This window comes from Lepidochelys olivacea (assembly GCF_965140295.1).
Source record: "Lepidochelys olivacea isolate rLepOli2 genome assembly, chromosome: 7".
Classification (NCBI taxonomy): Eukaryota; Metazoa; Chordata; order Testudines; family Cheloniidae; genus Lepidochelys; species Lepidochelys olivacea.
This window is the reverse complement of record NC_140417.1, coordinates 115,924,071-115,996,159: the sequence shown is the minus strand read 5'-3', so window position 1 is coordinate 115,996,159 and position 72,089 is coordinate 115,924,071. Positions and strand designations below refer to the sequence as shown.

Genomic DNA, 72,089 nt, shown 5'->3' with positions numbered 1-72,089 from the left:
TGGAGATCCCAAAACTCCATGGGGAAGTCCCTGAATCCATACGTCCAGAGCCCCTGCCATTTCCTACAATGTGGTAATGTTTGGATGAGGAGGTTTCATCTGAAAAGAATACGCCAGAGGATTTTGTCCTGAGGTGACAGCCTCTGTAAGGCTGTCAGTCTACCATAGGGCAAACAGCAACACTAGGACACTTTCACCCATGCTGCAAAAGAACGTGCAAGGATTTAGCCGATGTGACTCTGCGTGTGGTTTCGGTGGCACAGCTTTCATGTGATGCAAAGGAAAAGCAAAGGACCAAAATGGGTCTAAGCTACAAAATTCAGATCTTGGGTCTCAAACACCTTGCAGTTTGTGGGTGCTATGATCCAGGCTGTGGGTGTGGGATTAATCTCTGAAACATGTATGTATATGGGGGCATGGGAAGAGGAAGAGAAGAAATGCCCCTAAGAGAGCCAGTTTCTGTTTGTATTACTTATTTCTTACCTCGTGGAGCAGTCAGAATGCAAATCCATATTTGCAGGAGCTGAAGTTATGGTCTCTTCCTTTCCTGGAAGTTGGTATTTCAAGGTGCCATTGCTCAAGCAGTTTCCATAAGGCAGCCTGGTTGTTGTGCTTCTAAAAATCAATAAGGGCTACAGATAAAATCAGCCCCAAACCAAACGCTTTCCATGTTAAGCAAACGTATCTGGTTGTCGAGAATATAATAAATTGAGGGGATTTTTATTTTTTTAAGTGAGTGGCCTTCAGCCTGACATGTACTGCTATTGTCCTTCCAGCTGATATGACTGCAACTGTAGATGAAACTGCAATGCCACCTAGTGGATGGAGCAAAATTGAGTGGTGTTATTTGGAATTAATTTAATCATGAAAAAGAAATAAAACTTTCCCTTTGAGAACTAGTTAATAGAGACGAAAACCATTTAAAAACTGCACGGGCTGAATCTTCATCCCATTTCAGTCAATATGAATTTTTCCAGGGACTAAAATGGCATCAAGATTTGGCTCTTGCCTGCGTTTTAGATTGTGTAGGGAGGGGCTGCGTACAACGCAGCGGGGAATTGGGGCTGCCAGCTGATAGATCCTGAGTGTGCCACCCGTACAAGTGCTGCCGTGCTCTCTTCAATTATTGCTTGTGTCACAGTAGGCGCCTATAGGCCGCAAGGGAGATTGGTGTCCCCTTACAATAGCGAGGGAGGGCCCCTGCCCTGAAGAGCTCATAGTCTAAATAGACAGAACAGACAAAGTGTGGGCGAAAGCAAGGATTACCGAGTAGAAATTTAAAACCCGAGTGACAAAGGAACCTAAGGACCAGGCTATCAAAAGTATTTTGGTGCCTAAAGATGCACACAGTCTCCCGCTGTAGAGAGGATGCAAGGGGACAGACGCATGACATGTGTTAGTCACGTTGCTTAATGCACTACTAAAAGGCAGCATGGTAACCTATACAGAATAGTAGCATTTTCAAAAGGGCCTAAGCAGGATAGGTGTCTCACTTGCATAGAAGCATCTGAAAAATCCCTATCTACATCTTTAGGTGCCTAAATACATTTGAAAATCTGGCCCTTAAGTACCTTTTGAAAATGATACTAAGGCACTTAAGAACTAAATCCCATTGGCTTACAATGACTCAAAGGCTCCTAACTGCCTGACACTTTTGACACTTAGGTGCTTTAGAGTCTTGTACCCACCATCTCCATTTTATAGACGGGAAATCAAGGCAACGAGAGATCAGGTGACTTGCCCTAGCTCACACAAGGAGTCTGCGGTGGAGCCAAAAATTGAACCCCATATCCTCTGAGTCCCAGGTGAGTGCCTCAGCTACAGGACCATCCTTTCAGCCCCTTCTTACATACACTTCTTCCAACAAGCCTATGAACTCTAGATTTCCCCTTAGGGAGGCACATCCAATATCCGTTTAATAACAGCAGCAAAAATCATGGCACTAACAAGACATGTGCTATGTATCACTGCCATGCATACTGCTTTTTGTTGCATCCCTGCATTTGTGGGTGGCCTACATAGGTAATAAACCCCAGAGACAGGGACTATCCTTTTACACGTCCAGGAAGTGCCAGCATTCTTGGCACCACATACTATAACAATAACTACTTTGGCAGTTATCAACTTGAGCTAGATTTCAACCATGTACCTAACTGCAAAAGCCTCTGGGTTCTGATCCCCGATACCCATGCTGTACCTCAGAATTTCAACTCATTCCAAATGTATAGCATTGACCCGCTTTCTAGTTTATCCTGAGTTTTCAGTAGTGCAGAATGCACGAGGGTTATTGGAACAGCAATGTCCAAACCCTGTTGCATAGTTTTGATCAAATTCCTTAATAAAATAAAGAAGCAAGGCATTAATAAAAGATACAGGAACCACAGAGTGCATTGCTGAGACTAATCTTTTAATGGTTGGAATGGATGTACAAATTGCTCCAATTTCTAGCTAGCATTTCTCTTTTGCTCTTAAATATTAATAGCCAATTTGTAGTTAATTTACTTAGTACAGGAGATGAACTACATGTGTCATGGATGAAGAGTTCAACATTGTTCAATTATATTGCCTACTGAACCAGCAAAGGGAACATTTATATAATCAATGCAAAATAAACTCAGCATTAACTCTTCAAATTCTGAGTAGATGGGTGTATCCAGAAACAGTAGTTTAGCCTCTAATCTAGCTATACTTCTCTGTTTCAGATTTATTTACCGAATATTTGGGTTACCTTTTATAGATGAATGAGGGTAAAATTTTAAAAATGCCAAAGTGATTTAGGACTAGAGCAGGTCAGAAACAAGAATTTCTGTTTCTTCCAATGTTCCAAAAAATTCCAATGTTCCAAAAAATTCCAATGTTCCAAAATTTATTTTTATTTGGAACGAAAAGCCAAAACTTGAAATTTTCCATGAAACCACAATTCTGAAAAATTTCCATTAGGAACTATCAAAATGTAAGATAAAATATTAGCTATACTTTCATGTAATATTAGACTATATATAGATGCTAAAATAAATTTTTAATATGTTCAAATATTTTAATATAAAAAGTCACAATGAAACATTTACCTCGCTAAAACAAAATGTTTCAACATTATCAAAATAGGAAACTTGCAATGATTCATTTAGACTTTTTCCTGTAGAAAATGTTGTCAAAACTGACACATTCCCATGGAATGTTTTAATTCCGATGAAACTGCATTTTCCCAGGAAAAACTATCCTATCAATTTTTTTTCAATCAGCTCTACTGAAGAGCTTAAGTCCCATTTCCAAAAAGGGTTCTAAAATGCTTCTAAAAATGTTACCCTTAAGGTCCTAAGTGCCTGTGGTCACTTTTGAAAATGGGACTTAGGTTCATCGGTCACTAAGCTGATTTTGAAAATTTTACCCCATGCCTCTTCTATTATTTAAGCAGGGATGTATCTGATAGTTAAAGAATAGGACTGTGAATCAAGGTTGAAATTCTATACCCATTGAAGTGAATGGCAAATCTCCCATTGACATCAGTGAGGCCACGACTTCACCCCAGGACTCTGGGAAGCCATAGATTTTAAAGCCAGACAGACCATGATGATAATTTAGCCCAACCTCCTGCATGACACAGGGCACAGAATTTCATCCAGTGAGTCTTATGGTGGAGGAAATAAGTCGCCCTACTATAGGTCTGCTTGGTCCTAGTTTTAAAGCTGGACCTGAACCCAACCAGTGCACAGCTCAGTCAAATCTGACCCAAGAGTATTGAGTCCTTTTCAGACCCAACCCAGACCTGACACTTCCACAGCATTAACACTATCGCAACTACCTAGTCCTTCAGACTCAGCCTCGAAGGGGTTTCCCACAATCCATCTCCGGTCGTGTTCTGCCCATGGGGTCGCTGGGGAAGCACCTATGTGCCCCACGCTTGCTGGCTGCACTGTGTGTGTGGTGAAGTGACAGGCGTTGCAACTTGTCAGCACACTCACTGTACGGTACACAGAGCGCGCAACATTGCAGTGGGCACTCAGCTGCCGCTGCACCAACCCTGCGGGCAAGAGGACTTGATCAGAGACAACTTTACCCAAGCTTGAGAGGGTTGGGCTGATTTCAGACCTGACCCAAATCCAACACCTGTAGTCCAGTCCTGTTGGATTGCAAGGCTCTATTCCCTATTACGTGAGTGAATACTATCAAGTGCAGCTGAACTGTGAGATGTGGACTAGAAAACATTCTGTACCCTGGCATTCTGAATCCATTCCTTAGAAGTATGATTTAGCATTTCTATTGCATAAGCCACCTGAGGACACCAGAGATTAGGACCCCATTGTACTAGGCACTGTATGAACAACACAGAAAGCACTCAATGTAAGATTTAGACAGTACACAAAACGTGAATAAACTAACAAGTATGGGGTGGAATGAGGAGGGAAAAAGTAATAGAGATTGCGAAGATCAGCTGCCAAAGTGCTCTCAATAGTCAAGAGCCATTATGCAATATTCACAACAACAGAACTGCATTTTGAAACATTAGTGAATGTGCCAGATCATCTATCAATGACTATAAAGTTTGGGCAAGTCACTTCACCTCCCTGTGCCTCAACTTCCCCATCCATAGAATATTTATTTCACCATGTGCTATTAATAGCCATCAGTTTTTTGAGATACTCCAAAGGTGTCATGCAAGTACGTACCATGCAATGTATCATTGCTTCCCCAAGCAACGCAGTCGGCATTACTTACTGTTATCTGTCTGATAAACACCGATGTAGTTTTCAGACTCCTTTCCTCTATCCATTTGTTATATTTTAAAACTTAACATTTTATTCAGAAAAAAAATATTACTAGATTAGTCTGGATCCTTCCACAAAAGAAAAACATATACTTGGGGTATGAATGCCATTTCACTTAGAATTGGTCCAAAAAAATCCAATTTTATTTTTGGAAATAATTTTGAATGAAATCATTTTGTATAAATTTTTCATGGAACATACTGATTTTTTAAATGAAAAATTCAAAATGAAATAAACATTCGCTTCAGATTGTAATTTTTTTTTTGGTTTAGTTTTAAAAAATAACCATTAATTTAGTCTCTTTAGACCTGACTAAATCCTCAATCGTGAAATTCGGAGTTTTAAAACCCGAAACAAAAATGTTCTTTTCCTTTCAAAAATATTTGCCAGAAATTAAATAAAAATGTTATTTCACCCACTTCCCTGAAACTGCATTGTTGACATAAAAATATTTAGATTTAAAAAAAATAAATCAACCAGCTCGAATCTCAGTGTCTGGATTTTGAAGTGAGGTTAGGTCCCCAAATTGCAATGATAAATTCTTGGGTAACTAAAGCAAAGAGCTACAACAGAGAGACAAGTATGTAACGAAAATGAGGAGCAGTTGGATAAATCATCGTGACAATGCTGAGGGACTAACCCTATGGCAAGAGGGAAGAGAAGATTTAGCTGTGGGAACTGGAGGCTATAAATGGCAGGACAGAATGAGAACAGCAGAGTTCCTGATGATTAACTGTAATTAAGAGGGAATATAAACATTAAAAAGGCTTTTAAACACTTCTGACTGGTAGTTTAATTGGTCTTCCCCATCCTGCAGAGCTAAGATAGGAAGCCTGATTCCAGAAGGTGCCCCAGGACATTGCTACCCTAATTAGGCATCAGCTAAATTTAGGGAAACACATACTAATATATCCAGAAAATGAGGCTGCACAAACTTTCCACAAAGTACCACAAGCAAACTGCTTAGCTGAAAGAAAAAACTCACACCCAATGGCTTAGCAGCCCTTTCTCATTCCCATTTGAATCCTGCACACACAAAGGCAGGAAAGTTAGCTCGGGTATGGCTAGCACTACTCTTCTTCTGTTTGGGTGACTAGAAAAGGGATGAGGAGAATCTGAGGGGAATAAGGTGGGTCCTGTTAGTTAGAAAAACTAATTTGAACCTGACAAGCACAATAGAGACAGGTCAAACACCAATAAAATTAATGCAGTTGAGGCTCAACTGTCGCTTAACAATTTTTTGCTGAATACTATTTGTATTGCAGCAGCACCAGTGAGCCCCAGCCATGGACCAGATTTTCAAAGGTAATTAGATGCCTAAAGATGCTGACAGATGCCAGGTTGGACTTTTAAATATGCCTAACTCCTAATGGGAGTTAGGTGCCCTAGGTAATTTTGAAAATCCCACCTATCTGCACCTTTAACTACCTAAATACCTTTAGAAATCTGGCCTTGGGGCCCCATTGTTCTAAGCACATTACGAACACAACCATCACAAGACCCAACACACTACAAACAAACACATCCATCATAGGACCCAACCACATCAGCCACACCATCAGGGGCTCATTCACCTGCACATCCACTAATATGATATATGCCATCATGTGCCAGCAATGCCCCTCTGCCATGTATATTGGCCAAACTAGACAGTGTCTATGTGAAAGAATAAATGGACACAAATCAGACATCAGGAATGGTAACATACAAAAGCCAGTAGGAGAACCCTTCAATCTCCCTGGACATTCAATAACAGATTTAAAAGTAGCCATCCTTCAACAAAAAAACTTCAAAAACAGAATTCAAAGAGAAACTGCAGAGCTACAATTCATTTGCAAATTTAACACCATTAATTTGGGCTTGAATAGGGACTGGGAGTGGCTGGCTCACTACAAAAGCAATTTTCCCTTTCTTGGTATTGACACCTCCTCATCAGTTATTGGGAGCGGACCACATCCACCCTGACTGAATTGGCCCTGTCAACACTGGCTCTCCACTTGTGAGGTAACTCCCTTCTCCACATGGGACAATATATGTTTTATGCCTGTATCTGTACTTTTCACTCCACGTATCTGAAGAAGTGGGTTTTTTACTCACAAAAGCTTATGCCCAAATAAAGGTCTTTAAGGTGCCACCGGACTCCTCGTTGTTTTTGTGGATACAGACTAACACGGCTGCCCCCCTGATACAAATGCAAAGGCAGTCCCTGCCTCCAAAGACCTGACTGTTAGATTCTAGTGCAATATACACTAGCACTCCTCTGATTAAGACTCAGGATACACCTATATCTTAAATGCCACAGCTGAACCACTGCAGCAGCACTGGGACAGGCGATGGTCTCCCGTTGGAGTAGGTAATCCATCTCCCCGAGAAGCAGTAGCTAGGTTGATGGAAGAATCTGCATCAACCTGGCACTATCTACACCAGCTGGTAGATTAGCATTGATACATCTCTCAGAGGTGAGGATTTTTCACACCCGTGGAGACATAGCTATAACAGTGTAAACTGCTACTGTAGTCCGGGCCTCAAATCCAAGAATAGGAGGAAGAACATTTCAAAGCAGTCACACCCGCTACACCGGGCATATACCGCATTAACAAGCCAGCTGAAACTATGTTTATTTCTAAATTAGGAAGCAAAGATCATTTAAAAATATCTTTAAACTTCACACATGCATCAGAGAAAGTGTGTGCACCTTTACATGTCATGTCCCGATCTCCAACTGTGCCTTGAAATGGTTTCTCTCCTTATTCTTGCACTTTATAAATACAGCTATTTTTGTTTCATTTTCATCCTTCCCTCTTTTCTGAGCAATTAAGAGAGGTTCAACCCCTTCCACCTCAAAGGATGAATTTAATAATTCACTGAAAAATGTCTATTACCTGTCTTTTAATAGATTGTAAATTCTTCAAAGCAGGGACAAAGCTGGCTACAGAATTTAGCCATACAACTCCCACTAATTTTGATGAGATTTCCATAGCTAAATCCACTCATTCACTGGGTATGAAAATCTCACCCATTGTCTTTTTATGATCTGTAAATTACCTACAAGACTTCTGGGCGCTGTTAATAAATCAAATGGCATTACTGGTATTTCCCCCACCTCTTAAAGCATTCTGCTCTCTACAGGTGGAAAGTGCTAAATATGATTAAGTTCCTGGGAGTATAAAAAGTCTTACGTGGTGTGGAAGAGGGTGATATTGTTTTCAGGTCCTGAAACTGGGATTTTTTTTCCTGTATTTATGCCTGGATTGAGAGATGTTACTCACCTTCCAGCAGCGAGAATTCTTATCGATGGAATGGAACCCTGGAGTTTCACAGGTGCCATGAGGTCATTCCTTTTCTTTCATTCTTTATGCTTGCTACAGAATGGCTGAATGCCTGGCTCAAAGAATTTATGCTAATAGGTAAATAAATAGTATTAGATAGGAAAATACTTATCACTGTATGCAGATGATCCAAGTAACAAATACATTGCGCCTTATAGTTTTAATCATCAGCTTTTTGGTACACCTCTGTGGCTTCACTCTAAAAAAGGGACTGCCTAAAGGTTTTTCTAAAGACGACATGACAGACTATGCAACTTCTAGCAAATATTTTGGAGTACATGTCCAGGCAACCCTCAAACCTTCATAAACCACCCTTCTCTGGCGAAACATCTACAAAAAGCTTATTGAACAATCTCATCTTATCCTGATATTCTAGACTTGGTATCATTTAAAAATGAATGTCCTCCCCTGTTTAAATGATCTTGTTCCAGGAATGGCTTTTGAGCAATCTTAAGAGATTGCAAAATAACTTCTCAATTGGCATGGGAAGAGAAGGGAGAAAAAAAACAGTGGAACTGTTACATCAAAAAAAAAAAAAAAAAAAAAGCTAGTGAGAGTTTTAACCTTCCTGACTTATTTGTTTTACTGAATATTGTATTGGTACAAGAATGATAAACAACACTGAATCATTATGGATCAGGTCTACACTGTTAGAATATATTCCTTATTTACCATAGTTTAATTATATTAAATCCACACGTGCATTACACTATCAGGCTGAAAGCAGCTAAAATTCTCAAATATGCTCTTATTTTCTCCCTTCTGCCACACTCCTTTGTGCAAAGACAAAGAGGCTGAAGTCTTGAGACAAAACAATCATGAAAGCAACAGCAGACTTGCAAAAAAGTTCATCTTGCGTTAAAAAAATACCTCATTGGCAATTTGGAAACACCGCAGACTGACAAATATTTTATGTCTAGGGACAGACAGATTGCAAGGTCTTTGGGTAAGGGGCTGTCTCTTTGTCATGGTTTTGTACAATGCCTAGAGAATAAGGGAGCCCTGGTCTCTAGGTGCTACCTCTGTACAAATAATAAACTACTCTATCAACCATCTTAATATGGGATAGCAAAGAACTTGTCTTATAAAAACAATATAGTATGGAAATCAATGCTACAGATTTTATGATTCTATGATTTATGCCAGAAATGTAACTGAGCAGTTGGCCCCCTTCAGTATATGGTAGGGCTGTTCAGTTCAGATCTCGTTGGAACAAACAGCCAAACAAAGCAGCCTAACCCTTCTAGGCTCTCTCGTACAAATCCATCTGTATATTGCTTTACTGGATGTAGCCAACAAGCATCCTTGCAGAAAGGTGAACCCTTTCATGTACTTAAAACTGCTCCCCACAGGCTTATCATTGCAGCCCAATTGTATAACCTTCCTATTCCCACTCTGGGTACCAGGTGATGGAAAACACATGAAGAAAGTGATCAAATATCTGGACACTCAGCTACTTCTCTTACAGAATCTGACACCCAAGTAGCAAAATCATCTGAGTTATTGCTCTTCGCTCCTATGTCACATAGGAGACCATATGGAAGGGTAAGGCACTGGGCTAGCTATCATTAACCTTGGCAGGTATCCCCATCTGCAAAATGCTACTGCTTTTTAATGCATTTAGACCTACAGGTAAAAATATGCTAACGGTATAAGTGCTATAATCATTTATGCAAACTACTTGTAGCAATTATACCATTCGCATTTGCTTGAAATCATGCATTGTATAATTATCTACACTCTGCTTTTCTTTCTGTAACTTTCAGGAAAAAAACCACAGATGGATTTAAAACCAGAAAGGACTTAGCGGACCATCTAGTCCAACTGCCTGCATAATAGAGGCCACAGAATGTCACCCACTAATTCTTGCAAGGGAGAGGATTCTTCTTCTCAAGACAGAAATTTCTCTCTTCTTGGGCAAGTTACATATGTTTTTCTGGTGAGCTGCCCCATCCGTGAAACAGGAATAGTACTTTGCCTAGCAAGTGAGAGGCCTAATTAATGTTTGTAAAGCAATTTGAAGTCCTCTGTAAGTATCATCCAGATCAATGTGTGAGATAGGATCTTTAACGTATTAAAAGCCAAGGGCTACTGAAACAAGCTCTTGTATACAAGAGAACACCACAGGACTCAAATCAAAAGATCCTTTTAAATCAGCATGACAAGATTTTATTACAAGCAAAACTGAATTTTTGCTTAATTCAGAGATAAAGGGTTTAATCTAACATCTTGGGTTTTAAAAGATTGGGAAGATGCAAGACATTTAAACAGAAAATAGCCTCTATATAAGGTTATCACTGATAAACATTATGTTTTACACAAGCCATTAACAATAATTGCATTTTAGTTTCCTGTCTAAGCCTATTGTTCACAAATAATAGGCTTTTGCACCTTGCCTGCATGTGAATGTAGCTAGAGGCCTCTTAAAAAATCAGTTGTGGATAAAAGTTCAATTGTTTTGCACTCAGAGTGAAAGAAATACCCTTTGGGTAAAAATTTGCTAGGTAGGTATATTACTTTAAAGTCCTACTCAGGCTTATTCATGTATTGGCTGGGTGCTGGCAGTATTACCATAAAACACAACATAAAATATTAATTTGTAAAACAGTTTGCAATTATTCCTATATAAAAGGCTGATCAGAAGGATCAGAAATGTGAGTCTAAACACAAGTATGTCTACCTTGACTAGCTTACCCAAGCTAGCTTGAATCCAGCTAACATGGGTAACAATAGCAATAAAAATGGGACCATGAGCACTTGAGGGCAGGCTACCAAGTGGAATACATATCCAGGGACCACGCCAAGCTTATACTACCCCTGCTGCTGTGTCTTCACTGCTATTGTTATCTGCATTCACTGGATTAAAGCCAGTTTGAGTAAGCTAGCCCATGCAGAGCTTTTACTATGTAGACATACTCTCAGACCAGTTTGGAGTGTGGCAGGGGAAAGCAACAGACTCAAACTGTAAAGAAGTGTAGTGGCCAGTTTTGGTCAAGCAAGCAGAACTTACAGCCCCCGAAAGGGAGCAACAGAACTGTGAAACAGAGCCTTTGTGCACAGGGGAGAAAGAGACAAAATGGAAGCACTCTGCTCTGGGACACGATATGCAGCAGAAACTCAAGAGGATGTGTAGCCAACTCTGCAGCCTCTGAAACCATTCAGCTCCTGTAAACACCCCCACTACAGAAGAGGCCCCCTCATCTATGATCCAATTCAGCAACCAACCATCAACCGTTCTCCCACTGCTCCAGCATGAGTCCCACCACCAACCCCAACCCACCTGAGGTCTCTTGTTCTAATGCACAATCCACAATCGTTTGTAGAAAATGGTGGGTTATGGGACGATTGACTTTTATGGGTCATGGACCAACCAATCAAAAAAAAAAAAAAGTAGAACCACTATATCTGAACCACTAGCTTTAGGTAAAAGTTGTATTCTTATTTTAAAGCTGTTTCATCCATCCCTACAGAGCAAATGGCTACCTTCAACATATTATGATGCAAATACATTTACAGCAGAAACCCAAGGTGAGCTGCCTGTATATCAGAAGACACCTCAGATGGCTCTGATGTTTGAACAGAGATTATTTGTGGGTAAGCCTACATTTAGGTCCCTGAGGTCATGGAATCCGTGACTTTCAGAGACACCCCCCCCCCCATGACATTTTCTGCTTCAGCCCTTGGGGCCGCGGGTCTGGAGCTGGCAGCTAGCGGAGCCCCAGCAGGGTTCCAGCGACGGTTGACAGCCTCCTCAGGGTTCCAGCAATGGGTGACAGCCTCATGGGGGCTGGGGGAACCCCACAGCTCCCAGACATTATGGTGGCAGGAGAAACTATGGAGCTGCAGCAGCAAAAAAGGTCACAGACAGGTCACAGCTTCTATGAATTTTTGTTTATTGCCCGTAACCTGACTTTTACTAAAAATAACCATGACAAAATCTTAGCCTTATTTCTGGGTATGACAAAATGTGCAGGCGTATGCCCAGCACTCAGATGAAAACAGGCTGACCATAAAACTCCGAAGTCCGCAAGGCCCATGCAAGAGGAACAGAATGGCTGTTGGGTCCATTACACAGTGCCTCAACATTTGATAATACAGATTATTCATGGAATTTGCGTAAAGGGTCATTTAGTCTCTCTCTCTGCCAGCGTTGGGTTGCTACCAAAGAAGACAGTGCTTTGGCCCAGCCTAGTTTTACATATCTCTAGTGATAAGACTTGCACCATTTTCTTTGCAAAATTAATCCAAAGAAGAGATTTTTCTTGATGCTCTCAGCCTAAATATATCTTTTCTTATTGGTTTCCCATAATTCCTTGTACCATCCTACATTATTCTCCTCGTCATACAAATAAAGGAATGGCTACACTGGATCAGACGTTGGTCTATCTAGCCTAGTACCCCATTCTGATGATTGCTAGTACCTGCTGTTTCGGAGGAAGAAATCCTGCAGTAGGCAGTTAGGGAATAATCAGTGCCCAGGATGAGGATTAGTAATTTATATTCGGAATCTCCCCAGTCCCCCATCCAAATAAAGTGCTAAGTACGTTCGTTTCCATTAACTCACAATACTTACGAGAGCAGACTTCCATATGTTTAACTTAAGAAAATATTTGGTGGGGAAAGAAGTTATACAGAGAATTGTTTATTTTACCAGTTTTTTAAATCTACAAAAAGTTGTTCGGTGTCATACTAGCACAAAAAACGTTTTAATTCGTTTATTAAAATAAAACTACAGTATGTCTCTGTGCTTCTTACGACAGATACAATGTTACATGTAACATTAGCAGTTTCAAAGTACTACAGGCAGGACTCTCAAATACAGACACACCGTAGCTATATTTTACAGCATCTTACAAGAGAAACAAGGTGGGTGAGGTAATATCTTTTATTGGACCAACTTCTGTTGGTGAGAGAGACACGCTTTCGAGCTACACAGAGCTCTTCTTCAGTCTGGGAAAGGTACTCAGTGTCACAGCTAAATACAAGATTGAACAGACAGGTTAGCACAAGCAGTTAGCACATATTCTAATCATTCAAGGTAAAGTGGCCAGTTAACACCCCTCTAGTCATAAGACAAAAAGGGGGGGTTATTGGGTTACGGGTTGTTGTAATTAACCATAAATCTAGTATATTTATTAAGACAATGATTTGTAGTGTCTACACTACACCAACAGAATTTGGTCCAGTAAAAGAAATTACCTCACCCAATTTCTCTAAGATCCCGGAACCGACACTGCGTAGCATCTTCCAAGATCATTTTAGTTTTAAATGGTATGATTCTGACACTCCTTTACAGAGCAGGCAGTTAGTTAATGCTCAAATGCACTTTTGAGCTAAAGATATTAGAATAATGCCCATACTATCAAAGATAAGGGATGTAGGCTTAATATGCAGTCACTGGTAGGATTCAATATGCTAATAAACATACAGCTCCTAAAAAAAAAAAAGGAGGGGTGGACAGGGGGGAGCTCTACACCCAACTAATAAAGTTCACAGGACATTATGTGGGAAGATTTCTTATGTTTATACTTTATTGATAGACCCTAATCCTGCAAAGACTTAAGCACCTGAGTAACTATGATCATGTGAGTAAAGTGATTTGTGTGAGTAAGTCTTTAAAGTATTGTGCCATTTCAGGTCCAAATGCTTATTTATACTGATAAAAAATGATGAACTCTGAATCCGTTCTATACATCAGCCAAGGAGGCTTGAGAGTTTAAAGACTCTAGAGGCCCAAATCCAGTGTAAAAATTTTGTAGTGTTACGACCAGTCAAGTTTTTAATCTATGCACTATATTCAGGGAAAAGCATAACCACTGCATGCCCTAACTACACATGCCTATAGACATACGTATACATGTACGCTGCAGAAAGCAAAAACTTCCTGTGTCAGCAAATACATATGCTGAGGTTTTCAAATTGCAGCTTTTTACAGGTTTTAAAAGCATATTTTCCCCTCTGTTTACTGTAGGTATTAATGTTTATTCACAGGCATGTTATCTAACGCACTCAGCACTTTATACGAACTGGAATTTTAATAATCTAATGCAGAAATCATCTTTAATTGTGACACTTAGCAGTTACGTTCTGGTGACCATGCTGGTCCCTACACTCCATATCTATCTAAATTAAGCAGAACATTTTCATTAAAATTAGTCAAGTTTCAACTGCTTCATATTGCTTTTTTTTTTCATTTAGTTAGCACACAGTCTTCAGTAAATCTGAAGTATATTCTATACTGAAGTGCAGTAAACTGTGAGAAGTTATTTATTTATAAGCACCTCGTCTGTTTGACCTTAAATGGAAGCCAACAGCAATCTTAACAATTGCTAAGCAGAAACTATATCTAGTTAACAAATAGTGCATATTAACTAGGGTGAGATGAACCTGTACTTTAAGCAGCTGGTCAACTTTCCTAGGATGGCGTATATTTCAGCCACTATCCTGACGAACAAAATAGACGTACATAAAAACAAAAGCAATTTTATGGTCAGCTTTTATCTCTAAATCAATGCAACTCTGGTTCAGAATTTCTTCTTTTAAATGTTTTAAAGCACTGTTTAGTGACAGAAAACATGCATAATAGTTCCTGTCACAAAAAAGAAGCGATAATACTAACAAACCATACTCTGAAATTTTCACTATTAATAGCATTTAATCAGTAGATGTATAGAACTTTTTTATTAACAAATGTGCAGTAAAAACAAGTTACTCCTAAAGCAGACTCAAACTGCATGCAGCAGTTCTATGCTCGAGTACTGTGCAATGCCTCTGTCATTCAAGTGAGCTTTTCCCATTATTACAAACGATTACATTAAATCACAAATTTTGTAACCATAGTGCTTGTTTTACCTGCAAGGACAGGATGGAGGAGTTAAGTGAAACACTACACTGATTGAAATGTTTGATTTCTCACGTGAAAAAAAAGCAATCCAAACAAGAACACACATTTCACCAACAAACCAGCTCCACCTCCCATAGATTTATTGCTTCAGCTAGTATCAGCTGAGTGAGACTGCACTACAGGATTAGGGCTTGTAGTCCGACCTGCACCCATGGGGAATCAAACTGAAGTCCGCGGGGCCCCACATGGACACAGAGGGCCAATCCTAAGGATAAGGTTGCAAAATCAGGGCCGCCCCCCCATTTTTTTTTTTGCTAAGATAGAACCCCCAATATTAATTTAAAACTCCCAATTGGAACAAAACCAAAAATAAAACATTACGACATTTTTCTGTTTCCAGAGGTCAAAGCAATTTAAAACTGCTCACTTTATAACTCATCAGGAGAAAACAGAATGGGAACATACTTTTCTTCAGTTTAAAAGGAATTAGAGAGTTCAGTTCTACAAGATTGCAGTGTTATTGCGGAAAATTTCAGAGACAAAATTAAAGTAACTTTACAAAATAAAATGCCAACCAACAGGTAACAGCACTGGGGGAAAAAACCTTCTGGTTTGCCAGCTACCCTTAAATTATATGTTTAAAACAAAAGACTGTCACTGTATTAGCTAAACAACTCTTTTTTATTAGATACAAAATGTAAGTGGTTAGAATACATTCATGTTTTAGGCAAATTAATTCTCTATTTCTATTAGGGGTAAGGGATAGCAAGCCCTAGTAAAACTGTGCTATCACATACTACCATGACAACAGCGTTTAGTGCAATTTACCATTGCATTATGCAGTCCCGATAGCACTAGTTTGCTACTCAATGGATTGTTATTCTCATTAAGATTTTGGCATTCATTCTAGATGCTAACAATTATGAAAAACTATGGCTTTTTCCATAAAGTATGCACTGTCCATGCATATCTTTATAAACCATTTATTTTAAACAATAAACCGGATAGGAATGAGATGACAAATTTTCTGAAGTAACAGCCTTCACGTTACTTTTTTTGTCACAAGCAGTGTTTTTCCTCTAAATTCAAGATCTCAGGGCTAGCTATAAATCACTAATATCTGCATTTGTGCACCTGTCACAGTCATTAGTCTTTAAAAGTAATTATGTAAAATGTAACTCTGATAAAATGTCAGTTTTCATTTTAATTCTAGTTTTAATATTTTTTTTGCTGCAAACACGACTGATCGCTTGCATCCAAAGTGTTACCTGTTGTATTACTGTATTATCACAGCATTGGGACCATCAGAAATCCACAAATGCATACATAAGAAGGCACTGTCTTCCAGTGGTTCAAGTCAGATAAGACCTTACCAAACAAACAAGGGCACCTTATACTCTGAAGGACTAGCAAATGCCCTCATGTTTTGAACCAAATCTCAGAACCTGGTTTCATCTCCCTGGCAAAAGGTACTAAACGTGGTCTACAGTACAATGAAACTCAGGATGAATTCCAGTAGTTTTTGCCGGTTGCGGTGAGGTAGAAAAGTACTGCTCAGTTCCAAAAAAGTCTCTTTCTTTTGTTTTGTCTCCTTGAAAACCTAGAGGGAAGGATGAAGACATGCCTCTTCATTAACAATTTCAAGCAGAGTTACTTATTTGTAATGAATAATGTACAGCAGTTTATGATCTATTCTAATTAAGACCCTGGGCCTAGCATAAACATTCAAGCATTGAAATCATGCGGTCGTTGAAAATTATAACAGGTGGGAGACAAAAGGCTAGAGTTAGTCATCTCTAAAATCCCTTCTTCACTCTAGTACACCATACACCATAAGGATATTATTCCATACAAACCCTGAAGAGAATTCTGTTTGCTGTGATTTCATGCATGTGATAAAGAACAAAAGACTGCTTACTAGAACTGATTGTAAAGATTTTTTTTTTCTTTCTTTCTAGCACCATCATGGATGACAGAAATCTTAAGAATCTTTTAGATATCTTAAAATCCCAACAATACCTTGATTCTTAAGTAGCATGGAGGAGGAAAGAGTGATTATTCCAGAGATACAAGCTGTAATTTAGAAGAGAGGTCTGAAAAGACCAATCTTTTTGGGGGAGATTCTTTACAAGCTTATTCTTTAGCGTAGGAACATTAACATTTGTTAATGAAAACAAAAGCATTCAAAATGATGAGATGATTCAACAGAAAATGACAAATGGTCAGCTTTTAGTTAACACAACAGGACTACTTGTATCCATCTGCATACATCATATGTATGAAAAACTACATGAAAAAGTATGCTGTGTATGATAATCAGACAAATAGTAAGAGGAAACAATGTGATTCAAGAAAAGAAAACTCAAACCGTGCAATGTTTAGTTTCAAAAACAAGCATCAGAATTAATTATTACGAGCAGATGCAAGTAACAGATGTCAGCTAGTTCCACTACCCTAGCAGCACGGTATATTAGAATAAATATGCTGTATTTGATCAATGCATTCATAAGGCAGCATCCCAAAGTGCATTTAACAAACTGCAGAAATTTGCCTTCATTCTAATAGTCAGCTTAGTACTTAGGAAGTCATGGCCAAAGAACTGAAAGGCATTCAGTAACCCCTATCCAGAAACAGTCTTTGCTTTGTACCTTTCGACATAAAAGAGGCAATATTCAGTATGATCTTAACGTCATCCAGCTTTAAGAAAAATTGAGAGGTGCAATAAAAAAAAAAAACCCAGTCAAGGTGTTAGTGACAGTATGGAAAGCCCAGCTCCATCCAGCTACGTCAGGGAGCAGCACATCTATCTCCATGGTATCTCCTTGCATTTCAGGTTCACTGGGACACTGCTGCTATGACTGTCTGGCATACAGGAATGGCAGAAGAGCTCTCTCGGTCACTGTGACGGCCCTGGAGAGGGTCAGCATCTGGCAGCGTCTTTCTGTGCGTTCAGGATTTGGATGGAATGTTAATTTTATGGCTGTTCGTGCAGGCAAAAGCTGCTGGAGGCCTTGGAGAGTGATGGAAAATAATGAGCCAAAATCTGATGACTAATATTTCTGTAAGTTTTTAATACTATGGGGAAGTGCTTAATTACTATCGTGCTATGTAGGTCAGTAAATAGACATACAAATAGACAGCTAGCCTTCCCTCCTTCCCCTGGAGCACACTGAGGAGTGGTAGCATCACAGTCCAATACAGAAGTACTCAACCTATAAAAAGAAAAAGTGGCTGGCATCCTGCCATACTGGTCAATTTCTCTTAGCAGTAGGAAATGCAAAAGCAGAAGTGCAACGTTACACTTCCTCTTCAGCCGTAAACTTCAAAGACAGGTACACACTTATAAAGCACAAGAGGAAGATATATACAGAAGCATTTGCTTGAAAAACATTAGCAAAGGCTGATATTGCACAGCATTCATGCACTACCCAAAGTTTGCCTTTGAGTCACTCACGTTAAAAGGGCCCCAACAGTTTCAACTGAAGAGGAGAAAGCTTTGATTGCAAAACACTTACCCCAATATCTTTAAAGACCTTCACTGCATTTTTCACAAGACAATAGGTGGCACTCTCAGCTGCGAGGAGGGGGGGAAAAAAACACACGCATTTCAGGTCAAATATAAGACACTGGTACTAGGAAGAATGAGAGTTATACATCAATAACTGAAATATTGGCTCTGTTTTATCCAGAGCCAAGCTGCGTGACGTACCATACACTGCAACACTCTTCTCTGTCCTGGTTATTAGGTACTTGTGTAACTTATGAAGGTATTCTGTTTCTGACACAGGTCCACTGAAGTTGTGCATAAAGATGGCAGCTGAGCTGTAGGCTTCAAGTAAAGGTCCCAGTAACCTTTGCAGGAAGGTGATGTACTGCTGGTGTTCTTGGGATTGGTTTACCTAAGTTAAGGCAGCAGGAATGAAAGTGAATGAAGCTTGAAGAAGAAAGATGGCCAGCTACACAGTAAAAGCCAAAACACTGGATATGGACAATCACTCAGGAGAACAGGAGGAGGGGCACAAATTACAACAGTGCATTATTATAGCAAAGCCAAAAGTGGTCTGATGTATGAAAAACTGCTCCAGAAATCACACTTACACTGTTAATGTCCTGGGGAAAAACTAGTCAAGCATCTGTTTTCACCACTTTAAAAGGTCATGTTGCTTTGCAATAAATAGCACAATCACAGTTCATTCCTTCACAGAGATGAGCAGTTTCCAAATGAATATTCAAAAAAACCCAAAACAAGTGTCACCACTATAAAAACAAAGAAACCAAACAAACCAGCAACAAAACTCACAATTTGTTTTCCAAGAAGAAACAATATAACTGAATTTCTAGCAAGGAAACTATAGGCTGACCACAGAAGGGGACTATGTAGTAGCTTTTTGAATCAAGAAATCATATCTTCTGACATGTCTTGGGTCACAAATTAAAAACGTACACACATGCACAAATATAAAACACTGTACACATAAGAAACAGTACACCACATTTGAGTCAGAAAAATATGCACGAGCAGTATATGCCCACCTTTGGTACACTGTGTTATTAGTAATATAGTACAAATTTTAGAACCCTGTAGGATACTAAAGCCTGTAGTAGTTTTCACCATAATGGCCACTCCACCCCAGTTATGTAGACTTTGCCAGCAGGCTATCTGAAGTTCCCTCACAGAGCTGGTCTTTTTTTTTTTTTTTTTTTTGGGGGGGGGGGGTGTGAAGAGAGAGAAAGGACGATTTACTGATTGTAGCAGACTATTGCAGACTTTAATGCTGGGAATGATCAGAAAAAGAAATCTTATTATTTTCCCCAACTGAACTTGTAAACTAAGATTTACTTAAACTTTAACATAATAGGCCTGACTATTGCTGTTAGCTTTATATACAGTACCTTCAGATAGCAATCCCTCTGTTCTTCTCCAAAGTCACTGTCTTCATCCTCCTCATCACTTCTCCAAGACAAGGGTTCAGGAAGCTTTTTACCCCATTGCTGCTCTGTAAGGCTAGGGCTAATATCCTCCTGATCATCTTGCTTAAATCAGAAGTGGGGAGGGGAGAAAAAGGTAACTATTCAGAAAAACAAATCCAGGTGACAACCAGCGCTATATTTTAATCTCAGGTGACCTGATATCACCCCTTAGTGATTTACCAGTACTTCACACACTGGGGCTCACAATGAGGATGTGCTGGCCGAGACCCAATCCACACAAGACTGAAGTAAGTGGATAGAAACAAATCAGAAGAATTGGTAAAGGTTGTTTCTTCTCCCTTGACTGGGAAAGTCTGCCCATCACATGAAAGAGAGGGGGCTCAAGTTGGGGAGTCTTGCTGGATCCTCTCTCGAGACTGGCACTTCAGTAGGCAGCAGATGTCAAGAGAACTTTTTCTTCACCTGTGTTTCACTAGAAGGTAGGACTTTATTTTCTGGATGTGGATTTCACTACAGTGATCTATAACTTTGTCAACCCAAGGATGGATTACTCAATTTGCTTTACATGCTGCTATACTTGAAGACCAATTGAAAATTTCAAGCTAGTACAGAATTCAGCAGCAAGTTTGTTAAGTGCTACTTACCTCTTGTAATCATGTGCTTGCTGCATTTGTCTCCATACTCTCTCTATACTGGTTGAAAATTCAAAGAGTTGGTTTTAATCTAAAACGCTCTAAATGATTTGTTCTGAATCCCTGAGATACCACTTCTCTCCTAGTGTTGCATCAGATCAGCTGAGCTACCTTAGTTAACAGCACTCAGTTTACTTTAGGAGGGGACTGCTGGCAATGCATTTACAGAGAAGTGTCCTTCACTCAAACTCACTTCTCCATTTGCAGTAAGAGGCTCTGAGTCTGACCAACAGAACATGATGCAAAATATATGCTTCCTCAGGCTTTCGAGAGGGGCATGTGTTAGCAAGAGTGTCAGTGAGGTGGTGTTTACTACGCCATCACGAATGGCTCAGGAGAGTTCACTGGTCTCTGGCTCATTTTCTTGTAAAATCTGTTAATGTTTGCAATATGCATATGTCCACGGGAAAGGAGAGAGACATGGTTAGAAATCTAAAAGTGACGAAGAAAACACACACAAAAATTGTATATATGCTAAATCAGCTACCATAAGAAAGACACTGAAGTTTACAGGTAGCTAATTTCTGACAACATAGGTTTCATCTGGAAAACTCCATGTTCTACACGCTCTCGTTTCCAGGCCTGTATCACTCCGAATGTCTCCGAATGTCTGTACCATTCTCCAATGAGTATTTTATCTGCTCTGGGGAGGTCATCCTGGTTGAATAAGGCGGCTTATTTTTATATTCCTGTTATTTTTTTTCAAGTTTTTTTTTTAGTGGAACTGAACTGCAGTAGCTTAGGTTTCAACATATTGTACCCTTAACTAATTTTACTTAGTTGGGGATAGACAGCGTGTGGCTAGAGGTTGACTCTTGTGTGTGACAGACAGGGAAATATCTACCTTCAAATATCTACCTTCTGTTTCTTTTCAGACTAGAATGAGAGAAGGAAGCAACAAAACCTGATCATGACACTAAGACTCTATTATTGCAACTGGGCTTGGCACTTTACAAAGACCTGTGAAAATTCTTAGGGGCTTGTGTGTGATCACTATAATATCAATATAATTAAGGAGACAACTATGGTCTTACGAAATGGATTAAAGGCATGAGAGTGCGTTAAGGTCAGACCAAGTTAATGGGTACTTAAAGAGTTTCAAGGCAAGACTGGGGATGGTCAGGATCAGATAGCGTAGAAGTATCTGTAGGAGGAATTCATCTGGTATGCCGAGGAACCCATCTCACCAGAAAGGAATTCTACCAAGCTGACACTCCCTATGCAGGTGCGTAAGGGACTAACCTGCAACAGAGAAGTGACAAGCCTCTATACCTACTTAGACAGTGATTTACTATTATCACATGGAGACTGAGATTTGTCAGAAATGCTCCACCTAACAGATCAATGTATGGAGGTAGGAGCCATTTTGGAGAAATGTTCCAAAAGGGACAAACTGTTGGTAAAAATATATCTTCAGAAGGATTATAATCAGTCAGAGAGAGGGTTTATATTACAAAAGCTCCCTCAGATCTTGGTGAAAATAATCAAGGATGTGACTGCTTAGGAGTCTGAACATTGCTGTGTTAGATTCAAAGAAGGGACTTACAAAGAAGTCAAGTGGCAATCCTGTTCAGTAATCAGGCAGGTAGCACGGCTGACAAGATGAAGTGAAAATATGACTGACTCAGACGACCCACCCTTAACTAGGAAAGAGTATTAAAAAGGGGGACAGACACAAATGGACCTCTGACATCAGCTTTATTAGTCCGATGAACAAAATCACTGTAGTAGTAATATAGTAAATTAGAAATTACTTACATGTTCTCAGAAGCACGAAGCCCTAGAAATTTCAAGTAGATGCTCAAAAGTAAAAGGGGACTTGAGTCTCATTGACTCACAATCACACATAGGTAAGAAACATAGTAGAGAACTGCTTCAAGATCTCATGAATGTGAAGCAGCTGGACTAAGAGGCTACAAGAATTCTTATGCTGAGAGATGTGATTAAAATTAGATTAATCCTGTTCCTGCCTCGCAGGATTCAAACAATAGCATAACAGAGACCAAGTACAGAGTGTTCATCTTCATGCCATCTATGAGCGAGACAGACGGGTCTTTGTAGAAAATGAAGTAATAGCTGTCCAATCTTACTGTAATTGAGGGTTTTATTTTAAACCAAGTAACAAAATCAATGACAAAGGAAAAATTAAATGAAGAGGTGCGATGTGTTAGGAGAGTTTCAGCTCATAACGTTCAATAGAGTGGACAGTGGAGTCAAAGGGAAAAAGAGAAACCATGAAAAGCTACGGATGGCAAAAGTTCAAACTAATATGACAGTCAGATAGACCTAAATGTACAGGTATCAGCTGTAAAGAAATAAACTGGAAAAAAAATAAAAATAAAAACAAGGTGATGCAGACGCCACAGACAACTGACAGGCTTCTGTTGATCACAGATATGTTTCTCAGAGGTTAAGTTGGAAAAGTACCCAAAAAACATACCCCAACTGTCCTAAACAGGGAAATGGTGATTATTCCCCACAGTTTGCCACTAATAATGTATACTTTTAAATTGTATTAAACATGAAGTCCCTAATTTTTCTCTTTCGCCTAGTATATAGAAGATATATATAATGGACTTGCTGTGTCTCTCAGGTAAAAAACAGACTAGATAGATAGTCCTCAGGATTACACAGAGAAATGAGTTAGAAGGATGCAAGGTGAAGCAAATGGGATTGATAGGATAGACAGCATCAAAGAAAAAAAGAGAAAACATTAGTATATACACAACTGACAAGAGCAGTGGTACAGCCTGGAGACAATACTTGAAATAAATCTTGCAGAAAGTGATGGTGAGATTGTATTAGGAAAACTGTACAGAGAATCTGAGAAATTAGGAAATACTCCTGTTAGTCTGAACTGAATGGGCACATGGACTAAGAGCAACCCAACCTAATAATTCTGATCATGGAAAGTACTTGAAAATGAGTAAGGTATCTAGAATTTCAGCTAAGGCAGTAACAGAATCATGCAAGCCTGTGCAGAAGAAATAGGAAATAACTGCAACAGTATCATTTGATTCCTTAGTATCAGAGAACAGGATGGTGTTCTGTTTGTCTGGCATTCAGATACCACACTGGAGGGGCCTAATATAAGAACCAAGACAGATCATGTCTTGGTACTTATGAGTGTCGTGACTGTAAGAAAGTTTTACACAGCAAATAGATATGGATAAAAACATGCTGAGAAATCAGATATCAGACAATCAAGTCAAGAGAAGACAGACAAGCTTTATATATGACCTGTAAGCCACTTCTATCCCACTTATTGATGGTAATGACAGATGGGAGACAGACAATATAGGTTCATAACAAAGCCCCTAAGACAAGACACATGCTTTGAGAGGCAAAGACATAACAGACATTTATGCCATTATACACACCTATTTTTTTCCTGGAGCCTGGAACATTAAGTAAATAAGAATAGGATTCAGAGGATAAGAAATGCTTCATGTAGAGACTGCATTGTAATACATGATTATATGCCAACATTTTATGTATAAATGTAGGTAACACATCCAGAAAACAAGAGAGTTTTAGAGCCAGGAAAATCTGTCTCCAGAGAACAGGTGAAGTGAATTCTACCTCTGTAACTACACATTAAAAGGGAAACTTGGGATACCACAAGAGGTGCAACGGAGTGGAGCTGAACAAGGGTCATCAAAGCACAGGATGTAGTTTCCCTTCAAACAGGAGAACTGAAAGAAGGAAGCAGCCAAGTATATGTAACTGTCTTATTTTTTCCACTACTTTAATTTATAATTGTCACGGAGCTGTGGTATGATTCTGACATGGAAAAAATGCAACATGATACATTAATCTTTTTACTCACTTATAAAAAAAAATTGTGTTATGACATTCCCTGAAGGACACAAATCTGGAAGACAGAAATTACTGCCTCCATTCTTAGTCCAGCCATGCTGCATTTGCTGCAGTGCTGTAGAATGTGGGAAGTAAAGATATCTTGACTTTGCAATTCCTGGATCCCTAGGACCACTAGGAGAACCTGGTGCAAACTAGAGCTGCCTTAGGGCTGCATCACCTGTGGATTCCCATGCATCGGGGAATCCCTAGTTACCCCTGGTCCCTTTGAGCTGCTGTACCAGAGCAAAGGGACTATACAGGAGCTAAGGATGAGCTGTATTACACAGTGATTGAAATTTACAAGGACTTCAATATTAAAAGATAATCACCACAGCCCACTTTAAGAGCTGGTGTAATCATCATCATAAGCAGCACTAGCTTTATTAGGATCCTGCTCCCATATACGTTGTCATCCGTAACATCAAAAAGTGATTCTGCCAGAATACCTTGTGCTTTAAAATAAAAGAATAAAGACATTTCAGTTTAGGATTGCCTTAATTGTTATGCACTTCAAGAGAAAAAGTGCCTGTTTAGATACTTGGAATAAGTCATATAGTTAGTGAGAAGCAAAGGATTCCAAGACTGCAGGCAAATCGGAGAACAAAAAAAAAAAAAAAAAAAACTAATCATCTTACCTCTGCCACCAAAAGAATGCCATATTGTATAAACCTTTCGACTGCCTCGTGGCAAACTTGGTATAACATCTGACAAGGCTTAACAAAAATAAAAAAAAAAGTTAAAATTAATCTCTTATAGATTCTTTTTCCCTAGTCAACCAGCATATTTTTTTATATACAGCAATGTCCCTTTTAAGCAAGTTCCTCAATTCTTTATCAATGCTCCCACTCCATTAGTGCATGCTTTATTCTTCTCTTACACTCACGTATACTTCAAAAAAATCCACGAATGGGATGATTAAAATTAGACTGGACAAAGCATTTGAGATATGGAGACTCTTTCACTGGCAAGGAGCTGGACCAGGTGACATAAAAGGACTTTTACATCTTATACTATTATTTTGTTAAAATGAATAAGTGCTAATCATTGAGCAGTTTGGAACAAAATCTTCATAAATATAAAAGCTGCAAGACCTATTCCACAAATTCTCCTATAGTTTAAAGAAACTCCTTGAAAAATCTTAGAATCAAAATTCCCCACCAGATTATAACCACTGAAAAGTAGGGCAACGTCCACCAGATTAAGAAAAACAATCAATCATCACCCTCAAAGGTAGAATAAGGAGTATAAATGTAATAATCAGCTCTCTTCCTCAAATTGCATTGCACCCAGACAAGAAATCAAACATAATTTATGCTCCATTCAAACAACAAGAAAGAAGAGGGGGCTGGGAAACTGCAGCAAAGTTTCCCAATATCAGAACTAAATCTATAAGAGGAGAACATGTATTTCTAAGATTCTAGGTGGACACTTATTAAAAAGAACAGGAGACACATTGTTTTTAAAAGATAATCAGTATTTATAAAGTTAAAACTGCGGTATTTGCCACTGTTCCTTTATTGGTTTACCGTAAGTCATGGGTAAAATCACTGATAAATATTTGATGATGTGCAATATGACTACTGAGGTAATCTATAAGTTGGGAAAATGCCTTTAAAATCTGGAGACCCGATTTCAATTTGACTGCAGTCACACGTGCAAAGAGTTTGGTAGTCTTGATTTCACAGTTTAAGTTTGTTTAGATCAAAGTCACTGTATAGTCTGACAAGCAGTCTCTTCGCAGGAGAGGCCTAGTACTAGAATAGCAGAAATATTCCAAGCTCATTGCCAGTACTATCAGTTGCTCACTTGCATGGCCAACAGGTATTCGCTACACACACAGCAAACATCTAAACCATATCATGAGCACCATGTTGATTGATGTCGTCTCCCCTGGCTCAGAAAATCTCAGTTAATGAATTGACTTGTCAAGCTCACATCATTCATGTTATTTGTCTAGAAATGGTTTCAAGTGAGCTAGACTAATTCAGCTACACAACTGAGAAGTAGAGACATTTTGCTGAAACAAATTAAAACAATGGTATTTCCCTCTTAGCATTGCTGGGGATGGGACATCCATGTAATGGATCATATACGTTTTATTTAAAGTAAATGTATTAAGACCAAACAACTACATTAGAAACAGAGTGCAGTTAAAAAAAAAATCCATTCTATTTAGAATAATGAAGACAGACACTAACAGAATGGAGTTGGAGTTATGGACAAGCACTATGATGAACTTTGCTTACCAAGGATATAGCGCCTTCATTGGAAAGCAGGTGGCACAAGCTGGCGGCTTTGCGGACCAGTTGTTCTTGGCTAATCATGTTGGGAGGAACGCTATTGATGCCATTTCTATACCTTTTACTCTGCACTGCATGAAGACTGCAGGCTAGCGTAGAAATGTGAATACAAGGGTGGTTAGTTTTCCTACAGAGTTTTTTAATATGGGAGACTTAGGTTTATTAACAGGAAAGTTATACAAGCTTAAAAACTGACAACCATTACACATATAACTGAAAACTATAATCATCCTATATACATGAACTACAATGGTGCACAACTGAAGGAAACATTTTAAAAGATAACAAAGCTACTAAACAATAAAAGATTATACCACTGTGTGTAAAAGTTAAATAATGATTCAGATCCAACCATTAACTAATCTTATTAAAATATTCCCAAGATAGGAACATCTACCATGCTGGATCAGATCACTGGTCCATAAAGTTAGGTCCCTGTTTCTGGCAGTGGCCAATACATGGAGACTGCCAAGGAGAATGAAAAAAACACAATGCATTCATTTTTTTTTTGGGGGGGGGGGGGGGGGGGGGAAGGCCGCGAGGGAAGGATTAAAAGAAAAATAAAGCCTTCATACAAACAAATCTTCTGCTAAAAACCAGTACATACCAATAATGGCCTCTTTGATGAAGACATGCAGTACACCATTGCTGTAGAAGTTGAGTTCAAAGACAGCAGGAATAGTTGTGCTGGGAGTGATGAAGAACTCATTGTTTTGGCTGGTGTTTGTGATATTTACACAGTTCCCCAATAGGTGGATGGCATGCATGACAACATCTTCAGAATTTCCTGAAAATCCCAAGTCAAAGTCACGGGCCAAGACCTCCTCCTTCATAGAGAAGAAGTCTTCCACCAGCTTGGAAAGGTCAATTCCCTGAAGAACCAGAGTCACAAGATTAAATAACAAACTCTAACCCTAACCCAAGACAAAATGTTAAGAGGACAGGTTAAATTTATCTGTAATCTCCAAACACAGTAAATAAATCAAATGCATAATAAATTTGTAATAACCCAAAGCACAACTTATCACATGAACAAATCTTTTCTTCGAAAGCAGACTTTACCAAAGTAATCCATGACTGTGCTCCAATTGGACGGCTACAAAATGCTTTACATGGGGCTACACCTTAAAACCACCCAGAAACTACAGCTAGTGCAAGATGTGACTGCTTTGTTTGTTTAGTAGTGCATCTCACAGGCTATAAAGCCCTAGGAGGGTCAGAACCGGTGTTCCTTAGAGATCACATCTCCCTCACCTGCCATTGTGTCATATGATCACCTGAGATATTTTTGCTAACAGACCTTTTTTTTTTTAGTTGACAGGAGGCTTGAGGAAGAACATTTTCTCAACTCTGGAACTTACTTCCTTTCTCAGTTTACCAAAAGCCATATTTGCTGAGCTTCAGATCCTGTTGCAAAGCACATCTGTTTTCCCAGATTCTCTCTATAGGAAAGGGGAACGATTGGATTGAACTGGAAAGTGATAATACCCTAGTTTTGGGGGGAGTCTATATTTTGACCTTTTCTTCTAATTTGTATGTTTTATTTTAGTTTCTGAACATGTACCTAGAGCTCTGGATTGGTGGGGTGGTGAGGAATTTTAAATAAAATGGAAAAGAGAGAGTGTAGCAATGAATAATTGTATCTTTCTTTAGGAGCCACACATTAAAATTCAGTTACACATTAGTATCATTCCATCATAAAATATAAATTGAAAACAAACATAATAATAGTTCAGCAATTTGTCCAGCTACAACGATTTGAAATAACAGATTTTAAACAAAAAAAACAAAACAAAACAAAAAAAACAAAACAAAAAACAAAACAAAGCACCACCACCCATTAACAATAAAAAGGAACAAAATTATTGCTTTTTAGAATCACAGGTAAATCCTAAAATTAACATGGGATGACAGGGTTTTCTGTTAAATTTTTAAGAAAAGGTTCCTTTTTCTTCAATGATAACTAGGATTGGAAAGACTTGATTTCTCTCAGGAAAAGTCAGTAAACAGATTTCATCATACATATGCAAGCTGACAAAAATATATTTCCACTGATAATCAAAATTTAAGTTTGATTTAAGGATATTTACTTTGTATATTTTGACATGTAATGTTGACAATTTGAGTTTTACTGGTTATACCATTTTAACTTTTAATCTCAGCATCTACGGTCATTAAATAATTAGTCTTCCCTCCCTCCACCATTAACATGTCATAATTTTCCACAACTATGAAAATTTTGATAAAAACCTACAAAATGCTTTTAAAAACCATCAATATTATCAGTCAAAATTATAAAAAAAAATAAAAATTGAATTCTGCCAAGCCTAATGATAACTGAAATCAAAGTAGCACAATATCTTTAAGTACCCACCATTAACTGGAACACCCATTATAATAAGCTAGCTGAAATCTCTTTCAAATTATTTTAATGTAATATTGAAGTGCACACTTTTCTCACCACTGGATAGCATATGGCTATTTCAGCAGCAATATAGCCTTACCTTCCTATGTCGGTAGAGCAGCAAACAGGCAACTATGTGTGTTGACATCACAGCACATGACTTGTTAGCAGCTAGAAGCAAACAAAACAAAGCTACGCTGACCTGTTAAGCATCTGAAATGCTTAACAAGTCATTAGTATGGCATAAAATGACAGATAGCACAAATCAACTAATAATTATAGATGGCCCTTACACATTTCTATAGGGCTTTACATTTTCAACAAGCTGTAGTGTACTTTAAGGGACTAATCAAAGAGCAACAAGCCAGAGGAACTCTAGAGTTCCAGCCTACTCTGTCACTAACTTGCCATGCAGCCTTTGGCAAATCACCCCAACTCTCAGAACCTCATTTTCTTCATGTGTAACATGGGGTGATTACACATACCTAGCTAGGAAAGGGGCTGAGATGATTACTCAACATTTTTGTAGTACTTTAGAAATGTAAAACATTAACTGACCAAAGTGGTTTTAATTAATAAGCATGAGTGAAGAAGTCTGTCTCAAACATTTGCTAAAATATATAACTAAGTACCATTATTTATAGCTATGTCTTTGTTCACATATCTGACCTAGTGTCCAAACTGCATATTATAGAACCTACAAAGCCGGACAATGGTTGGATAAGCAGATACACAAACTCAAGTAATTCTTTAAAGACATGGTGATTTCAACAGCTCTACCTCTGGGGGCAATTTCCTACTTCTTGCCAAAAGGAATGTAAATGCACAACAGTTGACTCAAACACTTATAGCAAGTCAGCAGCAACCCAGGATACAGGCCTAAAGAACGTAAATGTATCAGAGCAAATAAAATAAGAATGCCGTAGAGAGACAATTTCATTTAAAAAGGGATGAGATTTTAAGTGTTTAAGTAAACAAAATTCTTACCTGAAAAGAAATCACCCTCAGCCAAGTAAAAATGCTATCAAATGGTAAATTAGTAAATGCAGTCAGAGGACCAAGATATACAGTCAATACATATGATTGATTCTATACTTACTGAACAATATATGCTCAGCCAAGTTGGCTATCAACTGTCTTCTAAAGGGCTCACTGGATAAATCCCTGGAATCACCCAGCGCAGCCTCTGTACCTTCATCCACAACATCATTAGGCCTGAAGATAGCATACGAACAATTTATGGTGTGAAAACATCCAAGTCTTGTCAAATTCTAACCTACATCATCATCATTTACAAACATTAAATGAACTATAATGCCCAAATAAAATCAGACATTCTAACAAGGATACAAAAATGTCTTTAAGCATTACAAGTCCCACAAAGTTCTCATTAACTACTTTTCTCAACATATTCCAGACTCTTTCTTCATGTTATAACACATATTCCTAGACCTTCTAAGAAAAGCAACAGAGTATTCACTTTGTTCTTTGGCTATTCAGACTTCTCCATTACATCAGACATGTCTCACAATCCCTTCCTTTAATGAATTTGAGCAACAACAAACATATTATGCAAACCTTTTTAGAAGAGAGTTTTCAGTCCAGCTGTTTTGCATATCAAAACAAGGGTATGGCATGGCATGACAATGCTTTAAAGACAAATGACTTACTCAACTTCTCTTTACAGGAACCAAGTATCAGAGTAGCCAAGTAGTACCACACAGGCTTAAACAAGCCATGAAAATTACTAAAAATTAAATATAAAATAGTCTAAAATTCAGGAATATCTCCACAACACAGTTTTACATTTTGAGCAAAGTTATTAACAGACGGGAGCTCACTGACAACAGCCCTAGCAATCATTGTATAGTGCTGAATCAGAAATCATTAGTGAGTGAATGAATACATGCCTTTCATCTCAGAGTAATTAGAAATAATATCTAGATTATGTGGGAGATTTTAAAAAAGATATGTTTCAAAATGTGTCATTTTCTTTCCTTGTACAACACTCCTATAGAATTTAAAATTTATTAAACCAATAAAGTTCACTTAATTATTCTAAAACTACACAGAATTTAACAGAGAATGATAACATTCCCATAGTTTATTTGAACAGGAGTTCTACAGCAGGAATATATTCTTCAATTTATTAGAATTGTATAGGATAGTTTAAAAATCCTAGAGTAAAATTTTCATGTTTGTGTTCTATTTTATAGGATTTTTCCATAAGGGTTACATGGGAAACAGTTTAATTATTCGTAGGATATAACTACCAGGCACTACTTGAAATATACATTAATCCAAAAATACTACCAAAAAGGTTCCAGAAAAACATCCTACCGTGAAGGAAGTATAGCTGGTAAGAGAGCTTGCTCCAAAGATAGCATGGCAGGCATAGGTTTTTGACTTTGGCTGTCTAGGTATTCCTGTAAATATAATACTTATTTGTACATTTTTCCATTAATTGTAACATCTAATAGCAAATTTTGCAATCTTATTTGTACAAATCCAAAAAAAAAAAGCAACCATGAAATAGTAAGTACAAAATAATAGAGGCGAGATTGTGTGAAGATCACTACAGTTTCTTCACTGGTGCATTGGTGGTTCTGTCTGGAGTTAGCATCAGGTAGAGGAGAAGCTTTCTCTCTGAACAGAATTGTTAGTTTGGGGAAAATACTGCAATTTTAAAAAAAAACTCAAGGGAAAGATTCCCCTGCACCACTTTGGCAGAAACTCCCTTGGGGATAGATCCTGCACCATTCAAGTGAATGGGAGGTTTCCCATTGATTTGAATGGGAGCAATATCAAGTCCCCAGTGGAGGAGCAGCATATGGATGACATTAATGGTCTTATACTGCCTCCTCACCGGCTCTAGCATTCAGGGCATCTCCACAGATGAACACCACTACAGAAATTCTGGCAGTGACAAACTTCAGGCAACCATGGGGAGACTGTTGTAAATTACACTTCCCAGAACGTAGGCAGCAGGAAGGTGTCTAAAACCACCTTTGCCCCCCATCCTCTCAGCTGTATCTTCTGTGCTGTGTTTCTCAGGAGGTACAGCACATGACTGGACCTCAAGAATTCTATGCTTTTAACAAACAACTAAAACTTCTGTCTTTAAAGGTTACCACTTAAATTACTCTGTCTTCAGGATATTATGTTCTTCTGGTTCCTATAATAAAGACTGTTTCCGCAGTCCATATACCCACTCTGCCTGCTGGTCAGGAAAACATTTACCTTCAAGCAAAGCCACTTAAATAATTAGGGGTAAATTTTCAAAGACAGCTCTCTACTCAGCTTGCACCGCTTGTTCACAAATGCCTTACAGCAGTATATGTATATCACATCAACATTATTTCCATTATCAAACTCAATCTCAGCTAAAAGATATTAAATTAATTTGACTGTGTCTACTTTCTATAAACCCAGGTTGACTGGCATTAATTTTGTTTGGGTTGCCAAAATTAGCTTTGTTTTTCAAACTGAAATTCTGTACATTTTAATACATATTGCTGAGTAAGACTTAAAGATAAACTATTTGACAGTCAACTACTGTACAGGAAATATATTTCCCCATTTTTTTGTACAGCAATACACAATTGATCAGATGCATCATGGGGAATTTTTACTTTCCTCTATTATTGATCACTCATGGAAGAAAAATACTGGCTTTATGTCCAATGACTCAGTCTGGTCTGACATTATGTTATAACACTTGTACCCGTACTGGACTTCATACCATGGACCAACACCCTATGAATCTTCTCAGGGGTATCAAATGGTGAATTTTTGGAAAAACAGCTTCATTGCATTGATAGGCTGAAAACAATACTTCTGCACCAACAGTTTAGCTTGTGGTTTCCCGCATTTTAAAGCGGCTAAGAATTCATAAGAACTTAAGTGTTTCTATGAATATGAAACTTACTTTTAAGGAAAATGGTTGTGCAAAGTCTACTCTGACACAACCGTAATTCTTCCGCAGCATTCTGAAGACTCCTCTGGCTATGCTCCAAAGGCTTTCGTTCTTCTTAGGCTTCCCCTGCAAACATTGAAAAGCAAAAACCAACGTTCATTTACAATTAAAAGTTCATTGATATTTTACGGAAGCATAACCACAGTTACAATAAATCCAGGTCTTTTGACATGCAGCTTTAAAAGTCAAAGAGTAGAGCCATGACAAAAGCCTAGGGAATCATATGGCTTTTATCCTTATTATTATTTGTATTTGTTAAGTGATGAATTTGTATCTAGTAATATACAAGACTCAAATATCAAGATAGTACTTGACCTAGAAAGCTTTCATGATTCACATTACGTTGCATTTTTAATTCTGACACAAAAAGTTAAAGCACTCATGGCATACCAGTGCTAGCACAAAAATTAGATACATTTTTACTTAAGCAGAAAATCCCCGAGGCAAGACAATAAGTCTTCAGTTGCTTCTTACCAGCTGTTCATTGTTATAGTGACCTTCAATGATGCGATCATAGGAGATTCCCACAGGTATAATTAGTATGTCAGGGGTGGCATTTGTGAAGAGAGCATCTACCACCACAGATAAGAGACCTGCTCTGGCACAGGATGTTTTTCCACTCCGAGAACGCGTCCCTTCCAGGAATATCTCTAAGAACTGCTGCTGTCTAAGCAACTCCTCTATGTGCTAAAGGGACAGTGAGTAAAAGAACAAAAAAAACTAATGATATAGACATAGAAATTCCATATCAGCAATAGAATCCTCTTTACAAAACTGGAGCTGAAATAAATACAAATCTGCAAGAATAATCAAGAATTATAAGAGGAAATTAGAGTTTTATACAACCAAATTCTGATCCTAGTTACACTAATCTATATCCAAAGTAATACCATGGACTTTAAAACATCACTTCAGCTGCAAAACCAAAAAGAAGCAACCTAGCAATAATTAAATATTTTAAAGACACCTAAATTATTCTCTTCTCTGGATTTCAACAAAGCCAGTAGGGTAGGAGTTCCCAAATTTTTGTACATGTATGGCAAGGTGGCATGAGAGCTTGCTGGAAATGATGCACCAAAATTCTTTTAAAAATATTTTGGTTTCAAATAAAAAGTCATTCAATGCACTTCAGTACATCTTACAATGCTTGAGAAGCAAAACACCCTCCTGGACACTTTCAGCAATTTCGATGAGTAACTCTGTACGACCATGTCATCATAGTAGCTTTATTTAGCAGTGTATTGAATGCTGTGGGAACTGCACTCTCAAGTTGTGCACAGTTGCCTAGCTTTTTGCTGGGCCTAGCCTTCAGCTTGCACCAAATCACACAGCTCCAGCTACTGGGGCGATTTTGCAAAGTTCCATATCACAGTGCCAGAGCCTCTCTCATCTGAAAAGACACATGAGTTCAGGGCCAGTTCAGAGCCACTGCAAAACCTACAGTTGCAGGGAGCATGAGATAAAACGGCCCCACACAGGGAGCTGCTGCAAGAGGTAGAGAGGGAAGGATTGTTGGCCAGAACCAGTGGATAAAAGCCTGGCTACAGGACTAAGGAGAACTGCCTGGCTGTTCACCAGGACGGCAGCCAGCTGGCTATAATTTGAGCTTCTTCTCAGCAGGGGGAGCCACCGTGCAGCATGCCCAGCATTCTGCTGAAGAGCAAGATGCTTCGTGGAGCTGAAGCCCCTCCAATTCCAGCCAAGCGTCGTCGTCCCCCCCCCCCATCTCTCTATATCTGCCCTCTGAGCCCCTGCCCTGCTGCACATGTGCACCGTTCTTTGTAATGGCACTTCTCTTATTCTCTCCCAGAGCTTTCTCAAAATATTTCATAATTTTCTTGATTTAAATTTTGTCAGACAGGAAGCTAAATGAATTCTGGCTACTGTTCAGTAATAATTCCGATAAAATTAGCAGGAATTTAAAACTTAGACTAGATAAGTTAAAAAGAGACAATCCACTGAGTGTAGTTAATGGCATACCATAGCATATCAAGAAAGCATTTATGACATTTAATTGTTTCTTATAATTTGAGTAAGATGAAAGAAATAACGGCTGCCTCATTATGTTTCTTTTTGATGGACTGTCTAAAAACTTGAGATGTTTACAAAGGATGTCATAATTACAGCTGGTTGGGAACTTTTCAATTAAACTTTTTATGGAAAATGCTGATTTGACAAAACCAAAACTTTTCATGGAAACAGAGCAGTTTCAATTCAACTTTCATCAGGAAGGTTTTCCATCATGAAGTTTCTGATAAATATGAGAGACCATAGAACAGCATAATCCAGTATTAGGGCACTCTGCCTTTTAGGCTAGGATCTTGAACCTAGATGTCCAATATCCCAGATGTGTGGTCTAACCACAGGGCTACTGGCTATTCTAGAGTGGTCTCTTTTTTCACTACACATTTTTGAAATGTCTTGATTTCGTGCCACATCGGAATGTAAACAAATGGCAAAACCTCAACATTTTTCACAAAATGGAATTCTTGCTTTCCTGCCAGCCCTAATTATAACTGAACATTTTTGGCTCCTTTAGGGATATATTTTACCACAGAGTCCAGAAATACTTAAATTAAACCTACTGAGGCCTAAAATAAATGTGCAAAAGAAAGAAGTGTGCATGTGGTACTTCAAACACCCATTAAATACATGAACAAATACAATTTGGGAACTGCTGCTCTAGATTTACCTTAGTGTAAGTGAAATCAGAAGCTGTCCCAGTAGGCCTAATGTTACTGTTAATTTACACTGAAAGCAATCCCATATCCCCGTTAGAGACTCACACAGGGGAAAAATTTGATCCTGACGGGTGCTGAACACCCTCGACTCTCATGCACTTCATAGATTCAGGACCTCACTCAGCACAGAATTTACAGTTTGTCTAGTTTCAGAGTAACAGCCGTGTTAGTCTGTATTCGCAAAAAGAAAAGGAGTACTTGTGGCACCTTAGAGACTAACCAATTTATTTGAGCATAAACTTTCGTAAACTACAGCTCACTTCATCGGATGTTTATCTTTAATGTACCAAAACACACATACATGCTAAAATCAAGATAATAAACAATTTCACTTTCTCATCAGGCAATGCTGTTCAAATTAATGAAGTTAAAGAGAACCAACCTACGTTTTCCTAACATACATGGGTGCTCTTTCCCCCTTCTCTGTGACTAATCAAATTTTATATTTGCAAATTAAGAAAAGATACATACCACATACAGCAAAGCTCTATAAAGGACATCTTTACGTCCATGAGGGTTCTCATCCAACCTCCTCCGAATGAAAAAGCCTCCCAGCTTGCGGATCAATGTGCTACAAATCAAGAAATGATTTTATTCACCAATTTTAGTCAAATATGAAAAGAGTGGAATGTATAAACCAGCCAACAGCTTCAGGAAAAAATTAGATGAGGCAGAACAATGTGCATATCTCAGCCATTCTCCCTCAAATGAAAGAGAGGAAGAATGTTTAGTGGTTGGGGCACTAGTCTAGGACCCTGCTCTGCCAGACTCCCTTTGTGACCCTGTAAAATGGGACTAAGAGCACTGCCCTCCCTCACAGAGATGTTGGGAGGATAAATACATTACAAATTTTAAGGTGTTCAAATTCTATAATGATGGGGGCCATATAAATACTGAAGATAGATAGGGAGTGCTCTGCGAGAATTCTAGTCCCTACATTACTGCCAAATTTCAAAAGCTTATGCGAGTGTTCTCAATCCTTCAACACTTGACATAACTTACAAAGATAAGTGCTGCAGTATTTGAATTAAACAGCCCTCAGTGTTCAAAGTTCTATGTTGCCTGCCACTAACTGAATACACTTAATTTCCCCTAAATCCCAATGAGTCTCCAAAGATGAAGAGGAACAGATGCTCTTAAACTTGTGCTATCCCACATTTATCAGGATTTCTTCATACACCCCTTCCTCAAAGCGACTCAGTAACTAAGTCTCAACTAAGTCTTCTTCCTTTTCCAACTTCCTTAAAGAATCTCTCTTTCAAGACTCTCTCTCGAATAAGACCAAAGTAAAGCTAGATAAGCTAGATAGGACCAAAGTAAATTCCAAAGTATGACCACAAGACTAAATTCCCTTATCACAAATCCTGAACAATTTGGGGCAGATCCTCAGCTGGCGTGGAGCTATGACAATATACACCAACTGAGCATATGCCCCTTTGGCTTTATTGAGAGCAAGTTAAAGTTTAGCTCAGCATATTATCCTTACCTGAAGATGGGAATGTTGAGGTTATTCCCTGCAGCAATGTATGGTGCTTTGATATTATGGCAGAAAAGAATGAATGTGAGGAGCAGATAGTCGATGTGAGATTTGTGAACAGGCAAGAAGATAAGAGGTAAATTCATCTATTTGGGGGAGGGAGAAAAAAAGATAAAACAAAAATTAATAGGATACTGTGGAGTGAAAAGAAGGTTACTCACCTTGTGCAGTAACTGAGGTTCTTCGAGATGAGTCTCCCTGTGATTGCTCCACTCCAGGTGTAGGTGCATCCCCATGCCTTCACTCGGAGAGTTTTACTGCAGTGCCCATACAAGTTGCGCATACATGGTGGTGCCTGCCTCACGCGCTGTTGTCTGTTGAAGTGTTGCATGTGCAATCCGGACTCCTCAGTTCCTTCTCTACTCAGAGCCTGTATCCAGCTCCGAAGAAGAGGGAGGAGGGTGCGTAATGGAGCACCCACAGGGACACTCATCTGAAAGAACCTCAGTTACTGCACAAAGTGAGTAACCTTCTTCTTCTTCTTCTTCGAGAGGTGTCCCTGTGGGTGCTCCACTCCAGGTGATTGTACAGCAGTGCCCTTTAGGATGGTAGGGGCTTTGCAGTAGGAAATAAAACAGTGGAAAGTACCGCTCAGCCAAGTTGAGTATCTGTTTTAGGGCCTTGCGTGATAGCGTAAATGTTTGGCAAAGGTGTGTCTGGATGCCCAGATGGCAGCCTTGCAAATGTCTATCTATGGGACATTGTTTAGAAATGCCGTGGACATCAATGTAGACCTCGTGGAATGCGCACTAATGGTTGCTGGAAGCTGAGTGCCTTTTAGCTGATAGCATAGTCAAATGCATCCAGATATCCATTTAGAGAGCCTCTGTTTGGTATGTGCGCTCCTTTGGACCATTCTGCTACTGATAAGAAGAGTTTAGGAGAAGCCCGAAATGGTTTAATTCTGTCCAGATAAAAGGTCAAAGCCCTTCTAACTTCCAGCGTGTGCACGGTTACCTCTAACGAATTTGCGTTTGGCTTGGGGAAGAAAGTTGGGAGCTGCAGAGGATCGTTAATGTGGAAGTATGAGTGCACCTCAGCTAAGAATTTGGGATGAGTGCATAACATAACTTTATCCTTATGAAAGATAGTATGGGGGGGGGGTCCAGCCATAAGTGCCTCTATCTCCCCCACGTGTCATGGATGTGATGGCAACCGAAAAGGATACTTTCATGGACAAGTGTAACAAGGAGCAAGTTGCCAAAGGTTTGAACGGTTTACGAGTCAGGACGGTTGGCCCAAGATTTAAGTCCCAAGGTACAGTATGTGGCCTCACATCCAGAGAGAGGGTGTGGGTGCCTCGGAGGAATTGTTTGGTGATAGGGTGAGCAAAGATTGAGGTCTCATCAATCTTTTGGTGGAAAGCAGTGATCACCGCTAAGTGAACCTTCAGTGAGCTAATGGAAAGGCCCAACCATTTAAGCCCTAAGAGATAGTCTCATATCATCATGAGAGGAGCAGATACAGCATATGCTTGTTTTGTGGTACACCATGTTATGAATCTCTTCCACCTGTGTACGTAAGTGGAGCATGTAGATAGCTTCCTACTGTTGAACCTGTTCTGAGCAGGTTAGCTCATCATGAGAGAGCCATAAAGCAGCCATGCCTTGAGCTGTAGCATTTGCAAGTTGGGGTGCTGTAATTGTCCCTCCTGTTGTGTAAGTGGTCTGGGTGCAGGGGAAGAGTGATTGGGGCTGTGCTGACATGCGTTTCAAGAAGGGGTACTACTGCTGTCTCGGTCACGTAGGGGCTATTAGGATGACTCCGCTCTATCGGTTCTTATTTTCTGTATGACCCTGGGGAGCAGTGGTATCAGTGGAAACACATATAGGAGATCTGCGATCCAGCTGATTAAGAATGCATCTCTCCAAGAGTGTTTCCCCAGGGCTGCCTTGGAACAGAATAGGGGACTTTTGCTGTTGCGGACTGTGGCAAAAAGGTCTATATGTGGGTGATCCCACTGTCGTAATACATGTTGAAGTACTGGGTTGCTTTGTTCCCATTCGTGGTCCTGAGGAAACCATCTGCTGAGTTCGTCTGTCGTGGTGTTCTGGCAGCCAGGGAGAAATGCAGCTGAAATGTGGATGTTGTGACGGATGCGTAGATTCCGGAGCTTGATAGCCTCGGAGCAGAGTGAAAGGGATCTGGCTCCCCCCTGCCTGTTTATATAAAACATACAAGTGATGTTGTCGGTCATCACTCCCGGGGCGGGATCTGAGTTACTACAGAAAATTCTTCTCTAGGTATCTAGCTGGTGAATCTTGTCCATATGCTCAGGGTTTAGCTGATCACTATATTTGGGGTCGGCAAGGAATTTTCCTCCAGAGCAGACTGGAAGAGGCCCTGGAGGTTTTTCGCCTTCCTCTGTAGCATGGGGCACGGGTCACTTGCTGGAGGATTCTCTGCTCCTTGAAGTCTTTAAACATGATTTGAGGACTTCAGTAGCTCAGACATAGGTGAGAGGTTTTTCGCAGGAGTGGGTGGGTGAGATTCTGTGGCCTGCGTTGTGCAGGAGGTCGGACTAGATGATCATAATGGTCCCTTCTGACCTTAATATCTATGAATCTATGTTAATTTTGTATGAATGGTAGGAAGTGGAGGCAGGCATTGCGCATAGCGCGAAGTTCCAGGAAATTTATATGTAACCTGGTCTCTGTTGTGGACCATAGCCCCTGTGCTGAGCGATGTTCCTTGTTTGCTCCCCTACCCCACGAGGAAGGCATCTGTCGTGAGCAATTGTGACGGGGGCAGGGCGGGGGGGGGGCGGGAAATCTGTGTGAACGGGATCCCCAAGCACAGGTTGGGTGGGTGAGTCCACCAGGTTAATGATTCCTTGCTCTTGTGGGACATTGTTAAGCGGATGTTCATGTTGTGCTTGTTTGGTTTGTACACTGTTGATAGCCATCCCTGCAGGCAGTGCATGTGCAAACACGTATAATTGACTACAAATGTGCATGCTGCCACGTGGCTCAAAAGTTGTATGCATTCGTGGGCCGTAAGCTGAATACCAACTGTTGGGTAGGTTCTATCATTGATTTCTTTGTAGGCTGAAGCTGTGGAAACAGCTTATTGCCGTTTGCATGGAGTGAACAGCTTCCAATAGAGTGTACACCTTGAGGAGACAATCGGCCAGATAAGGAAATATAATTATTCCTGGCTTCCTCAGATGCCCCGTTGCCACTGCGAGGATCTTGGAAAAGAAAAAAAACTTGGCACTAAAATACAAATGGTATAAACTGGCTAACACTAAATAACTATTTCCTAAACTAAAAACTAGGTATGAACGGCACTGCAGCGCTCCGTCTCAGGCCGGGGACAGCTGAGAAGGAACTGAGGAGTTTGGATTGTGCACGCGACACTTGAACAGACAACGGCGCACGAGGCAGGCAACGTGCATGCACAACCCATACGGGCCCTGCGGTAAAACTCTCCGAGCAAAGACGCACCTACATCTGGAGTGGAGCACTCACAGGGACACATCTCGAAGAAGAATTTTGTCTTCTAAATTTTCTTTACCGAGTAACACCTTAGATTAGTAGAACTGACAGAATTTCAGTTTACACTTCTCCACTTATTTGCTTTAGCAGCGAGAACAGACTAGGCAATTGCACTACCAGTGTTTGTGCTGTAGGCACTGCAGGGAGCAGTAGAATGACATTAGCAGGTTTTTCAGACTTACAGTATCAATGCAAGATGACGACAATTATTTGAGATGTGCCAAAATTTTCCACTGTAAACAGGTTGTTGACTTGTTTTGTAAAAAAGTAACTTAACTTTATCAGCAGCAATGTTCCCAGGCATTGTACTCCAAAATGCTAACACGGTAACTGATTACATAAGGAAAAAACCTGCCATTTTATTCTCACTGCATACTATCTATCTAAGCAATATTGCACAATGTCTCCAAATACTCCCAGTAAAGTTCCTTAGAAATCAATGGTGCCTCTCTCTCTCATTTCAGTGCAATTATTTATTCCTTGATAGTGTATGGGTCATATAGCACCTTTCTGTTGTAAATTCTGCATAAAAGGCGTAGAAAATTCAGCATATTGATATTGTGAAATGGGAGGGGTAAGGACTGGTAGAACTTGAAAGGATGCTTATAATAAATTTAAATAAATAAGCAAGCAGTAGGTGAGGCACTTTGCAGACAAGTATGAAGACCAGGTTATTCCTTGAAGTCTAAATATAAGTAGTTAGAAAAAGTTTAGTAATTTATTAGCCTGCAGCTGTATCAGCATTGGGGGGGGGGGCAGAGAACATTCTACAGTGGGTCACATCAGACATTACACTCAAAAATGATCCTGAAACTTGAGATAAAACCAGAACTTGGCTTGGTCTTTTAGGGTGCTGTGAACACACAGCTGAAAGAGCACAGTATCTCTAGTACCTAGGATTATCTAATAAAGACAGGTCTGCTGAATGGTATGTTCACAGAACTGGATAGCACAGGATCTGAACTGGGGCCTGATTCTGATCTCATTTAGACTGGTATAACTTCACTGACTTCAATGGAGTCACTCCTGATTTACACCAGTGAAAGTAACATCAGAAGTTTCCCCATGTTTTAAGAGTTTATGTAATTTTCTTACCTTGGTGGCTGCTTTGACCATCTCCAATTGGCCTTTGTGGATCTGAATGTTCCAAAAGAAGCTGTTAAATAATTTCAGTAACACCCAACCAGTCAACCTAAGGGTGAAAAATGTTAAACCCAAAAGAATTTTAAGTTTAATTCAAAGTGGCCTTCCTGTTGTATTGCTTTTATAACCAATATGGTCACATAGAGATGTAGAGTTTGCAACATCAACTGGTCAGTGGAGTTGTTGGGGGCATAATCAGGGAGAATTCCTTCCTAACATCTCTCGTGATCAGCTTGCACACTGAAGCATGAAATTTGATTCCTATCTTAAGAGTCACAACTAAAGAAAAATATTGTTAAATGGACTATTGATCGTAAGTTACTGCAGCAAGATGCTTAAGCTGATTTAGGCAGTAACAATAGAGGGTACCCTGGGGCTGACAGCAAGGACCTTAATTCAGGGGAGGAAAGTGTATTTATTTAAATTTTATCATACTATTTGTAAGTTGGAAAGCCCACAGATTCTTTGTGTTCCAATATGAGAGTATGATTACACTTCATTTTTTAAGGCTAAAACCTATAATCCTCATGTTTTGGGGTAGCATTAGGGTTAGCTATAAAATAGGAATTTTTAGGCAGGAAGTGACTGTTGTGCTCATGTACAAGGGCAAAGACTGGAGATCCTTCCCCTGATGCTAGGCAAGCATAAAAATAGTTCACCAAACTATGGTTATTACCTGATCAAAGCAGGTGAGATGTTTGCTACCATTTCTTGGAGAATTCTTCTAGCTTTTTTCTTCACTTTGCTGATGGCCTTGAGGTCTGTCCAAGTACCTGCAGCACTTAATACAGAAGCCTCCTCTACAATGGCCTTCTGCACTCTGATTTTAAAAATAAAACACAAGACAGTTCTGTAACAAATGAGTTAAGCTATAGACTGTTTCTAGAAGGAATGAACTAGGGCAGTTCTATGGTATAATTATTGCAGTAAGTTGGAAGATGAAAGAAATGCACATCAACATGCTTTGCATTTCATTTGCCATAAACTGAAATTCAATGGTCATCTAAGTTTCGATTAAATACTTGTAAAATGAAATGGACCAATCCATGGGTAAACTGGTATCAGCTGGTCAATGATTTGCAGAAACATATTGAAAGTTATAAATACAGTACAGAGGCAAAAATATCATTCACTGGCTATCAAAGTTAACCCTTGACAGAGTATGGCAAGTGCTGGCCTTTAATAAGTTTCTCCATTCTAAGAACACATCTATAGAATATAAAATTTTAAAAGCAAGGGTCTGAGAGCTCTCAGATCAATGGCTGATGTTCAAAGCATTCCTTAAATTTGTGCAAGTATTCCTGGATATTATGAAAGTCGGCTCAGAAACTGAGTGAATTAGGAATCCAACTATAAGCACTAGCTCAAAAAGTTACTACAGAATGAGAGCATAGACTATAGATCCATCGCTTAGAAGGAGTAGGGCCTATGATGGTTGCCCCTGGCTAGGGCACTTCCAGCAGCACGGGGGAGATCAGACCCATCTCCACTCCGGGAACCTTCTGCGGCTGCAGGAAGCTCCATGGTTGCTGCCTTCAGAGTCCAGCTCTGAAGGCAGCACAGAAGTGAGGGTTGCAATCCCATGAGTCTTCTACAACAGGTTTGTGACCCCACACACACACACACAAACACACACAAATATCCCCTTTTGGGTTGCACCCCCACCATTATAACACCATGAAATTTCAGATTTAAACATCTGAAAACGTAAAATGACACTGACCATAATGGACCGTGAAGTTGGTAGGGCCGTAGCTATATAGATCTACTATGAACTTGGTAACAAAAGCTGCAAAGGGCTCCATAGTAGTTTATTATACTTAGGACTTTTCCACATGGGACGTTAACGTGAACCTATAGCACACCTGCTTGCCATGCACTAATGTCCCATGTTAACAAGCCCTTAATATTAAGTTTATTGTATCTGTAGCAGCAGTCTCTCCAAAGATACGGAGGCTGATGTGTAAAAACCCCACCCACCCATAACTATTCTATACAAAAGTTATGTGGCTTAAATTTGAGGGATGAGCTGTCACAGACACTGTACCTTCTATTATTCTAAATATTCTAGCTTTCAGAATTTGCTGTGTTGTCATTCTGTAACAATCTTTGATTAAATGTAATATTATGCATGAAATTGGAAACAGACACAAAAAAAACAATGTTGGCTTATTTAGCATATCTTACCTGCTGCAGTTTAACACATTTTCTGTCACATTGTTGGCAAACATACTCTTATGCACATCTCGTTCTTGCACAAAAAGAACATAACAGAGCCGTCTTGCCAGCCACCCTCTGTACCTACATCATAAGAAAGATAATCATCAAAATGTGTCCCAAAAATGTGTCCCATTCTCAGCTTTTAAAAGAATAATTTTATTGTCAAACATTCACATACATCCAATAAAAGGTTACAAAAGTAGGTAAAATTCTTTGAACAGCTACCTCATAGCTTCTGTATTTTTTACTATATCAGAAAATTAACAGTGTTACAGACAGAATAGATATATATCACAAGATACGTGGGAAGAAACCCAAACTGAAGCAACAAACTTATGGGAGGCTGGTGTCATAACATTTTCGCTCAATCATAAAAAAATTGCCACAAAAGAACATATCTGCGGTATTTTCCTTGGTTACATCTCAGAACTTACATACATTTCGGCTGTCTGTCAGGTCAGAATACACAATTCACCCAGTGCCAAGTTTTAAGCAAATCAGTGACCTTGCTGTGAGCAGCATAAATCCAGCTAACATTCGTCAACATTTTTATAAAAAGATCGAGGCTGACATTTTTCAAAGCTGCCTGAGTCACGTGTCAATCCTCAACCTAAAGACAGGGGTTCCTGCCACCTCCTCCTATAATTATTAACAAGATATTTTGTTTTGTTTTAATGCACATATATGCCTGTTTGCATTGTAACAATTCTAGGAATTTGCAAACAGTTATTTTGGAGATAAAAGCCTTGCTAAACTGTGGACAAGGAAGAAAAGAAAATAGGTTAAAGGTTTTTTTAATATTTTAAAGCACTTTTTCTCAGTTGTTTGGCAACTGCATTTTCATTGCTTTTCCTTTCTAAAAAAAAAATTCTTTGAGAGGTTTTTATAAAAAAATTCGTATTAGGCTTGACAAAATGGTCAACCGACCACATATTTCACTATGGTCAAATATTCACCCAAGAATGCCCTGATCAGCAGCCTACATTTCTGATTGCATCATGGAGCCATTCTTTAATTTTTTAGAACTTCATTTCATTGAGTTATTTTCACTCCGAAAAATGTGAAACAAGTAACTTTTTTTTTTTTAAAATTAGGCATAGAGTGAGCGCGCGTGTATATATATTATATATATATAAATAAAATGCTATGCCTACTGTAGACCATAAAGTCTTACTCTTTTGTCTTACTATTCTAATAAATTAGCACTTTAAAATATTTGACCATATTTGACAATATTCAACCAGTCAATTGACAAATTATTTTTGGACCAGTCATATGCCCAATCCGAATTGATTTTAAGGGAAAAGTTGAGAAGGGACGTTTGTTGCTATCAAACAGCTTGGTTATTGTGAGTAAGTCATCAGATCAGCACAGAAATATCACAAAAGCCTGTCAAATATTAGCACATTCACTATGAGGCTTAGAAATAAATAATCATGCAAATCTCTACTCTCTAAATGGCTGTCAGACAGAGAAAATTGCATACTGTATACATAGTGAGAAACTGTATATTATGTAAATTAGGTATCTGCAACCAATCAGAGCACAAGGATTTACTGCGGGAAAAAACTGTAGTTAGGAATCAATAACTGTCTAGCACCCTTCGAATCAGACTGGCTGAGAATTCCATTTCAGAACAATACTAAATTCAAGGGAAATGCTACACTGTCAAAAGGAAGAGGGGCTGAAACAAAATGATAAATAAATAAGTTGTTACTGGATGGTATTCATTCAAGAGTTCCAAAGGAACTTAAAGTGGTAGGCTAAACTACAAACAAAATATGCATTCATTAAAATCCGTGAATATAGTCACTGTTCACTAGCAGTTAGAAAAATCACTTTAATTTTGAAAATGAGCAAATGAAAGTTACTGAGAGATTAAATATGGAACTTCAAAAAATCATTTACACGTTCACTACAACTGCACTGTGAGTTAAGCACATTTTGTGGTTTAAGGAAAAATGGTTCGATGAATCAACTGGTTTTACATTCCTATTTTACAAAACCATGAGCTATCAAGACCGTTCAAGGATTTGACCTATTTTTTTTATTTTATTTTAAACAGCATTTCAAAAGGTTTTCAGTATTCTAGACCACTGATGACACACACAAAAAATAATCAATTAAATCAATAGACAGTAATCTCCAGTATTAACCTCCAGGCCTTCCCTCTCTCTCAAGTACAACACAACACTGTCTTTCTTTCACTCCGACATTTTGGCTCGTTTCCTCCAGTCTATTAGCCTGTCTCTGTTTGTTCTGAATCTACAATGAATACTACAGAATCTTACGTTAATTATGGTATCAGGAGAATCAACTTTGCATGCAGGCAGAACACAGAAACATTTTCATTTACTTCAAAATGAAAGTATCATTACCCCAGGACAAAACTATAAAAACAGAACAAAAATGCATTATCCAGTTAAATACCTTAAACACACATATCAAAGAGCTGTACTTTGCTATTATGGAAGGACAGGCTCAACCTATAACTGCTATTATCCTATGTATACCAACAGTGGCCAAAGTGTAGGCTGTGGGCCAAATTGACAAATTCAGCAATGCAGCCTTCAGTCACACAGTCAACCCAAGGATGCAGAGGCCACTTTCATCTTTAATCTATTGCTGCTTTCATCTTTAATACAGGGATACTTGCTTACCCATTCAAATCAATATCTGTGGGACATGCACATTGTGACTCACACCCCAATGCATTAAAGTCAATGGCGATTGAAATCTGCTTTACTTTACGCAGACTACGTGCCATCTTCACACTCCTTATATGCAGTCAATGTAAGTAGACAACCTTGGGACTGCTCTGAAATATACAAGCAGTTTGCACACACTGTCTGTAGTTAGCAGCGTGCCAAGACAGACTATAGGTTTTATTGCCGCTGTAAATTCAGCACAGATTCAAGCGTACCAAGAAAGCACTCTGGCCCTCATTAGGTTGTTAAATCTTTCTTGGTGGTTTCTCTGCCAAGAGATCCAGTAAGTTAGAAAGACAAAGAAAATGTCATTAATTATGCTGGAAATAGTTTAACTTACCTTGTGTGCGTTTCATTGATATAGATGACATTGCGTAGGCCCAAAGAAGGGATACTAGCATTGAAAAGTTTATCCTACCAAAACAAAATGAGAGAAAAGAAATAATTGGAAGACTTTTTCCTTATAAAATAATGGTCGTTTCTTCACATTAACAATAATGTAAATTCTTTTTCCTCTTCAAATATGAAGATAAAGAAACAGAGGCAGAAGTGTTATGTGACTTGTTGATGAGTACAAAATAAACCAGTACCAGAGCTGGGATTTAAACTCAGGAGGCCCTATCTCCCAGACCTTTACTCAGGCCACATTTAGCACCCATTCAGTTCATCCATGATACTTTACTGCACCTAGAAAACTCAACAGTGCCTCCCACTTGGAAGTGGATGAAGATCAGGATACGTAATGAGCGGGGGTATAAGTAAATGCACGTTCCTATACAGAAGGGAAATAACCCTCACTTTTTTAGCATGGGTAACACTGCCAGCCAGTGAAAACCACAGAAAAACAAAATAAAGGTTAGTTTAATCCAAACTTGTCTAACCAGTCTAATCACTTAAATGGGAAAGCAATGAGTGTTATAGAATACCAGAAGATAGATGCAGGTCATGAGCTGTTCAAAAACAGTCAGAGTTTAGGCCCAGGGTCCATCTACAAAGCCAGAATATTGTATTATGAGCAAACTACATAAACCAGCACTTGTGCAAAGACAAATAATGAAGTGATGCTTCAGACTGGAACTTGAGGTCAGATTCACACCTGGTGTAAGCAGGAGATACACCATATAAACCTTACCCCAGTCAAACCCTCTGGCTCAAGCACAGCATCTGCATGAGAAGGTTTATAGTTAGTACTGTAGCCCATTTTGACAGTCACGAACTGAAGGTGATCCTCTCTCAAATCTAGACATTTGCTGTAACAAGTACAAAACCTGCATTCCTGTGATTTGCTATGTAAAAATAAATACGTGTATATGAATCATTCAGGTCCTGGGAAGTGAGAACTCAATCAAGAAGAGATTCACAGCACACTCAAGTCACTTATCACCTCCCACCCTAAACAGAAGATGCCAATAAAGCAAATCATCACACAGATAACAAGTTGCCTTTTGTTGTTGTATTGCCAACCCAGACAAACAATTTATGAGTTCAGAGAAAGATTCATGAACGTAGCTGACACAGGGATGGGAAAGAACTCAATGAGGAACACCACCAGGGAAGGGAGTGTTATTATATTTGGGTGGCAATGTTGCTTTTTGGATAGAGCACTGGACTGGGACTCAGGATACCTGGGTTCTCTTTCCAGCTATGCCAATGGCCTGTTGGAGAAGTCATTTCACCTCTCTATGCCACGTCATTTCACCTCTCTGTGCTCATCTATAAAATGGGGATAATGATACTGACCTCCTTTGTAAAGCACAAGAGCTACTGATGAAAATGCTATAAAAGATAATATAAAAATATCTATTTATTTCCCTTCTAGAACATTAAGCAACAAGTGTATTGTACAATTATGCTCTGAGGTTAACAAAAGGGTGTCTGATACCACAGCCACCTTTCAATGCATTGCTACAATACAATTTGCAAAGGACATAAAACACTCTGCTGCAGGTATTCCCCTCAAATCATATGTAGCATGAAAAGCCAACCTCAAAAAAAAAAAAATCACTGGATTTGTGTCAACAGATCTAGTATTTACCCCTTCCTTTTCAAATTTAACTTTAAACTGAGATTCTCATCAGAAAAGGGACTATAAAAACAGCACTGAGGTGTTCCATATGTATTCCATCACATTAGGTATGACTAAGGAGATCATGGCTATGTAACCCCCTGGCAGAGTCCTTGAATTTTGCCCTCATTTACACCTAAGCAACCGCAGTAGTTTTAGTGGGGCAGCACAGGTATAACTAAGGGCATAATTCAAAGAAAATGGGATTAAGTGGCCCTAAAAATGGATCATCAACAACAAGTTTGATGCTTGAGCTAGAAAAGAAATCAGTTCACTCTCAGAACTAAACTGGCTCCAAAGACTAAACAAAATCCAAAAATATTTTTGATATGGCAAGTTACAAAAGCATTGCAAAAGCATATGAGGCACAAAACCCTTACGTGTACACAAGAGGTGGAATCAATTTATCTAGGTCCTTATATTGTTCCCCATATCCTACCAAGGATAGTTCTCTACAATGCATTTGGGGTTTTATCCCCTGTATCCATTTGTCGTTATTGACCATTCCTACTCTGGTGGCAGGAGTTAACAGAAGCAAAAGTGTTCTTTTGTCACTGAACTCAACAAATACTTACTATAGCCAAACACAAGTTACTGGCCTCACTACAGGGGTAACTGGGTAAAATTTAGGGACCTGTAACACAGAGGAGGTCAGAGTAGAATCAGATAATCTAATGGTCCCTTCTGGCCTTAAACTCTGAATCTATGAAATATAATTGAATAAAAGAGAGTACATATCTGACAAGTAAAAATGTGCCATTTCACACAATCACACCTTCAAAGGAAGCTCATTCACCATAGTTTAAAAGTTTGGCAAAACACTTTTTAAAGTCATCTTGCAGATCATCTGTTACTTGAGCATCTTGATACTGCTCCAAGGGACAAAACATCACAAAAACTACTACATCTGGCACTTGTTGTTGCCAGGCTCAGCAGACAAGCCAAGAATTGTCTGGGTCTGAAAACTCAATTGTCTTCTCAAACCTACTTGTGGTTCCTTCAAGTCAGTGGTGAAACATATTGGAGAATACGAGAAGCTTTCAAGACCAATGGTCAGACTGTAGTTATTCTATGGATTCAGAGTGAACGTTAAGATTTCATTTTTGGAGATTAATACCTTTCATGAGCATTAAATTTACATCAGTAACATGTATTTTAAATAATCTTGCACAGCAAATGAGTTTTTCACAAAATTCAAACACTAGTTCTCAAACAGAATTTAGTGCAGGGAATTCTGCACTGGAAGACAGACAGACAAGACATCACAAAAGGTCTTTTCCATCTCCAAATTTTATGACAATGTTTTAGGAAAGGTAATCTTAACTACCAAGCAAACAAAAGAGAAGTAACAATCAACCTCCCTGTATAGATTAACAACACTGTGATCTTAATTCTGAAAGTGAGGAAACTACTGAAACTCCAATACACTGTAATCACATTTCAACTTCTTATTGTCAAACATAATCCAGTTCATAATCTTCTTACCCGGCTTTGGGGAGTACACATGTAGCAACAGCGTCCCACAAATGGCCTTTTTCTGCTCAGTAGTGTCTCTTTCCATTTTAAAGTCGCAGATCGGAAGACAGTAGGCCTCGAATTGCACTCTCCCTAGCACAAAAATGACAATTATCCACTACTGAGAATTTAAAGACTTTAGGAATACTACCAGGCCCAACTTATTTTTTTAAACTTAAGGCCAATAGAAATGTTTCCGTAATTTTTTTTTCTAAAATTCCAACTGATACCAAAAAAAACCCTACATTCTGCTGCACTATTTACATCCCTAACACTGCATTATTGTACTGATGCCTGCAAAGCTGAAAATGAAATTGACATAAGCTAACTAGAAACAGATGAGAAATTAACCAGTATATTTTCATTTTCAGAAATGAGAGAAGAGTAAAAAGTTAACAAAGTATAGTGAACAGTAAATCAGATGTCATTTTAATAATTCAGAGTCGTTCATAATGTAATCAAGGAAATCTGATTTTTAATTCATTGCCGGACAATGTCATTTTAAAATTGTAAGATGACTGAACGTATAAGAACTTCACCAATTTTACAGTCCTTATAGGTTATGTTTCAACAGCCATATGAAAAGTAATAAGCAAAAATAACTACTGTACGAAAGCCTAATTCCTCAGGCTGATTTTTAAAGATTCCCAAGTACAGGGAATCAGTAACAAGAAAGCTGGAGTTTTCTTTTATTTGATTAATTAGAAAAACAAACCATGCCATTCTTAACTACAGTAGCATGCATAATTAAACATGCATAATTCCCACTGAAATCAATGGGAATATTACTTGCCTGTGGATGCTGGTTCAGGACCATTGTACTCAATGGAATTACAAAGTCATCTGTTATAATATTGATATAAAGAGCAACCATATAACCAAAAGAGAGAAAACAAAATAAGCCCATATATGTTAAAAATGACACATGAAAGGGAAGCAAAGCAGATTGCAGCCAGTACCTTCAATGCAGCATACCTGTTAGAAATCCTAAACGTGGGTTATCATATACTCAACTAGAAAACCACATCATTCAGAAACAACCAGAAAGTCAAAAGCAAGGCAAAAATTCATATTAAAAATTGAAATGTTCAACAGGTAATAGCCTGAATTGGCTAATGTTCCTACCCTAAAGAGTTTTTTTCAGAAACGAAATAAGCACCAAAATGCTGTCCCTTCACCAGCCCCATCTATTACCAATACCACCACCAAACGGTCACCATCCAAGCTCAAAACCTTTATGTCAAAACCCTCACATTTAGGCCCTTGCTAAAACCTGCTACTACTTTCTCTACAAAATCTCTTCCTTCCCATCTCGTGCATGCCATTATCCCCACTCTCAATCTTTTCTCATTTACTGTAGCCTGTTCCCTCCTATCTCCTCCACCTCTAGTTGGATCCAAAACACACAGCTGCCAAAATCAACATCCTTTCTCTCAACTCTGACCATGTTTCCAACTCTTCTTTCGTATCAAGTTCCAAGTTCAAACTTCTCATCTTTTGAGCACTGCACAATTCCACCCTGCCTGCAGTGCTACATCATCTCCTCCTACACCCATGCTGCTCCTTATGCTCCTCCCAACCTACTCTGTTCACTGCCCACTTTGTATATTCCAAATCCTGAATCCTTTTCCACAACAGCCTGCACAACTACAAAAGCCTCCCCATTAATGCCCACCAAGCTCCCTCCAGCACTTCTAAGAAACCATTTCAAGAGCTATATAAAACTATTAATAAATATACCATGAGGCTCTAAGGATGTTAACACCATTTCTTTCTATGCCTGACAAAATGAAGGCATTCTACTGCCTAGCAATACCGGTCTCTGCCACAGCATTATACTCTTGGTTCATCACCAATTTCTAAGCCAAGTACTGGAAGAAATTGTGTAATGTACATAGGAGATAACATTCTTATCCTCACTCCTCATGAAAAGAAAAAGAAAAAAAGAAAAGAAAAAAGAAAATTCTATCTTATACTTTAAGGAAAAATAAAGCAAATCTTAAGGACTTACATCCATATTTTTACTTACCCATTCTTCACTGGAGTGCTTACATCTAGTGACAGCATATTCTGCTGAAGAGGCCAAATAGGAAACATCTATTGTTCCAAGGGACAAAGCAGCCTCATCCATGACACAGGACAAATTTAAGACCATGGGCTAAAAGGCAAAATGCATATTTTTGTGAAGGGTAATTTACAATTCTAAATAATTCATCATAAATTGGTTTCCTGTATCAATGCATATCCTGCAAAGTTCCAGATTGACTCTCTCAGGTTTTGGTACAAGCTGCCGTACCAACACAGTAAATGGACAAAATAGCATACTCAGTATGTCTAGATGAAGAGACCTATTAACACCTTGCCCATACTGCCTTGTACTGACCCAAAGGATACCTTTGCTCAAGAAGTTACTCACACTCCTCTTATACTATACAACATTCCTCTTTTATAAATTGTCTCCTGGGAACATCTTTTTTCTATAAAGTCTTTCAGAAATGTTTTCTCCTTGCACCACCAGCCAGTGTATTGCATGTGTCTGAGCTAGACTAAGTGTTGAAACTAGATTTAAAACTCCTTGGGGCAAGGTTCATGCTATATGTGCATGTATAATTCCAAACTCATTACTGGCACGCAATAAAAAAATATTAAAAATCCAACACAAGCCCACATTGCATGTGGAGAAGCCTGCATTAAGATAATCCTTTTTAAATAAAATATTTCATCATCAAATAAATTTAGTTCATAACACTCAATGAAAGATTAATAAGCCAATAAGTCAAAAGCATTAAGAGAGTGTTACAATGAGCATTTGCACAACTCGGACATTCTGAAATCAAGTAGTAGTATTCACTACAAATTATGAGATATATTTCATAAAATATCAATTTATATTCAATACCTATACAGTATTAAGAGAGGATGCTAATTCTTTCATTTATTACCACAGAGAAATATTTCAAAGCCCAGATCATGCAAATACCTGTAGGAGTACTCTCCACTGAACTCAGTGGGCATATTCTGGTATATAAATGTTTGCAGAGACTAAAATCACTAACCCAAAATTTTACTTCATTTAATCCCAGGCAATCAACCAGCCTCAGCACAGGGAAATGAACTAGATGAAGTCTGGTGGTCCCTTTAAACCCTACATTTCTATGATTCTAAACAACAGTCAACCCTGGATCCATCCTGCAAGCACTCCATGCACAAAATTCTCAACTTAAATTAAAATTTTAAATTCTGGCATTTTACAGGATTAGGCCCTTTGGCTTAACTTTACACATTGTGAGTACAAAACGGTACACGTAAATAGATCTTTGCAGGTTCAGGACCTTTATTTGCTTTACTGGGTCTTAAACACACTAATACTCTAAGTAACCCATAAATACAAATACGATGCTCATACATATTCAGAAAGATATGTCCCCTAATTCACTTCTCGGTCACCTTGGTCACATTTGTGTTTATACACAATCACTTGAAGACAAACACTAGAAATAAAAAGCTATTGAAGCAATGGCAATTTCATACATAAATCTATAGAGAAAAAAAATTCTTCCAGCACCTAAACCCCATTAAACAGCTTATGCTCTAAACCAGCTACAATAAATATGTCAATCTAAAGTGAATCAGCATGGAGTAAAAATACAAAAGATCTGCTAAAAATAAAACTACAAACACTGAGCACAAATATGTGGTGTAGAATGTCCCTGAGCAATAGAGGGGCATATTGCCAAGCGGACTGCGCTGAGGCAATGCTGGAGGAGGAGCAGACCATAATGGCAATGAAACTGCACTGTCCTCTGAAGCTCACGTGGAACTGAGGAACGGATATGACAAAATCAGCAAGGTGCAATAAAGGTTTGTGGCTCCATTGGTCTGGAAGGGAGTGAGCATAAAGGTGCGTGAGAAGGCAAAGAAAAACCAATCTTAATAGGGCTCCCAGCCTCTAATTCCAAGCTTCCAATTCAGAGTACAGCCTGAATCTCTGCAGCTCAGTGAATGCTTCATCCTATTCCAGGCCTACAGAAAAGACAGAAGTGACCCATAACCAACCCCCCCACAAACACACACTATCTTCCCCTGCACCCTCCATGCCTTCCCACTATACCCCCATGCCTCTACCCCCTGCACACATCCCCCACACCCACTAGATACACTATCCCCCGTACCCCACCCACGCTATTCCCTTGCGCCACACCGCCCCCACCCACGCTAGTCCCTTGCGCCACACCGCCCCCACCCACCTCTGCAACCCCCCCACACACTATTCCCCTGTGCCACAGGGCCCCCACCCATCTCTGCAACCCCCCACACACTATTCCCCTGTGCCACACTGCCCCCACCCATCTCTGCAACCCCCCCCACACTATTCCCCTGTGCCACACCGCCCCCACCCATCTCTGCAACCCCCCCACACTATTCCCCTGTGCCACACCGCCCCCACCCACCTCTGCAACCCCCCCACACACTATTCCCCTGTGCCACACCGCCCCCACCCACCTCTGCAACCCCCCCACACACTATTCCCCTGTGCCACACCGCCCCCACCCATCTCTGCCCTGCCCCACCCACGCTAGTCCCTTGCACCACACCACCCCCACCCTCCTCTGCACCGCCCCCACCCACACTATTCCCCTGTGCCACACGACCCCTACCTACCTCTGCAACGCCCCCCCCCCAACACACACTATCCCTCTGCACCCTCCCCCCACCTCCGCCCGCCATCTGCCCTGGGACCCCCACACTAGTACCGCCCCACCCACCCGTGCGCCATCCCCAACACTGTACCCCCTTTGCCCTCGGCCCCCACGTTATTACCGCGTGCCGCCTCCCGCTCCTTCCTGCCAGTTAGGAAACCCTCCTACTCACCCTGCACCGGGAAGCCCGCCCCAGACGCGTCTCTCCGCCCCTGCGGCTCCCCGCACCCCGACTACTCACGGGTCCCGCGCACGCTCCCGGCGGCGGCCGCGCCAGAGACTCTGTCAGAGCCTGGCTCAAGGACTCGCGGCGGCGCGGGCCTGACGCGAATCCTGCGCGCCCGTCTCCATGGTGCGGAGCGCATGCCGCCCCTCCGGCTGTGCAACCGCCACCCCATCCCCCTCCGCCTCCGCCGAAAGCACCCCCAGCCCTCCACACGCACACTCAGAGTGACACCCCATTCTAACCCCGCCCCCCACCACCTCCACTCCCCCCCGAGCACCAAGCCCCCCCACAGTGACGCCCCATTCTAACCCCGCCCCCCGACCACCAAGCCCCCCCACAGTGACACCCCATTCTAACCCCGCCCCCCACCACCTCCACTCCCCCCCGAGCACCAAGCCCCCCCACAGTGACGCCCCATTCTAACCCCGCCCCCCGACCACCAAACCCCCCAAATTGACACCCCATTCTAACCCCGCCCCCCACCACCTCCACTCCCCCCCGAGCACCAAGCCCCCCCACAGTGACGCCCTATTCTAACCCCGCCCCCCGACCACCAAGCCCCCCCACAGTGACACCCCATTCTAACCCCGCCCCCCACCACCTCCACTCCCCCCCGAGCACCAAGCGCCCCCACAGTGACACCCCATTCTAACCCCGCCCCCCGACCACCAAGCCCCCCCACAGTGATGCCCCATTCTAACCCCGCCCCCCACCACCTCCACTCCCCCCCGAGCACCAAGCCCCCCCACAGTGACGCCCCATTCTAACCCCGCCCCCGACCACCAAGCCCCCCCACAGTGATGCCCCATTCTAACCCCGCCCCCCACCACCTCCACTCCCCACCGAGCACCAAGCCCCCCCACAGTGACGCCCCATTCTAACCCCGCCCCCGACCACCAAGCCCCCCCACAGTGATGCCCCATTCTAACCCCGCCCCCCACCACCTCCACTCCCCCCCGAGCACCAAGCCCCCCCACAGTGACACCCCATTCTAACCCCGCCCCCCGACCACCAAGCCCCCCCACAGTGACGCCCCATTCTAACCCCTCCCCCCGACCACCAAGCCCCCCCACAGTGACGCCCCATTCTAACCGCGCCCCCGACCACCAAACCCCCCCACTGTGATGCCCCATTCTAACCCCGCCCCGACCACCAAGCCCCCCCACAGTGACGCCCCATTCTAACCCCGCCCCCGACCACCAAGCCCCCCCACAGTGACGCCCCATTCTAACCCCGCCCCCCGAGCACCAAGCCCCCCCACAGTGACGCCCCATTCTAACCCCGCCCCCGACCACCAAGCCCCCCCACAGTGACGCCCCATTCTAACCCCGCCCCCCGAGCACCAAGCCCCCCCACGGTGACGCCCCATTCTAACCCCGCCCCCGACCACCAAGCCCCCCCACGGTGACGCCCCATTCTAACCCCACCCCCAGACCACCAAGCCCCCCCACGGTGACGCCCCATTCTAACCCCGCCCCCAACCACCAAGCTCCCCCACAATGACGCCCCATTCTAACCCCGCCCCCCAGCACCTTCACCCTCCCAGCACCAAGCCCCCCCCAACAACTTCCACCCTCCAGCCCCGCACTGACCCCTACCTGTCACTGCACTTCCAACCCCACCCCAAACACTAGCACCTCCAACCTCCCCACCCCAACACCTTAAACCCCCCAGCTCCACACTCACCCCGCCTGTCACTGCACTTCCACCACCCTATACACACCTCAGCTCCTCCAATCCTCTAGCCCCGCATTGACCCATCACTGCACCTCCAATCTCACACACACACACAACAGCAGCTCCAACACCCCATTCCAACACTAATACACCCACACACAGACACCCCTGTAGCCCCTTCAAAGCATCTCCATCCAACTATACCAACTCCCCCCCGCGCAAAAAAACCACCTCCAATCCTGCACCATATCAGCAAGCAATCCCCCCACACAACAGTATATCCAGCCCTCTTAGAAACATAGAATCATAGAATATTAGGGTTGGAAGAGACCTCAGGAGGTCATCTAGTCCAACCCCCTGCTCAAAGCAGGACCAATCCCAACTAAATCATCTCAGCCAAGGCTTTGTCAAGCCGGGCCTTAAAAACCCCTAAGGATGGAGATTCCACCACCTCCCTGGTAACCCATTCCAGTGCTTCACCACCCTCCGAGGAAATAATGTTTCCTGATATCCAACCTAGACTTCCCCCACTGCAACTTGAGACCATTACTCCTCGTTCTGTCATCTGCTATCACGGAGAACAGCCTAGCTCCATCCCCTTTGGAACCACCTTTCAGGTAGTTGAAGGCTGCTATCAAATCCCCCCTCACTCTTCCCTTCTGCAGACTAAATAACCCCAGTTCCCTCAGCATCATCTTGTAAGTCATGTGCCCCAGGCCGCTAATCATTTTCGTTGCCCTCCACTGGACTCTCTCCAATTTGTCCACATCTCTTCTGTAGTGGGGGACCAAAACTGGACACAATACTCCGGGTGTGGCCTCACCAGTGCCGAATAGAGGGGAATAATCATTTCTCTCAATCTGCTGGCAATGCTCTTACTAATACAGCCCAATATGCCGTTAGCCTTCTTGGCAACAAGAGCACACTGCTGACTCATATCTAGCTTCTCGTCCACTGTAATCTCCAGGTCTTTTTCTGCAGAACTGCTGCTTAGCCAGTTGGTCCCCAGCCTGTAGCGGTGCATGAGATTCTTCCTTCCTAAGTGCAGGACTCTGCACTTGTCCTTGTCGAACCTCATAAGATTTCTTTTGGCCCAGTCCTCCAGACTCTAGGTCACTCTGGACCCTATCCCTACCCTCCAGTGTATTTATCTCTCCCCTCAGCTTAGTGTCATCTGCGAACTTGCTGAGGGTGCAATTCATCCCATCATCCAGATCATTAATAAAGAAGTTGAACAAAACCAGCCCCAGGACCAACCCCTGGGGCACTCCGCTTGATACCGGATGCCAACGAGACATCGAGCCGTTGATCACTACCCGTTGAGCCCGACAATCTAGCCAGCTTTCTATCCCCCTTATAGTCCATTCATCCAATCCACACTACTTTAACTTGCTGCTACCCCAGCATTAACTCCCATATTTTATCATAACACCTTCTCACATACACCATAGTATCTCCAGTCCCGGCAGCTGCTCACCACCTCATCATTCAGGCTGCTTAACACCAATTTCCTCCTGCATACTGAGTATCGACTCCCCACCTACTTCTCACCCTATCCACCATCCTGTTATTCAAGCTGCTCAGCACTAACCCTCCATCCTCCTAATCACAATCCAGCACCAACCCCAACCTCCATCATCTCTACTACCTTAAAGCAACCACCACAAACTCCATACCCAGCACCAACCCCCTTCCTCAGCATCCCAATGCCCAGCACTAACCTCTCCTGCTCAGCACTAAAACCCACAGGCTCCCACCTTGTCTATTTAGTTTGTAAGATCTTTGTGGCAGGCACTGCCTCTTACTCTGTGTGTGTACAGTGCCTACCACAATAGGGTCCTAATCTCATTTGTGACCTCTAGGTGACTCTGTAATAAGAATAAATAATAATAATTAACAGTAATACTAATTATAATATTGCTGGCTCCAAAATGGTCAGCTGTTTCTTCATTGTGCTCCACAGTATATGTAAAATAACACTCCTAATTTACAGTAAGTACAAGTTTTTTGTGTGTCCTTTCCAAATAATGTAGCTTCTCCCACCCCACTTCAATTCCCCCTTTCTTGGAAATCATAGGATCATAGGACTGGAAGGGACCTCGAGAGATCATCTAGTCCAGTCCCCTGCACTCATGGCAGGACTAAGTATTAGACCATCCCTGGCAGGTGTTTGTCTAACCTGGTATTAAAAACTTCTAATGATGGAGATTCCACAACCTCCCTAGGCAATTTATTCCAATGCTTAACCACCCTGACAGTTAGGAAGTTTTTCCTAATATCCAAACTAAACCTCCCTTGCTGCAATTTAAACCCCTTGCTTCTTGTCCTATCCTCAGAGGTTAAGAAGAACATTTTTTCTCTCTCCTTCTTGTAACAACCTTCTGTGTACTTGAAAACTGTTATCATGACCCCACAGTCTTCTCTTTTCCAGACTAAATCCATATCTGATTCGTCAATAGGCGATTTCCAAAAGGAAATAGAAGTTTAATGGCAGTCAAGAAATAAATAGTTTATGTTTATTAGTAGTAGTTTTACAGTAATGGTTTGAGGTCTAACCAAGATCAGGGTCAGCTCCATCATGCTTGGTTTTGTTACAAATATATAGCAAGAGACAATTTATAGCCCAATTTTCACAGATGTTGAGCACTCAGAGCTCCCACTGATTTGCTTAACACTTCTGAAAATAAGGCCATTCATGACACACCAGCTATAGTAGACAATTATTGATGAGGTAACAAATTAAAAATAATCATTTAGTGTGTTCACTATTTTAGAGAAAAATGCATTGCGAATGGTCATATTTTTAATAGAATGGCATAACTGCTTACTGATGCATTTATATATTTGTGGAACCATGAGAAATCTGGCGTCACCTGGATGGGTGATATCACCCATGTGCTAATTTTAATCATAATTTTTTACTTGAGGCAGTGATATAGTTGTTTAATCCCTAAAGCAAATATTGCTGAAACATTGGCTGGTTTATGGAAATTTCGCTTCCAAGTCAGAATTGCATGGAAAAGGTATGTGGTATGATGTTTATATTTGTGTATAATGACTTAATAGTCCCGAAAGCTAGATTTATACTGAAAATGGAACAATCACATGAAATTCAAGACAAATGGCAGCAAGGAGAAAGAACTCAGGTGAATGTTTATTGAGGTTGCTAGGCACAAATAGACCCTGTGCCGGTAATTCTTCCTGGATTTGTAGGTCCTGGATTAGAGAGACAGCCTCTTTTTGTCCTACTCTGAGCTAAGTATCCATGGATGGGATTGCTACTACATTACCATCTGAAGGTCAGAGTCTCCACTGCCTTGCACTGTGAAAAATGGGTATAAAGTGCTACCAAATCAGAACAACAGTGTTTTTTGCCCACTTTGCACAGGTTTAAAAAACTACACGGTGCAAGAGAACCAGACCCTGGTTGTTTCTGCTAGCTTCCAAAAATGGTCCTAAATTTCTGTCAGATTTACTTTAGCAAAAATATCCACGGATAATACCAGCACCTGCATACTTGAATAGCCTTGCTCTCCAACAGCTGGAAGCCTGCTGGAGAATATCAATGTTGTGTTACAGTTTATATCTAATGGAGAATCTCCTTTAGCTCAGGTGACAAAGATGCTACTTTTGGATCCAAGTTTCCCTTAATTTAAGGCTCAGCAAGCAGAGGGTTTTTTTCATTCTGTCGCAATGTTGTATATGCAGAAGACTGAAGCAAAAGAAAACCTGTTTTTCAAGTTGCAAATACATAATATGAAGACATAATCTGGCAAAACTTGTTACATTAAAAATTGTCTGTGTCCATAAAAACCATGGGATCTCAGCCAAGGATAAGTCTGTAGGAGGACATGTTTATGACCTTGAAGAGATCAAAATAATATTATGGAGAGTGGAAGTTCCCCAGCCCTAATTAGGATACTCATGTTTCCCATAGTGAATTAGCATATTGAATTTTTTTCCCCATCTACCCCTACAGCCAGTTCTTCCATTATCAAACTGCCAATATTTTCAAGAGTGACTAGTGATTTGGGGTGTCTCTGTTTTTGGGTGACCCACTTGAGACACTCTGAAGGAGCCTAATTTTCAGGAAGTGCTGAGCACTCACTCTATAAAGCTCAGGTTCCTAGAAGATATTTCAAAAGTTGGGCATCCAAAAATCAGGGCACCCAAAATCATTAGTCACTTTGCAAATGCAGGCCCGTAAGACTACTTGAACTTGGCTGTATACTAACTTTTCGATGGGAGGATTTCAGCAAAAATGGGGCAATGGATTGAACTTGCTTTCACTTATAACCACTTAAGTCAAAATTCGGTGATGAATCCTGATCACGTGTCACCTGAGGTACGTTGTGCATACGCTAAGAAGAATGAAACTACTATGGACTTACATTTATATAACTAACAGAATCTAGCCCAAGTGGCCCTCTTAATTATGAGAAACTCTGGTTTTGATTTTGATTACTACATAGACAAGTTAATGTTCTCCAGGTTACCCTTATACAACTACATCCTCCTTGACTTCTGTGGAATGGCACAGGCCATACGGTAAGTGAGAGAAGAATTTCCCCTTTGATTCTGTGGGCCATATTCAGAGGTGAGTTTTAGTGAATCTAAAGGAGTTTATGATTCTGTAATGTGCAGCATCTCTCTGCCCACCCAAAATGTATTCCACTACTTTAAACTCCCTTAATCTCTCCTAGATTCAGACTATGCTAACTAATCCTTTAGATTAACATACACACATGCATTTACCAATTTACACATCACCTTTGAATTTGGACCAGTAAGGCTAATTCCAAGGGTGTCTAAATTGTAATTTATATACTGAGACGCCGGATGAGAGGGCGTAGCAGGAAGAGCAACATATCTGGGAGGACTTTAAGAATGCAGATTATGAAATAAGATCACCCCACTTTCCTGCTGCACATCTTTCTACCAACCCTTTGACATGTAAATTACACCAGCGTAGATTCCCTTGGACTCCTCTCACTATCTGGCTTCTTATAAGGACCAGGTGATGTTCATACCTAGATCCTTATTTTAATGATAAACACAGATAGAAGTTTGCTCTTCCTAGTGGTGACCAGATACTGCAGGAGAAATACAACAGGAGAATTAAATTCTGTTACACCAATGCCAGAAATCAATCATCACTTTTAATTAGTGGTGAGAGTCTGTTACAACCTGTCTTAAATGACAATGCTGTAATTAAAACTGCTTTTATTTAATGCTAGTATTTGCAGTAACCAGGGAAGAATACAAATAAAGGTTTCAGAGGTAGTACTGCATTAGTCAAAAATAGCTTGACTGAAATGATACCTATACAGGTATTGTAAAGGGGAAAAAAGAGAGAGATTGAGATTCTGGCAAAATAATCCGGAATTATAAAAGGCTGACGTATTGGGACAAACTCAGATGCATACGTGCAAGGCACATTGTAATCAATTGGAGTTGTCTGCATCCAATGGGCAGAACTTGTACTTAGAATTCCTAAGACTGACATCTCACATTATATCATTTATTTCTACAATGCCCTTAGTTTACATAGTTGGAGGTACAGACATCCAAGGTCTCTCCCCAAAGAGTTTACAATCTAAGGGCCCTATTCTGCCACTCTTCCTCATGTTGAATAGTAACTTGCTTCTAGAGTAATCTTGCTGATTTTAATGGAACTATATGTAGAGTGGGGAATCCATAAATGAGACTAAAGCTAGTAGAATAGGTCTCTAAATCAGAGGGGAGTTAGAAAAAAATGGCTCAACAACTGGATTATGTTGAAACAAAGAAGCAGGAATCAGAGTTTACCTTATTTCTGAATATCTAAGCTATTTGAATATCCTATTTTCTAAGAAAATGTGTAAGTATAAGGGAATTAAATTTTTTATCCACATTAACTTACCTAAGCATTTCCAAACTTCATAGCATTTAAGTGTTTTAACTGTAATTTCTTGGTATGTAGATTACACTAGCTAACAGTCTTAATTTAGGCCTGGTCTACACTATGGGGTTAGGTCGAATTTAGCTGCATTATGTCGATTTAAAAATGACTGCGTCCACACAACCAACCCCATTCCGTTGACCTAAAGGGCTCTTAAAATCAACTTCTGTACTCCTCCCTGACGAGGGGAGTAGCGCTAAAATCGACCTTGTTGGGTCGAATTTGGGGTAGTGTGGACACAAATCAACAGTATTGGCCTCCAGGAGCTACCCCAGAGTGCTCCATTGTGACCGCTCTGAACAGCACTTTGAACTCCGATGCACTAGCCAGGTACACAGGAAAAGCCCCGGGAACTTTTGAATTTCATTTCCTGTTTGGTCAGCATGGAGAACTCAGCAGCACAAGTGCCCATGCAGTCCCCCGAGAATCGTAGAATGTTTCTATGCTCCCCCTATCATCTCCATCCCTGAGGTTATCGCAGATTAGAAGGTGAAAAAAATGCACTCGCGATGACATGTTTTCTGAGCTCATGCTGGCCTTCCACACTGATAGGGCACAGCTTAATGCATGGAGGCATTCAGTGGCAAAGGCCAGGAGAGAATTAAGTGAGTGCAAAGAGTGGAGGCAGGACGCGATGGTGAGGCTAACAGACATGATGAAGCATCTGTTGGGGGAGCAAATGGACATGATGAAGCATCTGTTGGAGGAAAGCCAACAAGAGCACAAATCCTCGCTGCATCCACTGTATAACTACCTACCCTCCTCCACATGTTCCATAGCCTCCTCACCAAGACGCCCAAGAACGCAGAGGGGGAGGCTCCGGGCACCCAGCCACTCCACTCCAGAGGATGGCCCAAGCAACAGAAGGCTGTCATTCAAACAGTTTGATTTGTAGTGTGGCTACAATAAGCAATGTGGCCTTCCCTTGTCCTTCCCTCCTCCCCCACCCCACCCAGGCTACCTTGTCAATTATCTCCCCTTTTTTTAATTAATAAAGAAAGAATGCATGGTTTCAAAACAATAGTTACTTTATTTCAAAGGGGGGAGCGTGGTTGGCTTACAGGGAATTAAAATCAACAAAGGGGGTGGGTTTGCATCAAGGAGAACTGTCACACACAACTGTCACACTGAAGCCTGGCCAGTCATGAAACTGGTTTTCAAAGCTTCTCTGATGCGCAGCGCGCCTTGCTGTGCTCTTCTAACTGCCCTGGTGTCTGGCTGCTCAAAATCAGATGCCGGGTGATTTGTCTCAACCTCCCACCCCGCCATAAACATCTCCCCCTTACTCTCACAGATATTATGGAGCACACAGCAAGCAGCAATAACAAGGGGAATGTTGGTTGCACTGAGTTCTGACCTAGTCAGCAAACAGTGCCAGCGAGCTTTTAAACGTCCAAAGGCACATTCTACCACCATTCTGCACTTGCTCAGCCCATAGTCGAACTGCTCCTTACTACTTTCCAGGCTTCATGGGCCATGGGAGCAAGGGGTAGGCTAGGGTAGGTGCGACCGCCAGCTGGGTGCCGCCAGCTGGGTGAGCAGCCTGAGGCAGAAGCCTCCAGCTCGCATGATATTCCAGGCAGGACTGAATCTCCATGAGACAAAACTTAAAGAAGAAAATGACCTGAAGTCTTTGGCTCCCATTCGGTGCTCTAAGAGGAGAATGGCCATGTCTGTCCAGGCACTCCTGATGGACCTCTCTGAGGTCTGCCAGGAGCACCCAGGAGACGTATGATGGCTATCAGTCCTACTGCACCATCTGCCGCGAAGGCAAGGAGCTGCTGCTGTGTAGCAATGCAGTACCGTGTCTGCCAGCAGCACCCAGGAGACGTACGGTGACGGTGAGCTGAGTGGGTTCCATGTTTGCCATGGTATGGCGTCTGCACAGGTAACCCAGGAAAAAAGGTGCTCAACAATTGTCTGCCATTGCTTTCATAGAATCATAGAATCATAGAATATCAGGGTTGGAAGGGACCCCAGAAGGTCATCTAGTCCAACCCCCTGCTCGAAGCAGGACCAATTCCCAGTTAAATCATCCCAGCCAGGGCTTTGTCAAGCCTGACCTTAAAAACCTCTAAGGAAGGAGATTCTACCACCTCCCTAGGTAACGCATTCCAGTGTTTCACCACCCTCATAGTGAAAAAGTTTTTCCTAATATCCAATCTAAACCTCCCCCACTGCAACTTGACAAGACTCCAAAGCCTACTGGGGAAGAGTATTTTACAGAAACCTTTGATGATGGAGTATTGACTGGGTGGATGTTATCTAAAACCAAGAAAGAAGACACAGATGAAAACATTGCTAAATATGATGGAAGATGGGAAGTAGAAGAGCTTAAAGAAAACACAGTGCCTGGAGACAGAGGATTAGTTTTAAAGTCAATAGCAAGGCATCATGCAATATCAGCTATGTTAACAAAGCCATTTATTTTTGATACTAAGCCTTTGATTGTTCAGTAAGTTGCTCTTCAGATTTGTATTTAATTACTCTTCTAACTTTGAAATATCATGAAAAAGTGATGTTTTGTATTATTCTGATTTCCATTCCAACATCAATTGCCTTGCACAAATTTACCAAAACCACTAATATGAAGGCGTTAATATAAAAATAAATTATTATAAATGTAATGTTTTATCTTTTAAGGTTTTCAAACCCAAACTAAAGTTATATTTTAGTGCTCATATGTTAAAAATAGATGAAATGATGTTTTAAACCTTTTGTCTGAATACTTAGTCAGGGATTCAAGATTCCATAAAATGGATATAAAAGACTGCCATTTAAATGTCAGTGTCTTTGCAACTGAGCTTCACAGAGGGAGAGAGGGAGGGGGGCCTGACGACATGTACCCAAAACCACCTGTGACAATGTTTTTGCCCCATCAGGCATTGGGAGCTTAACCCAGAATTCCAATGGGCAACAGAGACTGCAGGAACTGTGGGATAGCTACCCACAGTGCACCACTCTGTAACTCGATGCTAGCCACGGTAGTGAGGACACACTCCACCAACTTAATGCGCTTAGTGTGGACATATGCAATCGACTGTATAAAATCAGTTTCTAAAAATCGACTTCTATAAAATTGACCTAATTTCATAGTGTAGACATACTCTTAGTTTAGTACACAGTTCCACCAGTTACAAGTACATAACTGCTTTTCTTATTATTATTTTCATTTCACACAGCATTTGCTGACATGACATGAGGCCAGAGACTGCTTTCAGTTTCACTCATGTAAACCTGGAGAAACTTTATAGCCTTCAATAGTGTCATTCTAAATTTACTCGGAGATTGCAATCTCACTCATGAAGTGTTACAAATGTGCTAATTTGCATTACATTAATGTTTTTATATGAAGAACTATTATGCACTGGACCCTGGAGATGATTCTTCTCTTGCTTATATGTTTTAGACCAGTAGAACTCCTCTGACTTCAAAAATTACACCTGATTTACAACAATATAAGTTACAGGAGAATCAGGACCACAGTCCTCTCAACTTTAGTGGCTTTGTCATCATTTTTATGTCCCATTTAGTGTGAGTTCACATTCTAGTTTATGGGGGAAATGGCTAATCTATATTGTTCCATTTGGAAGGAACAGTAAATGGAAACTTTGCTTCAGGGCCTCAGAATTTTTTTTTTTTTTAAATACTCAAGTGTAGTTTATTCGGTGCAATAGCTCTTATTCCAAAGAAAGACTCAAGGTGCATTTGTGGTATGGTTTTAAAACTATTTCTCCTACTTTTGATAACATTACTGCATTATATGTTCATTGTAAAAGGAATCCAAAGGTGATCCAGTAACTCATCTGAAAGGGTGCTGGAACCAGTCCTTTGGAAAAATTAAGCCTGAGCAAAAACTTTTTGTACAACAGGATATACTTGTTTAAAATCTCAATTTTCTGAATAGTAAACTCTCTTCAGTATTCAACACTTGCCATTTATGTGTTGTTGCTATGGGTCTCGAACAAATGGGGAAAGGCTTGGAATGCCCTTAAAGGCATGGACTTTCAGGGCTGCATCAGTTCCAAAAATTCAAATACAGTTGTCTTTTGACACCATAAAACAGAGACTCTCTCCCACTTCTATTGAAATCAATGGCGGTCTTGCCATTGATTTCAATGGGAGCAGGAGCAAGCCTAAGGTTTGCCAAATTTTTTTCTTCTTAAATGAATGTATTTTCTATGCCACTGAGTCCAGGGAGATAATTTACATATGATGACAAACTGGCAATCCCCTTGCTTTATGTGAATACTATATTTTGCAAGATGCTTCGTTACACAGTAGTTTTCAAAGGAGACTAAAGCTGGCAAGATGGGTATATTTTTAAATCCTTTTAACAATTTTTGATTAGTCCCCAATTTACAATTTTAAGATTACATTGAGCATTATAACTTCCAAAACATCATCTTATTGAGAGAGAAATACTGTTTTCATAAAGTCTATACGCATTATCTGCTCCTGACTGGCTTTTACCAGTTCCCATGATGTCGCTTTCACTAACGGAAACATGTTTACAAAAGAGTGAAAGTATCCTGTTTAAACAGATACTTTCCAACCAGGGAGTGCTACAAAAATTTGGAAACCAAAAGCTGTGTGATTAGGGAGTAAAGATACATACAAAGAGCCATTGTTTTCAGTGACTCAACTTGACCTGACAAGACTATGAACAATAAAGGCGATGCAATTTGGCAGTGGCAAGCTTCCATGCCAATGTTATTACTTTCTGTATATAATGTATGAGGAACATTTGAAGATGTCAAGAGGCCATGAAATTGACAGATAAGGCTGTAGGCAGTAATGGTTCAGCTATCCCTATGTCTCATTTTAAGACAGAATATTTTCTTGCATCTATTTCACCTCCCATATCCTGAAAACTAATACAAAATATAGTGCAAGTACAGTGACTCTCTCCTGTGGGTTTTTTCCCCTTCCAGCTATCATCTTTGTTACTGTAATCTTGAAACAATAAAGGTCATTTTAGCCATCAACTCTACTTCTAGCTTTTCCCTTTTATTTGTTACTCACTTTACTTTAGCACAATAAGGCTTTTGTTCTAATCGAAAGCATTACTGGATTAAAAGCAGTAGAACTGATATGACAGTATTATAAGCTGTTAAACTTGCAACCACAGCATCATTTGTGCATTAAGCAGTTACAGCAAAAGCATTTAAAATGCCTCCATTTTCCATATGAATTTCTTAGTATGTTTTAAATGAGTGCCAGTGATCTTAAAACACTTAAAACAACATTCTTCTAGCCAACAGACGAGATGGAGCACTGAGTGCAAAAATGCAAAATTCTCTAAAAAAACCCTCCCTGCCTCATGCCTTTGCTCTGATCGGGAGAGGCAACTTACTAGGGGCAAGAAGGGGGGCATTTAGTATATTTAATTCAGCCCTGGGCCTTCTTTGCTGAAACCACCAGAGAAGATGTCAGTGTTACTTGTGACTTTTTTTAAAAATCTGAACAACTGTTTAAAAGAGAGTGAGCTCAGAACACTAACTCCTTGCATACTGGCCATTGGATAGCTTTGGGTAGGTAAAGAATCATGTTCATTGTTCCCTTATATGTCAATTTGTCAATCAGTTAAAGAGCAGTATGTATTAGGAGGCTGTAGTGTATTATGGATAAGACTGGGTTTGTGTCAGTTTTCACAGATGTCTCAGGTTCCACTTACTTCTTTGTTTTCGTTTTCAGTGCCCCTTGCCTACTACTTGCTGCCAAGCCCCCTGCAGGGGGAAGTACAAAGATCCATTTCTTCCTGTTCCAATTGCCTGGCCTCCTGCCAAGAAATGAAGAGCTGCTTTCCGTCCCTCTGGGGATACCCTTATTGGGAACAGAAGAGGAGGAAGCATGAGACATGGAAGCTGTGCAGATCATTCTGGAAACAAAAAAATCACAGATGAGTCACAAATTTTATCAGAATTTGCCAGGCCTCATCTACAATTGATTTCAACATATGGCGTGGGATAGCACAACCCCTGGTTACAGAGACACACTCAACAAGTCATTCAGCAAATGTGAGGGGGGCTTTCTACTTCTCCAGTGTTATGCAAATGTGGGATTGCTTTTCTTGTTTGGTGTTTTACAATAACTCAAACAGTATTGCCTGCCGCCTGAAAGTTAGGGTCTGCTTGCTGGTGCTTTGGTGGTCAATTTTCCGAAAGGAGATGGTTAGCTTTTTGGAAATATTTGGTAAAACTTATGAAAACTAGTCTAGACATGATAAATCAACCGCCGAGCACTCTCCCATCAACTCCGGTACTCCACCGGAGCGAGAGGCGCAGGCGGAGTCGACAGGGGAGCATCAGCTATCAACTTACCACAGTGAAGTAGATCCAAGTACGTCGACTTCAGCTATGTTATTGACATAGCTGAAGTTGCGTAACTTAGATCCATCTCCTCCCCCGGCGTAGACCAGGTCTGAAACACAGTTGATGACTAATTAGAACAGACTCAATAGGAACAATGAATTTGTCTATAGTGCTAGAGAGATGATTCATGTGACATAAGGAATTCCAGTGTGTGAGTGTTTTTTCATTAGTATTAACCTTTTACACCTCATTTGAGCAGTTATTTTTAATATTTCAACCATAGTCAGAAAGGTATTAACTAATTTCTAGGGCAGTAACTGATGAGTTAAGAGCAGTTAATAAATTTAAACTCTGAATTAGTCTTTTTTGAAAACAACGAAAACTGTTTAAAGTAGTCCTTTTCTACCTAGATACATATGTTGCCCCCATTATAAACTCTTTGGGGGCATGGACTGTCTTTTCGTTCTGTTTGTACAGCGTCTAGCACAATGGGGTTCTGGTTCGTAGCTTGGGATCCTAGAGACTACCACAATATGATAATAGTTACCATGGAATCTAAGCAACTTGAACATTAATGAATTTATGCTCAACTCCTGTGTCAGTAAGGGAAGCATTTTACACATGGGCAAGTGGGGCAGGCTATGTGACTTGCCCAAGATCACACAAGAAGTGTGTGGCAGAACCAGGAATTGAACCCAGAGCTCCTGAGGCTCAGTAAGCCCTTTTTCAAAGTGAGTTAATATTTGCAACAAAAAATGTGTTTGTGGATACAGGTTATTTTAATGCAAAATCATTCAACTTGCAACAAATGTCAAGTGTAGACACGCCCATGGGTGCTTTATTCACAAGACCAACCTCTTTGAGTCTATGAGTGAGTCACAGGTAAGAACAGCTAATGGATCCTAACTGAGTGGGTGGCAGAGGCCAAGTGCTAATGCCTTGAACTGACTGAAATATAAATGCAAAGCTATGAATAGAAAAGAAAAGGTAAATTGGGTGCTATCAGTACAGAAATCAAGAGGGGCAACCACTGAAAGTCCATGACAACTTGAAAACTGAGAAAAGGAATTTTAAAATTCAAAAAAGGATTAGATATTTATCTGTATGATGAAAACATCCACAATTACATGACCGAGGCTTTTTTTAAAGAAAGGCTATAAACCCTGATGTACCAGAGCATTAGCCAACCAACTAAGAACCAAATTGTAGCATCCCTGCATTGAAAAGTACCTTATTCCACATGTATTCCTATTTTGGTTTCAACCTGAGTGTCACACTTCATTTGAACTCTCCTAAGTATATCTCTATATTACTCTGGTCCCCAGTCCTGCTCATTGTGACTTCTCATGTTCCTAAAGCTAAGCTCCTAGGTAAGTGTGATGGGGCTTACAGTCCCCAGACAGAGACTAAAGGAGTAAAGGAGCAGTAGTAGGCCAAGAGGGCTCTGCCTCTCAGCAACTACAGTGCATGCTCAAAAGGGGACTTTGATAGCCAACCTGGAGAAAGAAGAGAGGAGAATCTGTCTGAAGGGAGGAAGTCAGTTTGAAGATTCTGGGGACAGAGCAATTCACAGGAGAAGGGTCTAGACTGTGGGTAAGATGCCATCTGGCAGGCTAGGGGACTGACCCTTTTCCCTTCCCCACTCCCTGTTGAGGGAGAATAACTGAACACTGGGAAGAGAGCTGGGGAATACTTATTTGACCAACTGAGCTGCTACGAGTGACTGGAAACTCCCTGCTACGGGTGGATGGGGGCTGTGACCATGCCCCAAACTGAAGAGAGTGGGGAGGTGGGAAGCGGCCCAGAGGAGGCTGATCAGGTGCACCAGGAAGAGGTGACTGAGACACTCCATGTCTCTCCCCCTTGGGACCCAGTGGAGAGAAAGGGCACAGTTCCCCCAACTTTCTTCTACCCTCTCCCCCCAGCTCTGGTGCAGCTGGGAGAACTCTGGAGAAGCAGGGAATGACAGACCACTAGGCCTGCTGACTGCCAGGCAAGCCCATCCCAGGACTTTCAGGAGTGGATGATCTGTCGAGCTGCGGCCTGCCCACTAGGCCTGCTGGCCTCCAGCTGAAACCTGCTACAATACAGTAAGTGTTTTTCTGGACTGGGGCTTTAAAGAGATACTCCTGCTACCTTCAAATACTCTCTGACTATCACAGCTTGCGTTCAAAGCCAATTCCAGGCCATCCTTTGACTCTCTCCCCAAGCACTGATCCTGCTCCAATGCCAACATACTTAAAATGAATGTAGAATAAATGTTACAAAGAAGGCTAGCACTGTGGGTGCTGTACAAAAACCAATAACCGCATGACCTTCTACTGTGCAAATCTTATTTTCATTTTATCATCTCCTCCTGTGTTCTTGTCAGGTTTTATCCAGTCGAAGCTAAGAACAGTGGGATGAAATCCTGGCTCCATTGAAGTCAATAGCAAAACTCCCATTGACTTCAATGGAGCCAAGATTTCACCCTTGGTGTTTTATTCATCTGCAAAGCACCATAAACCTCAATGGCTATGTATAAGTGATAATCTAATAGCTATAAATCCTCTGTGATCAATTTTGAATTCATACATCTATTCTTAATTAATAGCTATGCAACATTTGTCTTATATAATGTATTTAATTAAAGTCATTACATAAATCATTTATCATTTGTAACCTGGACAAGGTTACTCAAAGAAACTGCAGTATGTAACGT

The 72,089-nt window shown here is 40.6% G+C and overlaps 1 protein-coding gene across 3 annotated transcripts; it reads right to left on the bottom strand.

The window, feature by feature from the left end:
• Window positions 1-15,601: 15,601 nt before the first annotated feature.
• GPAM (glycerol-3-phosphate acyltransferase, mitochondrial) lies at window positions 15,602-55,613 on the bottom strand. 3 transcript variants are annotated; one of them, XM_084635051.1, is made up of 21 exons: window positions 55,472-55,613; window positions 52,560-52,688; window positions 50,501-50,623; window positions 47,291-47,364; window positions 44,210-44,323; window positions 42,699-42,842; window positions 41,975-42,071; window positions 37,332-37,468; window positions 36,317-36,416; window positions 33,579-33,791; window positions 33,057-33,170; window positions 31,469-31,554; window positions 30,228-30,343; window positions 29,229-29,299; window positions 27,332-27,596; window positions 26,671-26,813; window positions 25,060-25,137; window positions 19,833-19,973; window positions 18,649-18,838; window positions 18,455-18,513; window positions 15,602-16,539 (listed from the first exon to the last, which is right to left on the bottom strand). In XM_084635051.1, the coding sequence occupies exons 2-21, from the start codon at window positions 52,683-52,685 to the stop codon at window positions 16,423-16,425; spliced, it is 2,508 nt and encodes an 835-aa protein (XP_084491177.1). In that variant the 5' UTR covers window positions 52,686-52,688; window positions 55,472-55,613; the 3' UTR covers window positions 15,602-16,422. The 3 variants fall into 3 exon arrangements, with proteins under 3 accessions (XP_084491177.1, XP_084491176.1, XP_084491178.1); XM_084635050.1 differs by having other exon boundaries at window positions 55,403-55,609; XM_084635052.1 differs by lacking the exon at window positions 55,472-55,613 and adding an exon at window positions 55,352-55,395.
• Between the last annotated feature and the right edge of the window lie 16,476 nt (window positions 55,614-72,089).

Excerpts from the sequence above, each read along its gene's own strand:
- GPAM (XM_084635051.1), bottom strand. The coding sequence starts at position 52,685 with ATGGTCTTAAATTTGTCCTGTGTCATGGATGAGGCTGCTTTGTCCCTT. Across the intron at positions 42,843-44,209 it reads AATGTGTTAAACTGCAGCAG|AGTGCAGAAGGCCATTGTAG; the intron begins GTAAGATATGCT and ends TTTTAAAATCAG. Across the intron at positions 18,839-19,832 it reads AGAGGGATTGCTATCTGAAG|GTAAACCAATCCCAAGAACA; the intron begins GTACTGTATATA and ends GCCTTAACTTAG.